We start from the raw sequence: 72,089 nt of genomic DNA on the forward strand, positions 1-72,089 counted from the left end.
GGCTACAAAGTTTGTTTTTCTTCAGTGTGTTTGTTATTGCTGACCTACATGTCATTTTGTATTGGACCGATGACTAGCCTCATTGGCTATCGGTCCAAGTATCTGTGTGCACATTTTGTTTGTGTTACTCAATAAAGACTTCTTGATTCTTGATTCTTGGGACTTGTGCTTGGATACAGGGAAGGCATTCTCTTGGAACGAGGCTGAACTCGGCGACATACCACGCTTGGAGGGCATTGTTGAACATAGCACATCCGCCTCACAGGCCGTCAGGGAGTGAGCTGGCAGACTGGCAATCATCCACCTGTATGCCACACCCAACAGAGGCATCGGGAATCCCATTAGCGCAGATGCTTGGCGTCGCAGCCACACCACTGCCCTTTTCTTTCTCCGACTCACGCACGGGGCAGGAACGCGCACTAAGAGCTTCATCACTGACGCAGTGCATTTCCGGTGTGTGCTCAGCCAGGCACTGAGGATCAGCATCCACAGACAGTTGCCCCGTCTGTGAAGGCGTGGGAGATTCCCGCTGCAGACCAGGACCGGCATGCATCAGCAGTTGCTGATTCAGCGGATGTAACAGCTGACATGCCACCAGCACCATCCAAAACCTCTGTAGCATTCATAAAATGTTCCTGCAGAGTGTAGTCCACGGCACGGGTGTAACTCCGCAGCTTATCGGCTTGCGACCCAACGCACTAATCTGAAGTATGGCCAAATCACCGCAGTCATCACACCGTGAAGTGCAGCTGGGATGAGGTAAGCCTTTGACAGTGATGCCATCAACAAAAGTCAGTGCAATTACGCATCCCCTGAAAGTACGCATCCCCTACACTTCCGACACTCTCCAGCACTCCACAGTGATGGAACCTTTCCGCAAGCTATAGGGCGTCACTAATGTCGACACGAATGTAGCAAACAATTCACGAATGTTCTGGGAGCCAAAGAAGCTTGAGCTTCACTGTCTTCGGTTCTAGATCAATGACCAGACAGCGACGGTTTTTCACTTGTAACTCTCCGGAGCTCACCACTTAGCATTGGCTAACGCTGTCTTGCAAGTTACCATCCACACTTGGGACATCTGGAAGTGTCCGATGGAGCTGATTTCACTAAAATTGACGACACGGCGTAAGGCATCTCTGAAGTCCTGGGTGCGATAGGGACAGTTATCAACAACGTTGAAATTCGGGCTTGTTGGTTCATACTTAGGAGCAATAGCGTAAACAGGACAAGGGACAAAACAAAACGCATGTGTAAAAACGCATGTGTAAAGTGCAAACCGTTACTTGACAAATTTTTTTTAGTTGGAAAAAGTAATGACAGGCGCACTCGTGAAATTATCGAAGCAGAAAAGATAGGCAGGTTAGGAAGTTCCTGTGTAAGCACTCCTTCTGTCAGACTTTCAAAAAAAGAAGTAGATTACCTACGTTCACAGTGATTTGCGCATGCTTTGAGATGATACGGTAAAAATGCATGTATAAATTCTTGTGCTTTGGTTTCTAATAAAGTTGTTGGAAGTTAGCGCTGTGTGTGTCTACTCGTTGTTTTGTCCCTTGTCCTGTTTGCGCTATTGCTCCACAGTTATCAAGGGGCGCATGCACAAAAACGGAGTTGAAAACCAGCTTACCAGCAAGTAGACGGGGCAGAACTGTGTGATAAGTAGTATTACTGGCGGCAGACGCCGCAGCAGTATCTCGCCGTATAAATCAGTTTAAATCGCCGTATAAATCGCCATATAAAGCAGTATAAATTGGCCCGGGGCCGATTTATCGATTTCAGTGAAGAACGTCAAAAACGCGACCGTTCGGAATGTCGCCTTCGTCTTATGGTAGATGGTTGACTCATGCTCGTAGGACATCATGGCGAACGCCAAACAGTTGATCGTCGTAACACTCAGCATCTGTGGGCCCCGGTCTAGGGATAAAGATGTACTGTTGCGCCGATTGTTTGCCGGCAGTCGGCTAGATATTGTTGATGTTTAAGAAACTAACATAGAAAGTGAATTGGACACAGAAATGACCCAGCGGCCCTTCTTAACAGATTGAAATATCAGTTTCGCACTCGGTACGTCTTCCGGCGGAACGCTTTCCGTTCTTCAAAAAAGAATCTCTCTATGTCTGACTTTATGCACGAGGTTGACACAAAAGGCGCCTAATACGTTGCGACTTTCGGCTGCATGGTGAATGGTGGAGTTTCCTCAACGTGCATGCTTCATGTTATCGGCCGCAGCGAGCAATTTTCTTTCAGGGTATCGTAACGCCTCTAGCCTTCGACCGGCATGTCGTAGTCACGGGGGATTTCAACTGCGTGTGCGACTCCAGCTGGTAGTCACGGGAGATTTTAACTGCATGTGCGACTCACGCGGCCATACAGGTCCAAGTGAAAAGGCCGATAAAAGTCTTGGTATTTTACCGGCTGTCCCAAAAAACGCAGCCTTAATTTTTTTTTTTATACCTCAAAGGCCCCTGGTATGGGGCATTACATGAGGGATGGGCATGGCAGTTAGACAATAATGGTCTTGATGGTGTTCTTAAAGTGGATGGCGTTAATGTGATGCACGGCGTCCTGTGGTAGATCATTCCAGTCCCGGAATGACGTGACGAAAAAAGATCGAGAATGAGCGGTAGTTCTTGCGGTGGGGGCGTAGACGGCCTTATGGTGGTTAATACGGCTTGAGAGGCGATAAGCAGGTGATATGACCGATTTTTCCTAAAGATGAATGATAAACAATATATGAAAGAGCCACAATCGAGAAATGTTTCGTCGCGTTTCAAGGCTGGGTAAGTTAGCTCTAGATTTTAAAGCAGACACACTAGTGTAGTACGAATAATCAGATTAAATGAAGCGGATAGCTCGATTTTGTATTTTTTTCTAAGGTTAAAGAGAGGTTAGACTGGTGAGGATCCCCTATTGCTGAAGCATATTCTAGTTTAGGACGGACAAAAGTTATGTATGCTAATGATTTGATGGATGGGGTGGCAAATTGTAGATTACGCCGTATGAAACCAAGGGTACGATTAGCCTCGTTAGCGATGTTCATGATTTCTTCGATGTTCTTCATTTACCAGGACTCAGTGATCACTCCGTAATACAATCCACGTACTCCTGCCAGTTGTCACGCACAAAAAAATACGAAAAACATTAACTCTATACGACAAAGGCAACTATGCAGCCATTAATTCTGAACTCGCTGATTTCTGCATGTGGTTTCTCCGAGATTTGCCGCTGAGAATTGATGCCGGATTGCTATCTGCCTTCATATTTATTGAAGCAGCCTCGTACTCACGTCTGGATCGGGTTTACGTTTCCGCAGATCTCCTTGAAAGACGTATTTCGTGTGAGGTCAGGCCTGTTTCTTTCTCTGATCATGGCATGATCATTGCGCGGATAGGAGAATGTGCCCGTCGCAAGTTTAAGCCGCAGTGGTCACTGTGGAAACTTAATTTTTCTTTGCTAAATGAGGACGACTTTATGAAGCGTGTGAAGACAGCTTCGGAATCTTACTTGACTATGATAGCCCTACTATTTGCAACTTGGGAGATTTTTAAGCAAGAAGTTCGTGGCGTAGCTATTAAGATCGGCTCTACGATGTCTTACTCTAAGCATGGTGAGGAGAAAAGACTGCTTCAGAGTGTTTATAATTTGCACGGACTTGAATGCGAGGCTCCCGGATTGCACACAGAGGTAATTGCAACAATAAAGTGTCACCTTCAAAGGTTCGACGTAGAACGGTTTCCTGGAACAATCGTGTTTTGCCCTCTGAGGAGCCAACTAGCCAGACCTTGCTTTGTTTCCACATCACTGCAGCGTAAAAAAGACGACCACAAAGGAAGAAAACACTTACGACACGGACAAACGCTGCACTCACGACTGATTTTATTTCGCCAGCAATGGGAAATAGAAAGATTCCGCCGCGAATGCACGCGCAGGAAAGTACACATGCCATGAATAACAAAGATACATTATCACCCATCAGATACATCTTATCGTGTGGCAGAGAAAAGATCACATTCCGCTTTGTACAAATAAATAGTAGTATCGCTTACGCAAAAATCACCCTCTTTCTTTATATGGTAAGCTTCTAGTAGTTCACGTGCAGTTTCATCTTTGCTTTTGCCTAGAATCCTTGCACCGTCAAAATGAGGCGAACAATCCTGGCAAGACCTGCAATGTTTTACTAAGTTAACATCTTCATCATTCTCAAAATTCCTTTCATGCTCCCTCAATCAATCACTGACACATCTGTCTGACTGGCCGACATAGGCTTTTCCGCATGACAGTGGAATTTCATATACCACTCCTGACTGGCACTGTACAGGGGCTTGGTATGTTTTTTCCCGCATCCAGGTTTTGTAGCCTCCTTACCTTGCTTGATGAGCGTCGCCCCGTGAGTGTCAAGCACATCCCTGAGCTCTACTGTGATAGCGCCCTGGTCGCAAGTACAGAAAAAATATTAACCGAGTTTTCAAAATAGCACAACTCTCTTTTTATCGCCGTTGCAAGCATTGCTGACGGTGCTCATGTAGCGCGCAGGGTGTCTATGATTTCGCCGCTTTCTGTTGATAAGCGCGTAATAATACGGGGCCCTATAATATTGTGTGAATTGGAAGAAGCAATTGATCGATTATAACTTTCGAAAACCCGGGGACCTGATGGGCTCTACGATTAATTTGACAAGACATTGAGGTCTGTGTTTTTCCTTGTCGTAACCAAAATTTTTGAGACCAGTATTGATGTTCGATTTTTGCCGCAGTCATTTTCCAAAACTGATACTGTCTTAATACCGAAGATAAGAAAAAACTACGATTTGTAGATTGCTACAGACTTATGGCACTTTCTAATGTTTATTCTAAGATCTTCGCGACAGTCCTCTCAATTTGGCTACAGCTTGCAATGTATACTATGATTGGGCCTGATCAAACAAGCGTCTTTTTGAGGGGTCGATCAATACAGTCTTATCTATATGAGAGACGCCTGGTGTTGCAGTATTGCAGCGATGCTTTTGAACAAGTCGCACTCCTGCAAATTGACCTGGCAACGGCCCTCGATCAGGTGTCCCATTTATTTCGGTTTCTCTTCTAAATCACTTCAATCTTGGTTCTCTTCTTTCTATCAGAATACGCCATTGTTACAAAAACTTCCACGGGCTCGACTGTAAATGGCTGTCTCTCACAACCAGTCCGAATTCAGTCCTCTGTGAAACAATGTTGTCCGCTGTCCCCGCTCCTGTTCGTATTATACTTGGAGTCCCTCTGCCAATGTATCGTCCTGTATATTTTGGTATACAGGGACGCGACGTACTCAACAGAGCAGCTGAAATGCCCCTCTCACAATGCACAAAAACATTCTGTGGGCTACACACTGAGACATTACCCGTTAAAACATGGCTAGAGAAAAAGGATATTTTCGTGCCTAGGCTTAACCTCATTTTTGTGAAGCTCCTGAAACGACTGAGCATTGCTTCATCAATTGAATAGATCCAATACTCTTCTGGGACATCATGCATCGCAAATTTAAAAAAAAAACAATTTGATTCCGTACTCTGTACAATTACTCACTGCACTGCCATTTATTGATGAACCCTTAGACGTGTTAGCTTTAATTGGATTACACAGACTTTGAAAAACACGCATGATGGACCGACATTGTGAATGTGTTGTTCTTGCTAAACACCACTTCTGTAGAATGATTGTATAGCTGAAACATACTTCTTGCCCAAACCGAGTTGGAACCGGAGCAGCGCTCACTCTTAGTGTTGTGCTGTTCATTGCTTTTTTTCTGGATGTTTGTTGCTTACATGTGTCGTATTATAATATATTAGCATTATGCTCCAAATTGACTCTCTTCTCGTGCATCGCTCCTTATGTGCGTTGAGATGCGAATCTTTTCTTAATGTTTGTAGATAGCTCATGTGCACAAAATATCGCATCACTTTAATAAATACCATGCTGAAAACAAAAACCTTTCGCGGCGTATGTGTTGCGTGCCTTCCTGGTACACAGAGGGCCTGAGTTCGAACCGCAATGCCGGCGAATTTCTTTCGTCGAATGGCCATTTTCGTGCGGTCACGCTCTAATTACAGGCTCTGCCGGCACACTTTGCTGCCAAGTCCTGTACACGTCACTCATAAGACAAGAAATGCCTTCGCATTAAAATATCATGCGCAGGTCTTGCATGGCGAGGCACTTTTCTGATTTGAACTCTACGTATGCTTCATATCTCTACAAACATTGTGGAAAGTTTTGTAGGAATCTATAGCGCTATCCCTCACAAACGCGAAGTGAACGCGCCTTTAAACTTTTACGCTACTCACATATAGCTGAGCACTGGAAACTGCGACTAGAAATATTTTAATACACACAGTTTTATAGATATTTAGTTGACATCGTGATGCCCTTTTATACAACCTCATCGTATGTCCGACAACTGTGTGTTTTATGTCATTGTCATGGTGTCCTCCCTTAGCCGAATCTCGATGCCTAGGTTCTATTTGGGCGTTAGGCACAGAGGAGTTCTTAATGAGGTCAGTTTCATTGAAATCTTCCTGGCTAACCTCTAGAACCAAGTGAATGTTTTATTGCTTCTTTTGACTCAAAGCCCACTATTCGTATTTGCTCCTTTTCCCGTATCTTTTCTTGCTTCCTGATTGTGCGAGTGTTTGACTGCACGCTTAGTTGGTTTGGTTTATTAGATTTGACATACCAAAGCGACTCAGGCTATGAGGGACGTCGTGGTGAAGGGCTCCGGAAATTTCACCCACCTGGGGTTCTTTAACGTGCACTGACATCGCACAGTACGCGGGCCTCTACAATTTAGCCTCCATCGAAATTCAGCCGCCGCGGCCGGGATCGAACCCGCGTGTTTCGGGCCAGCAGCCGAGCGCCGTAACCACTGAGCCACCGCGGTGGCGGGCATGCTTAATTTCGTCTCCTTAGCTTTTTATCGTATCATTAATTAAAATGTCTGTCTTCTCATGCTCTACCAAACAAACCTCATTGCACTATTAAAGCGCAGCGCTATACTCAGCCCTTTTATGCCATTTCAAAATAGCAGACAACTAGCTTATCACACTCTGCTCGTATAGATTTTGAAACTTCTCTCGTGCACTAGTTGAACAACTTCTTGTAGCGCCTCTGTTTCAAGCCTTAGTTATGTGTTGCATTAAAATAATTTATTATCACTTTTGATTAGAAAATTTGGACTAGTTTTTTTTTTTACAGTTCATTGCCCTCGTGTGCTCAAAAGTAGCTTCCAAACAGGAAGCCAGTCTTCTGGAACTGTGGCTTACTGAGATTAAGAGAAATAGCTTCACCTGTTGGTTCGCGAACACCTTGAAATTCCGCGCGCCACACTAGGTGATGGCAAAATACGAAGAGTCAAAGAACGCTGACTGTAAAAAAATTGGGTTAGTATTCAGCACTGGAGTCGTCTTTCTTCGTCCTTGTCTCGTGTGTCGCGCTCAACGATGAGAAATTCGAGCATTTGTTTTTCCCACGAGAAACGCACTTTAAATTATGACATTATTTTTAACTCATCTATCACTTCGAAAGCGGCGCTGGCTGTTCAGTACAAGCCACCATTTTATGAACATATAGGCTTCTATGCAAGCTACGCTTCCACTATAACCCTGAGTACTTACCATCAACATACAATTTCAATACTATAGTGATTATCTAGACGTTTTAGACTTGAAAAAGAGTCACCATGAACCTAATTTTTTTAGAGCGAAAGCATTAGTAGTATCATTACGGAAGTGCCGATGGCGTGTGTACGTCATCAAGCGACCATATGAAGCACAGAGCCCACCGAGCACCGCCCCTTCGGACGATCCTCTACATGTCGTTCGTCTATATATGCTCACCACTGGCCGAGAACCATGTGGCGCCAGTTTTTCCGAAATTCTTACCAAAACTGCGATGCAACTGCTTGTTGCAGAGCGTTCTTGGTGGTGGCATACGATTTCTCGTTGGACATAGCTTACATGTGATCGTGTAGTTGAAGGCTAGCTTGCGACAGTGATGCGAACCAACAATATATGCCCGTGCGACTGTATGCCTTCCCACACTTTCCAATAATATATGCCCGTGCGACTGTATGCCTTCCCACACTTTCGCAAAAAAAACTGTGATGTAATCGTTCGTCTAGAGGTGTCACTCGTGCGTGGACACCACCCGGAACTCTGTACGACGCTGTGGCTTTCATAAACTCGTAGAAAAGACCTCTAGTGTATGTACAAACATTACTTGTAAGCAGTGGCTCCAGGGGCAATAATGATTTCGCATTGCCACTTGTAAGCAGTCTTATGTGTCTCTGCCGAATTTCGTAGCGCGAGCTACACTGGCCGAGGTTGAGCAGTTTCGCGTGGCTCCTGGAGAGCCATGCTGCGCATGCCCTAGGAGCAAGTGACGTCACTACGAACTGCTGGCGTGCCTCGCCGCGCGCGCTCGTCTTCCTTTCCTAAAAATGATCGGAGTGTAAAACGTTGACAGCGCCAATACCAATGAGCGCAATGAACACCGAAAGCCTATGGCTTCAGCGCCGCGTTTATGGCACAACCTTGCCAATGCTTGCAGCCCACATCTCTCTCTCATCGTCCCGCGTACCTATAAGCACGGTTCAGGTGTCCACTGACCCAGGGAGCCATTATGCGCACTTCCTTTCCACAAAATGATGATCGGAGTGCAAAACGTTGTCAGCGCCAACGCCAATGAACACAACCAAAGCCGACGGCCTATGGCTTCAGCGCCGCGTTTCCGGCACAACGTTGTCAATGCCAATGCATGCAGCGCACGCCTCTCACTACCGCCACTTAGCTTAAAGCACGGTTGAGGTGTCCTCGGTTCCAAGAGGGAAGTTATGCGCCTTCTCTCTGGTTCAGGTGCCCACCGAGATATGGACACCTCGTCCTCACCCCACGCTACGTATATCATGGCATAGCAGAGCTAAGCCACTGCCATTTTTTTTCTATTGACGTTATCCTTCTTCATGTTAGAGAAAACTTTTCAATGTCTCGTATCCTCACTAGATACTGGCGACGTGGTGAGATGCATCCTAACGGCACACTCGGCGCACTGAGATGCTCCTTACAGACGCGCTTAGTTCATTATAAAGCCAGTGTAAAGAGATTTTCGCAACAAAAAAGTGAGTGAGGACGTTTTCGGGATTCCACGTGACAGCGTGGACACCTGCATGCCGCGATAGCTGTCGTCCCAAGCCAAAGCCTGAAGCTTGGCGTGCTTACCTCTGGCGCGCTGTCCCCCCGCTTCTGAGATAACGCTAGAGTAAGATAAGGTGGACGCCATAACGTTTTGTGCAAAGAGCAAGGGCACCCGTTCGCTCAGTGTTGCGCAAGGATTCCTAAAATAGACACTGAAGGGTGCCAATATAAGTCCAAAAGTTCTTTCTGCCTGGAGGTAATTCAAGCAAGGTTTCTCATTGTGCTTTGGGCTGCGAGTCCCGTCACATCTTCGCTGATCCTCGATAATCATCACTCGCATCATTTCAACCTCTTGCTCCAACATCATATACCATTCGGCCTCCCCCGCAGTGATACTACGCTGTTTTGCCGCCTGTGGCTGGGAGTGGCGTTCACAAACGCCTATTCCCATCTCATCTCAATGGCTGACTCTCCTGCGAGTGGCCAGTGTGGTTGTGACGAGACGATCAGCCGCCTCCTCTGTGACTGCCCTCGTTTTGAGCGAGAGCGCGGTTTCCTAGTTGCTTCTCTGCTCCGCTTGGACTCGCGTCCTTTAACAGAGTCTAACGTTCTGGGGCCTTGGACACAACCTTCCAGACAACGGAAAGCGGTGAAAGCGCTCCTGAATTTCCTAAGGGACTCGGGGTTGCATTCCCGCCAATAATTTTTAAGTTTTCAGTGCGCGCCCTCTCTCCCTGTGACATAGTGGTCGCTGGTCACTTGACAGACTCATTTCCTTGCCGCTCTTTTTCCTTTTTTCCCCTTTGTTCCCCTCCCCAAGTGTAGGGTAGCCAACTGGGCATCGCCTGGTTAACCTCCCTGCCTTTCCGTCCTTTTCTCTCTCTCTCTCTCTCTCTCGATAATCAGCGATGACGAAAGGCACTGAAGTGTCCATAGGTGAGTACCTTGATAGACGACTCTTATAAATGCTGAGCGCAATTTCATCAAGGCACGAACTTCTCGCAAAGACATACTTCTCGCGCGCAATAGCTGATAAACAAAAGTATTATAGGTTGACATATATGTCGGGTTGCAATACGAATATTTGGGATGGACGCAGCAGCCTCATGTAAAACGAACAAACCTGAAAATCTGCGTGTTCGCCAAACTGTGAAGCGTGGCGAAACAAACCGGAAACTCCAAACTGCTACGTAGCAGTAGCAAACGCAATCTAACTAAGATTAACATGCAGCCAGAGAGGAGCAGTCCTGAACATGTATTGGGACAACATTTCGCTCCCGATATCCCCTAACTTGTGTCACCAGACTCCTATTTTCGTAATTCATCTGAGCACACGTGCCGCTTCGAATAAAGCTGATGACGCTATCAACCCGTTACCTCAGTTTTCTAATGCTTACCGGGCCATGGTAACTAAAGCTTTATGGTAGCTAGGTGATTGTACCTTGCTTTAACGTAATGGTTACAGAAACGTTGTTCTAATCTACCGGACCAATTTGGTGCAGATCTCCGCATTTCCTGAACACCTGTCTCTACAGCGCTGTGTGTGTCTTGTCTCCTTCTTGGTCTGTGTGTGTTTGCGCTGTTGAACCATCACTATGAATCGACACCAACTAGCCCAATCTGCAGTTCTTCTCCCCATTCTTCCTTGTGTATGGACGTCAACCTACCTTCACCCTCGAAGCGTCTTTCTTCTCCGCCCCCTCAACCTCTTCCAGACTCTCTCACGAACAGTTTACTTCTCGTCTTACCTACTGCCGTACCATTGCCCGCCTGAATACCGACGCCTCCCAAGCCTCCCGGAAAAGCACCTATGATTTCTCCCACCGTTCCATATTTTTTCACCCTGGTGATGAGGTACTGCTGTGGACTCCAGTGCGTACCCCGGGATTGTGTGAAAAATTCTTGAGCCGTTATATTGGTCCGTATACTGTACTCGAACAAACGTCCCCGGTGAAAAATCGCGTTGCCCCTGTTCATCCTGTTAATGATCGTCGTTGCCGAGGTGCCGAGATTGTTCATGTTTTCCGCCTCAAACCCTTCGCCCGTCGCCCTACTGTGCTATAACCTGCGCCCGGGCCGGTCGCTTTCGTACGCGAGGGGAGAAAGTGTAAGCACAACATGCGACCTTCGTCTTCATCTGTGCATATTCATCATCATCGCTCATCTTCTTCATCGAAGGGTTGGTCGCCATATTTGCGGGTGCCATTAAAGCTCGCTCCATCCTGCGCTCTGTCTCCCGTCTCACACCAGAGGATAAACTCACCACCATTCCATCATGGAGCCCTTTCCTGTGCAGATGCTACAAGTTTAGTGCAGAAGTACGGTAGCACTACTAAGAGCATTTTCCGATTTCGATCATACGTAAGTAAGTACAGCTCTGAAGTCTGCTTCACGGCGTGAGACCCACCCTACTAACGGGTTAATAGGTGTGTACACATGTCAGGTGCGTACAGTCGGGGACAAAAGTCTCCAGACCACGTGTTCCTCTAACAAAGCCAATAGCTCTGCTATTAGTCGGCGGCTGGAGACCACACTTGTGGAGGTAAAAGTTAAATATTTGTTCTTTGATGTCCACAAGTGCGGTCTCCAGTCGCTGCCTGATAGTAGAGTTATAAGCTTCGTTTGAGGAACACGTACTCCGGAGACTTTTGTCCCTGACTGTACATTTGGCAGGTCTTCACCTAGGTAAAAAATACACCTGGGTGGAGGCCTTCAAGGTAAACGCCTCCAGGATAAAGACCCTTAGGTCAAAGGCTTTTTTGCTAGTGGTCCTTAGTTTAAGGACTTAATAGTGTAGGACTTCATGGTAAATGCCTTTGTGGTGAAAGCCTTCATGATAAATGCCTTACGACTAAATCTTTATAGGTAGGAGGCCTATAGACCAAAGACCTTATGGCAAAGGCCTTTAAGTCAAATGCATGTAACACATAAGGACACTGTGTGCGACCGTAGTTAGTGCTACTGCAAGGTATTACGCGCGCAGCCATGCTATACAGTCTGCCATTTTTTTATGCAATTTTCTTAGACATGCATGCGTCTTTTGCTGCCAGGCCAAATCCACGTGCCCCGAAGGGTCTGGAGAATCGTTTTTTTAACAGCAGAAAAAAGGCGCAGAATTCGTCCCAGTGTTCTTCTAAGTCTTGCGTTCAAGCAGGTGGCTGTTTTCTGAAAGGATGATAAACGTGCCCCAACGTGTGCTGGATATACCCCGTCTCGAGTGGAAGTATTGCTAGCAGTTTCTGATCCGATTTCAAACACAATCGCTTTGTTCAAGTCAGTTCTGTGGGCTCATGCTGCTGCAATACTTAATGACGCTAGAGAATCCGTGCAGGATTTGTACACCCAACGTCTAAAGCACTGCTATCAGACAGCAGGTGTTTTCTAAGAAATGAAGAAAGAGTTTTTAAAAATACCCCTTTTTCTCTCAGAAAAGGATCAAGAGAAGAGGCACTATTTTTCAACCTTAATAAATCTATTCTGAGAGAACATTCGTTTTTTAAACAAGGTTCGATTTAGTGGTTCATACAGGAGTTCTTTTTGACTTTTAAGCTTTGCGTCTAATGCCTGAGGCCGAAGTTTCCATAGAACCTACGCTCAACCAGCCGATCTTCGAGAGGGAAACCCGCCAGCACATATTTATTATATCAGCCAGTGGGCGACAGAGTACTACGAATGTTTGAGAGGTTTCTGGTAGGGCAAAAATGAACTGCGTTTTCGAGAAAAAGTTCAAAAACCGAAGGCCCTGATCATTCAAAGTATGCTACTACTCGTGCCTCATGACACGTATTGCGTGTTATCTCTACCCTCTAAGCACGCCCCCAGGACACAGCCATTTTCCAGGTCTTTGACCAGGCCTCTAACAAAGGCCTGATCTCTGAAGTGAAAGCCTCTGTCCGCGTAGTGACGCAACAAATATAGACCCGAAAACAACAAAAGAAAAGTAGCCTGATACGGAGGAACGAAAGGAAAGGCGATAGCAAAGATAAGTAACACAACGCAGCACGAATGTGTGACAAGACAGGCTGATGCTGCTAAAGTAGCTGTCAGCTGGCAGACTGATTGCGTACCTGTCTTTAAGGGTGCTTTTATCTCTTTTTTCCACTCTCAGGTCACATGCCTGAATCGATACGCCTCCAACAATGAGAACTAGCTCCTGCCCCATGCAGCCTTTCAGCACAGCTTTCTTTCGCTAGGAGAGGTAAAACAGAAATCGCTCCAAGTGCGAAGTAAAAACAAAAATGCAGTCATAGTGCTTATTATCGGGGGTTCAGAAGCTAGTACTCTGATGTAGTAAGTGGCATGCGTTTCGTTTTTTATCGATGTGGAGAGTTACACTAGCAATCAAATCTCTTTTACTCTGCAAATGAAATATGGCAATATTACACTGCACCTCAGAATTATGTTTTCATTCTGCATTTTTCTCATGGCTCGACATTGGTGGGAGGAACTAAATTATTTATTTTAAGTACATGAAGGCCCATAAAGAAGAACATTTTATAAGGCATTGGCATAGAAGATACAGATCTAATTCACAAATACACTTTCGAGCATGCATGAGCAACATCCGACTTGAACGCTAACATCTTTTATGGAAGTCCGTCTGGTTGAATTTACAACCCGGAGGAGTCTGTCATCAGCTAAGGTTTAACATGTGATCCCAACGTTTCGGAGTCACCTCGGCCCCTTCTTCGCGGGCGAATAAATAGAAAGCCGGCAGCAGACCTCACTTCTCTGTGGTCACGTGACAGAGGCCACTGACGTAACTGAAAGGCAGAGCCTCTGGGCACCTGTTCATGCTTCATTTTGCGCCCTGGACATGCCAGCCTGCTATGATTGCTGCATGACAGAGGCCTCTCTCACTGGTGGCTGATTAACCCTGCTCTGCACCAGCTGTGACCACCGCATTTCCGAAACTTCACAACCTCATCCGCCAATTTGACTCTCTGCCGTACTGCTTTACACTTATCTTCTCTTAGAACCCGCTCCGTTGCTCTGAGAGGCCATCGATAACTTGGTTTTAGCTAGGATATTGTTAACTCGCAATCGTTGGTTAACCTACTCTGCGCTGTTCCAAATCGATCGGCTTCATTATAGGAAGCATTTTTCAATGAAAGCTTAGAGTGCATTATAACATGGATGTTGATTACCCGAAAAGTAGCCTTATTGCCTACGTATAACAGATATACTTGGTAGAACAGCCTATTGCTTGAAATAAACACTCCAAGGGATAGCAGCGATGGCAGAGAGAGTGCGCATTCCGAGATCGAATTAGTTCTGGGGAACTCAGTAGGCTCGCAATGGCGGAAAGATGCTAAGCAGGCAGGAAGAAATCTGGTGGCCATGAAAAATTGGCGGTGCCTCCGTGATTCTTCCGCCGCCCCCAAGTGGTCTAGCTAGCGCGGACTGCCGTACGAAACGCTTTGAGTGCAGGCGCGGAGGCTCGCCTGTTCGTGACCTAAGACGCCCGCATGACCGGGCGCGTGAAATGAACGTGGACTCCGTGTCACAAGAGCGATAGTGGAGAGAATCACGGTACCCACGCCGTGCAATCCCGTCACATGAGAAACCGCCTCCGCGAAGGCTATCACCTCGGTGCAATAAGCGCCCGACGCCCCCTCAAAGCGGAACCGCCCTAATGCATGCACCCGACAAAAGCTGCAGCAATTGTCACTGTAGACATGGAATACAGGCGACAAAGCCAAAGCCGTCGAATTACCAACGGCCAACCCACGGTGCTCAAAACGCACCACTGCAGCAGGGTGTACCAACAAGACCTTGAATGGTCGTGGTACCTCGGCAGAGTAGAAAGACCGCGCACTGAGTCGACATCCCACCGCCGGGCAAACAAATCGAACTCGGAGGCCTCTCCAGGTCAAATGACATGTGTGGAACATGCAACAGTACCTGCAAGGCGCGCGTGCTGATCAAAAATTTATCGTTCAGCCGACGCCGCCTAAACCGGCATCGGCTGAACACACACTATGCACGCGTGCTGCCTTGAGTGTGGCAGGTGAGACTACCACTCAGGCGGAGCATGCGCAGTCTTCAAGAGGACCACCTGCCGATAAAGGGCGCGCCACTGCGGAGGTGTCTTCGTGTCACAAAGCCGATAGAAGGCATCCAGGCGCTCAGAGAGATGCTAAGCCCTTTCTTTGAGGAGCTGACAGTCGGCGTTGAACTGCAAGCTCTGGTCAAAGACCAGATCATCTACTAGACCAGAGACCAGAAAGTATAGACAAGCCTGCAAAAGTCGAGTCCAAAGGTGGGCTCCATCTTCTCCCGACTGCTGAAAACTCGCTCCTAGTGTCCACTCTGCCACCCGACTGAAAGAAATGTCTACAAGGCTTTCAAGCGTCCGCATATTTGCACCAGGTGCAATAATCGTCCGCATAGGCCCCGTGTGACACACCCAGAGACAGTGCGACGAAAAGCAACCCCCGCACAACCGTGCTCCAGAGGAGGGGTGACAGCGGCGATCCCTGCGAGAGACAGGGGGCAGGCCGCAACCCTCTGCCATTGGTTATCTTGCCTTCGCCTGGTGTATGCTCCTATCGTAGCCACAGGTGCCGTCTAAATTCTACTTATCCAGGGAGATTTAAGTTATTCCGCGCCGTTATCGTGTTCTGCATACAATACGGTGTGGTCGACGTGCTCAAACATTTTCTTAAAATCATGAAGAGACTGAAGGCTAAAAGTTTATTACAAATATTTCGCAGTGTGCTGTTTCTGAGTTTTAACACTGAAGATTATGTCCATATACATCTTCCAAATCCATACTGATCCCCTGATAGTATGCATATTATACCGTTCGAAGGCTGCGGTTTCGATGGAAACAAATACCTTCTTCAACCCCGGAACGAAGCGTATTCCAGCAGTGCCTTTGAAACCTCAAAAAAGAGCCGATGATTATAGACAGCACATACCACTGTTGAACGCTTCCGAAGAATTAACATCCGCTAATCACTTGTGTTTTTGCAGTAATCAGCGCTGTGTGTGTCTTGTCTCCTTCTTGGTCTGTGTGTGTTTGCGCTGTTGAACCATCACTATGAATGGGGAGAAGCTGGTGGTTCTCTGCACGGCAGTATTGTATGCAAAGGTAACGAAGGGAAGCATGGTGTCCCAGTTGGTGTGGTTGGGCTGGATGTACGTGGCTAGCATATCGGACAGCGTGCGATGAAAGCGCTCTGTGAGCCCATTGGTCTGAGGGTGATAAGCTGAAGAGGTTTTGTGCACGGTTCTGGAGGCGTGAAGAACTTCGGCAAGGATGCTGGAGAGGAAGGACTTGCCGCGGTCACTAATAAGGACACGAGGAGCTCCATGGCGCAGAAGGATGGCGTTCAGGAAGAAGTGGGCATCTCTGAAGCAGAGCCGGAAGGAACAGGGGCCGTTTCAGCGTATCTAGTTAAGTGGTCGATGGCAGTGACGATCCAACGGTTGCCCGTTGGTGTTAATGGTAAGGGACCGTAGAGGTCAATCCTAACGACTTCAAAAGGGGAGAAAGGACAGGGGAGAGGCTGTAGAAGGCCCGCAGGGGCAGACGTGCTCCGTTTGCGACGTTGGCAAGGAATGCAAGACGCAATATATTTTCCAACAGCGGTTGAGAGGCCAGGCCAAACGAAACGGCGCTTGATGCGGTCATAAGTTTTCTGAAAGCCTAAGTGGCCAGCCGTGGGGTCATCGTGAAAGGCCTGCAAAACTTCTCGGCGAAGGGAACGGGGTACGACAGGCACCCATGAGTCACCGAAGGGGCTGTAATTGTGCCAAAGAAGGATGTTGTCGACTAGCTTGAAAGAGTTTGTAGGCGGGCATTCGGTGGCCGCGTAGCACCGCTCAGACGGTTGATAAGAGTCGGGCAGTAAGGGTCGTCCCGCTGCGCTGAGGCGAGATCGCCAAGACTGGGATCGGGCATCAAGTCAATGGGTGCGGCGGTCAAGGTTGAGATAGCCGTCGAAGGGGTAGTTTGGCAGTTTGAGGATGCGGAGGACACGCACGGAGGTTGGGTTTGGGCGAGGGGACAACGAGATAGCGCATAGGCGTCCTGATGTTTCTTGCCCGATTTATAGGTGACGGTAAAGTCATATTCCTGGAGACGGAGAATCCAGCGGCCGAGGCGCCCGGACAAGTTTTTCTGCGAGGACAACCAGCACAGGATATGATGGTCAGTGACAACTGTGAACTGGCGGCCGTGCAAATAAGGGCGAAATTTCTGAATGGCCCAGACAACAGCGAGGCACTCTTGCTCAGTTATCGTGTAGTTCTGCTCCGCTGCAGTCAGTGTACGACTGGCGTAGGCGATGACTTGCTCGCACGAGGAGTGCTGCCGCTGCAGAGAGAGAGAGAAAGAGAGAAAACTTTTATTTAAAAAGAGGAAGGTTGCTCGAGCAACTTGGGTGGCACCCCTAGTCCAAGGCGCCACTGGCTTTAGCTGACTGACGGACTTGCTGAACCAACTTAAGTTGCTGATCCAGGGTCTCGCTGGTCAGGGCCACCTCCCACTGCTCATATGTCGGGTTGGATACAGCTAAGTGTTTTGGTTTCGTTGTACATTCCCACGATATGTGGTAGAGCGTAGGGCAAGCTCCACACCAAGGGCATGTATTCTGATATTGAGTGGGGCTAATCTTGTGTAGGATGAACAAGTTAGGGAAAGTGCAAAACTGCAGCCACTTTGTCGGGATCAGGCTTTACACCCTTCTGGCTAACACGTGACCGAGGACCTTGATACAAGTGGAAGCAAACCAACATTTCTTGGTGTTTAACTGAAGGCCGGCCTCAGAAAGTGCGCTTAATAATTCATTGAAACGAACAAGGTGTTCAGAAAAAGTCGAAGAAAAAATGAATATGTCGTCGAGGTAGCATAGGCACGTTTTCCACTTCAGGCCTCGGAGAACGGTATCGATGATGCCGCTGCAGAAGCACTGCACCAATGCCGTGTCCACTGGCGTCCGTGTGTAAAATCGTTGGAGCATTGTCGTCGAAATGTGCCAGTATCGGATCAGATGTGAGAGCCTTCTTTAAGGTAGTAAAAGCGACCTTACAGGTCTCAGACCAAACAAACGGCGTGCCAGCGCAGAGGAGCTTATGCAAAAGGGCCGCAATAGAGGCAAAGTTGCGTATGAAGCGCCGGAAGTACGACGCTAGCCCCAGAAAACTGCGCAGGTCTTTGACGCGCGATGGGCGGGGAAAATGCAAAACTGCAGCCACTTTGTCGGGATCAGGCTTTACACCATTCTGGCTAACACGTGACCGAGGACCTTGATACAAGTGGAAGCAAACCAACATTTTTTGGTGTTTAACTGAAGGCCGGCCTCAGAAAGTGCGCTTAATAATTCATGGAAACGAACAAGGTGTTCAGAAAAAGTCGAAGAAAAAATGAATATGTCGTCGAGGTAGCATAGGCACGTTTTCCACTTCAGGCCTCGGAGAACGGTGTCGATCATGCGCTCGAACGTGGCCGGAGCATTGCATAGGCCGAACGGCATAACGTTGAATTCGTATAATCCATCGGGAGTGGCGAAAGCAGTTTTTTCCTTGTCGGCCTCATGCATCGGTAATTGCCAGTATCCGGATCTTAGGTCGAGACTAGAGAAAAATTGTGCACCTTGGAGACAGTCGAGGGCGTCATCAATCCGAGGCAGCGGATAAACATCTTTTCTAGTGATCTTGTTAAGGGCGCGATAGTCAACACAAAAGCGTACTGAGCCATCCTTCTTTTGAACCAGTACAACAGGCGAAGACCAAGGACTCGAAGAGGGGCGTATGATGTGGCGCTTGAGCATGTCGGCTACGTTATCTTGAATAACCTTGCGCTCACTAGAAGACACACGATACGGGCGACAGCGAATGATGCCCGAACCATCTGTGTAGATGCGATGCTTAGCTGCGGTGGTTTGGCTCAAGGTTGTTGTCTGGGTATCGAAGGAAGCGGCATGCTTGGTCAAGACGGCAAGCAATTCATCTTTTTGAGTCGGGGTGAGACCGGGGCTGATAGCAGCTGAAATAGATGCCGAGGCAGAAGCAGGGGTCGAAAGAGCGAAGCTTGATGGGGCAGAGGAAAGAACGGCTACAGCCACAGAAGCGATGGCTGTGCCTTGACGCAGAAGAATGGGTTCCGGCGTAGTGTTGAAGGCCGTCAGTAGTGAAGACCCATTGGTGAAGCGGAGCAGGGAGGCGACGAGAAAGATGCCCCTTGAGAAAAGACGGGGGCTTGGTGTGACGAAAACGTCCCCAGCGTTGACGTGGGCAGAAGCAACAGAAAGGACATCTTCGCAGCCGGGGTAAAGTACATGATCAGCGGTGGTAACCAGATGATGAGAAGGCAGGACAGAAACGGCAGAAAGGTCGGATTCAGTAGCTTGTAGAGAAGGGGGACAGCAGGTAATTACAGCTTGCGCAAAGTGGAGGAAGTCCCAGCCGAGGACGAGGGGATAAGCACAGGAGGGAAGCACAGCAAATACTATGTAGAGCAGGATGCCGTCGATAGTGACTCGTGCTGTACACAATCCGGAAGGACGCATTGATTCATCATTGGCAGCACGGAGAGAAGGACCACTGTAAGGGGTGCGCACCTTGCGAAGACGAGAACATAAAGCAGAACTAATTGCAGAAATGGCGGCGCCCGTATCGATCAATGCTTTCACTCGGCGTGCGGTGCAGTTTTACCTCCGGAAACTGCACAATTTAGTTTTCCGTGCGGCCAGTTGTCTGGGAGGATGGTGGACGTAGAGGCGACGAGGAGCGGCGGAAAGGCGATGGGGAGCGGCGGCGCGACGACCGGTCGTTCGAGGAGCGGTCCGGAGAGGTAGAGGGATAGGAGGGACGATAAATAGTATGGTCGGCAAACGGTGGGCGGTAAGCGTACGACGAGTGCGGAGCGTCTTGGGAGAAGTCCCCGTACGATGGCCGACGAGGAGGACTGGTGGCAAACGTCGGGCGGTAAGCAGGTGACGAGTACGTAGCTCCGTTGCGAAAGTCTGGGTACCACTCGCGCTCGTCGCGTTGACGCCGACGGCACACACGGGCAACATGCCCGCGAATTCCGCAGTAGTGACCCAGCGGCCGACGTGCAGGCGGACTCCAAACAGGACACATAGCGGGGGGGCTCGGGGACACAGAGACCGGACTTTGCTGGACGGGCTGTGGATGGGACGGGTAAACAGCAGCAGGAGGCGTCGCAGCAACCTGGGGATAGGTAGGTACAAAACGCGGTACAGGTGGTTCCGCAGCCAAGGGACGACTGACCGAAGCGAGCTCGTCTTTGATGAGATCACGCAAAGGCGAGGACGACGGGGCTGGGGGCGGGTGGGAGTCGACTGGCGGTAAGGTGGAGCCGTGCAATTCCTCCCGGATAATGGAGCGAATGAGGGAGCGTAAGCCCACGTCGGGTGAAATTGGGGTGTCCCAGGTGTCTTTCAGGCGAAGTGATTGAAGGTCGTCAAGACGATGGCAAGTTGTTCTGATGTCTTGGACTGACGTTGGATTCTGAGCAGCGAGCGTATTCAAAGCAAATGAGCCAAGCCCTTTCAGGAGATGACGTACCCGATCGTACTCTGACATAGCGCTGTTGACACGTCGACACAGGGCAAGCACGTCTTCAATGTAGGATGAGTAGGGCTCGCCGGGTAGCTGAGCGCGCGTATCTAGCTTTTTTTTGTAGACAGCGGGACTTGCACCAGATGTGCCAAAAAGTTGTCGTATCGGTGCCGAGAAGTGAGCCCAGTCCGGGATGGCATCTTTGTGGTTGACGATTCAAGTCTTGGCCACGGCAGTGAGGTAGAAGGACACGTTTGCAAGTTTCATCGCTGAGTCCCAACGATTGTAGGCACTGACCTGGTTATATTGGTCGAGCCAGTCCTCGACATCGTCCCCACGAAGACCAGCAAAAATTGGAGGCTCGCGCTGGAGTGTGGTGATGGTCCAAGTGGGGTGTCCAGAAGATGGGGAAGGACCGGGTTGGCTCATCATTGCTGGCTCCAGACGGTTCGAATCGAGGGGAAGAAGAACGGGGGGGCCCATCGGGAGTACGAGTGGTGTTGTCGCTGACGGTATCCATCGGTGCGGATGGTACGAGCAGTTGGCGACCGGAACGTAGCTGCAGTCTGGCGGCGGAGAGGACGCAGGGATCGAGAGCACACTCCACCACTTGTGAGACGGGAGACAGAGCGCAGGATGGAGCGAGCTTTAATGGCACGCGCAAATATGGCGACCAACCCTTCGAAGAAGAAGATGAGCGATGATGATGGATATGTACAGATGAAGACGAAGATCGCATGTTGTGCTTACGATATGTATGTCGCGTGATCTTTCAAATATCATGGAAACAGTGTCCACATCTCAGTGGGCAAGAGGAGCCGCCGCATGCCGGGACACGTCATCAACGGTCACGTCATACCCTTAAACACTAAGCTGATGTGTCGCCTGAACTTTCAACTCAGATGCGACACCCGAGTCGTCAAACAACTGGTTTTTGTGCCGAGCTGAGTCCGAAATTGTTGGATTCATCCCGGAACTGCGATTTGGTTAGCGCCGCTGCTGTTGACACAAGAGGCCAATGTGCCGTCTGCAGCGCTACTAGTCGCGAATGATTTAACCATGGACGCGTATTGAGGACCAAGATTTCTAGCACACTTCCCCAGCGTTTCGTCTGTCGCATAGCAACAAGGGGGACAAAAGAGAAAAGGCAGCAGTCATGTACGGTTTGCTCTCGGTCTACACGTGTAGTGATCGCCACTACGATAAAATTGTAAGGCAGGCGCGACCGCTGGTGCAGTTATGCTTTCCAGTAAAAAAAAAAGAAAAGAACAAGTTGTAGAGCTAAGCGCATTAATCGGCGAAAGCTGTTACAGCTTAGATTCAGCGCTGTAGCCTTGCACATGGACATCAATTCACTTCCTCGGCCGTAAGAGAAAGCCTAGCCGTGCTGATGCGAATCAGCGAAATCTGATGTGGACAGCCGTCGCCTCCCACCCTTATTCTTCTTGTCTCTTCCTTCTTGCGCTTTCCACCTTTTCTCCTCACCCCTAACTGTATACAGGAAAGAAGATATGAATTAGATCAAATTTGATTGAGTTAAATTATTTACTAAGTATAATGAAGGCCGTACGACTGAGGGTGTAGATTCCAAGGTAGAATTCAGGCTATATAGCTAAACCAAAGCTATAACGGCTTTCGCTGCAAAATAAAAAGAACAACAGCTGCATCGACGTGTAAACAACTTTCTATAATATATTGCTGCCATTGCTGCCTGCCACTTTTCTCTTCGAACGAGAACTTCGACGGTAATCTCGTGACCAGTAGAAGTATGGAAGGTTTCTCTGTTTTCGATCAACTGACAAGAGACAATACGCTGCAACACCGTGCAGACTTGTGCCCTTAAAGGGGCTCGGACGCGAAGTTTTCTACGGGCCTAGTAATCATTAAAATGAGCTCAAAACAACGGTGCGCCGAATAAATAATTAGTTACAAATGGTTTCGTAGTTCTGATTCGGTCACCGCCGGCACCTTGATGTCACGGGCGACCTGGCAACCTCGGTTACCACAATACTGATGACGTCGGCGCCGCGGGCAAGCAATGCTTGTTCCTGGAAACAAACACTGTGTTCGGTGACGTCATAATTATTAGGAAAAAGAGTCCTTGACGTTACTCGATGCAGATCCAATTGCCGGGCAGCTCCTTGGACAGCACTCAAAATCATATGTTCCGCTGGAACGCCTGCGACTGACACTTGCTAGGAGGCATCTCCTTACGTCCAGAAAACATAGCATATCGTTTGTTTGCGTCCTAAATTTTGTGCCTGTAGCCCATTAATGTATGATCCTGTGGCGCATCGCACTCTTGAAAAAAAATATTGAGAGCATTGCATTCAGTAACACCGGTAACTTTCATTTCAGAAAAATGTATTGGCAGTTCATATCCTACTCTTAAAGAGACAACGAAGCATTTTTTGTAAAATCGAGCTCGCAGAGGTGTTCTACAGTGTTTCATGCTGCATATTCGAATATCGATTAGGCAAAAGAAGCGCGAATTGTAATTTTTATCAGAAATCTGCAGCCGGCGCCGCTCGGCACACCATGGGTCGCGCCACCACGTGCGAGTGGTCAAGGGGCGTTTACGACGCATTCCGGTCCGGATAAGCTACTGATATCCCAGCTCGTTCATTCGACGTAGCACCTGAAACCAAAGAAGACGCAACCAAAACAATTTAGCGCCGAGCCCTAGCATACACTAGCGGGAAAGACGCGTATGCATTCCATGCATAAAAGGCGTCAGCGAAACCTTGGCTTGTATTCTCGGGAAGTAACGGGTGCGAACAATACTCGAGCCGATTACCACCATTGGACCCCTCCTGCCCCGGGCCGAAGGACAGACATCATAAAAAAAGGGCCCAAGGAGCTGTGTGCAAAATACCCTGCTCTGATCGAGTGCCCGGCGCTGTACTTTGGAGAAACAAAAAATTTCACGAAAAGGATGAAGCAGTACAAACCTGACCTCAAAGTGAGTGAAGCGTAGTGGCCGAGCACTATATACCATGTGCCCACAAGATAGACTTTGACGAGACTATTGTGATAGGGACCAAGCCAAATCTACGCATAAGGCTGCTCCTTCAGTCGGGGCGCATTCAGCAGACGCAGGGATATTAATCGTTTCCTCGGAACGCTTCCCTCTTCCTAGATAGAGAGTTTAATATCTAGAGAGTTGTACGAAATCTCATCTGGTCGAGGACAACCTTATTAAAACTTTGAAACGAGCGCCGACCACAAGAGGAAACAAACAAAAAACAACGTTTTGGCTCCCGGTGTTTTTTTTTTCCTTTTTTTTTCTTTTGATCAGCCTCTGCTTCCAAGTTTTAATCCTTAGCTTAAGTTCACTTACTTGGGTCAAATATATGTGTGATTGAAAGCCAAGCTGCAAATAGTCCGGAATCCACACCTTGACGATGAACTAGTAGCGTTTCGAAATGTCGTGTTTTCTTGCAAGAACTTGGTTCGCGTTCACTTCTCGCTAAAATTCGCATTCCAAACCAGACACACCTGTCGAACGTTGTCATTTTAATCGCGTAGCTATGATTAGTGACGAGGCAGCAACGAGTGGAAAAAATTGCCGACGATTACGTTACTTCCCAATGCGAAATGTGAGCTCAGCTCATAAGCTGTTTCAGCTTTTCGATAGATTGAAGCAAATAATTCGAGCAAGATGTTTACGTACAATTACCGACAACTTGTTATTTTTCACACATATTGCTTCTTCAAGAAACACTTCACTAACAGTTCTTGGTTGTTGCTCGTACTGCAAGAAATTTGAACACCACGCTTTTCATTGGTGATTGCTGACAGTCTAGCCAAAACCGAAAAAATAACTTCACAGGAAGCAATAACAAAACCTACAGCTTCTTCACCGCATACTACGAAGTAACCGCGGTGACAGCCTAAGCGCTGCATACTGCTTGCATGCTTTGCTGCGATCAGATTACAGACAATCACACTACGCGAAAACATCCTCAACCAGAATTATTAGATGCGGGACCCACAAGAAGGTTGAATCGAGTAGGCTCAGGGGTCATTCCATGCGAATTGGCCCAAAGTTGGCAGTGGACCAACTTCGATTTCATTAAAATAAATCATGGCTTTGTTTTTCTATCCGTGCTTTATTTTGCGGAAAAAAAACAAAAGTTCCGGCCACAGATACTATCTTGAATTGCAAACGGCTGCAAAACCCTAGTTCAAGAAAATGTGTAAAAAACTGGCTGGGCTTTTTAGCCCCATTCTTAAAGAAGAAAATGCGGTAGCATTTGGCTTGCCTACTGTGATGTTTACAGTGAGTGTGCGACGTTCTTTGGGGGATTTTCCCGCCAGAACTCCCGTTTCGACATATTCCATTGTCCTAATATGGTATGCATCAGACATCACCTAGAATGTTGCAGTGCCTTCCATTGGATTATCCCGTGGGATTATACTAACCCGGCTCAATAATACACCTTAATCCATTTTCCGTGGTTGGCCTACTACCAAAACTTTGGATGCCCTTGGAAATTTTTTTGTTGGTGGGGTGGGCCATGTTCCAAATTTTTGGCATCCTCACATTTCCAAATTTGGTGGTGCCCTATGATTCGTCCACTGGTGGTCACGCTGTGTTGACGACATCACGACCCTCTCAGCTGCTTTCATAGATCGCAGTACTGGCGCAGTAGTGGCGCGGTTACGCGAGGCTCCACTGCCTTGGTAGGGGCTGTTTCAAACACAGCCACCGGTGGTGATTGTTAGGCCCAGGTTACTCTCCCGAGCACCCGTAGGACTCGAGCTCCCGTAGGACTCGCGTAGGACTCCCGAGCTCCCGAAGGCTCTCGTAGGTGGCAACTGCATTAAATTTTGCAACGGTGCATCTACAATTTTGCATCCGCTCACAATACGGTAGGTAGGTTGTGATGACGTCACAGGGTTACTTGACCTCTCTCAGCCAATCAGAAAATTTTGTACATAATTTCAAATTACGCGCAGCTCGCCGATTAGTCAGTTGGGGTCACGTGAACATGATGGAGTCATCGGTGAATTGACTAATCAGGAAATTTCGTAACGGAGAAGTTGGAAACTGCATGTCGACAGCCTAAATGCTCCCGCATTTAGATTAACATATTTTACGCATCACTATGAACTTTTTTTACGTGGATAAAAAATATTATTACTCTTTCATTCATACAACTCGAAATGAATGTGCTTTATTTTACCTCAAATATAAAACACGGAAAGGGTACAAAACGGTGTGATTTTGAAATGTTTTATCAAAGCCTATGCCCACCCCAGCAATCCTTACAGCTATTTTCCGAAGCTGTCCTGAAGGCACAGAAGCCGATAAAAATGTTTTGCAGATCAGGAAACATACGCCGTATGAGAAGAAAAAAAAATCTGAAAAAACAAACGTTATTCTTTCCGGCGTACCCGAGCCACCAATTGCATAGTGAGGTTGTCTAAGTACAATTATGGTGAGTAATACGTTGCTCAGTATAATCCAATCGTATTTTAGCTTAATCAGAAAGCTTTTGTTTTAGGCAACAAATTAAAGAGATACTGAAGCAGAATCTTACAGTTGAACAAAAACGCTGAAAATAGATTCTCGGCACGTGTTTACATCGAAATGTAGTCGTCACTTCGCACATTTTTTAGCGGATAGTTTAAGTTTCGATGTTTTATGAGCGCGCGCCAAGCCCTCCCGGCCGGCGCGAGGTGAAGCGTGACGTTATGACACCCTCGTCGGGTCACTTGAACCGCCATGTCGCACTGTAATTTGGGTAGACCAAGCAATAATAAGGCTCCCGACCTCCGACGCTGCGACGCAAAACTGACAAATCCCGCGAGTAGCGATGGCAATCGTGCTCCTGCGGGAACAGTGGGCGCGCGGGTGTAATGACGTCTTGTCCCAGCTTCCACAGGCGGCCGCCAGGTGCAACGATACAGTAATAAATCGCGAATGCTTGTCTAATTTATCAATTTTAACAGCCAAACTCTTGTTTACATGTAAAAGAGCAGCTCCAAAAGTTTGGTTCAGTATCCCTTTTAATGTTGCTAGTTGAGCACTCACGCTATGCTCCATTGCTCCATGCGTCCTCTTCACTGCGGTGCAAGCTGGAGCCAGTTGCAAACGCTGCACGGGTGCTCCAAGTGGATGCTCCCTGGTAAGCTGATGTGTTCATCCGCACTTCTACACTGGAAACTAGCGAGACGCTAACTGCAACGCAACTGCAGCATGTGCAGCTGAGATAGATGAAGTCGTGAAGTGATGAACCAGCCGTGTTACTTTCAAAGCTAGTGCTCTGTCAAACCGGGCAGTGTTTGTTTTTCTTGAATAATTTGTTGTGACGCCCAGTAGGCTGGGCACCCTTGACAGTTTTGTCTGTCAACGTCAGTTGCTCAGAGGAGTCACTGTTTGACCTTTGAATGACCTCTAAAGGCTGGCTGCCCGAGAGTGTTCTACACAAGGTGGAGACATTTATGACCAGCTCGTTCGCCTCGACTTGTCAATTCCATGGGCAGTGCCGAACTCGCGAAGGACCTGACTGTGTGTCCATCATGCAATATGGCATGACAAGGGAGTAATTACTCATTGACATCCCCCCGAGCGCAGTCATACGGCTAGAGAGGAAAGCTATACAGCTATAGTAGAGCTTTAGTATAGTGACTGCTCCGGTGAAGCGGTGGTCCCGGGTTGGAACCCCTGATCAGGACGAATTTTTTCTTTAACTGCGAAGTTTCTGAGAAAGCTGTATAGCTTTCTTTTGTATCCGTATGGCTGCGCTCGAGTGGTTGTCAATGAGTAATTACTCCCTTATTACAAATCTACCCCACTTTGGGGGATTCCCCTCCCCTCACTTTTGACCAATATGGCACGATCTCTCGGAGTGCGCCTTGCGTATCACGTAGTACGGCTTGCCTATTAAGGCGCAACTACGCCCTTGAGCAGATTTCTGTCGCCGAAGCTGGAAGCGTCTAAACCCAGCCCACTATTCTATTCGGGAAGTGCAGCGCTGTATATATCTCCAACGTTCACTGCAGTGAAAAGCTGGCACGAAGCAACGCCGGAGTACAGTATGGGCGCTGATATTCAAAATTATGCACCCCCTTCCAAAAAAGGGTTCTGATTCAATTTCATGAATTTAAAGATAATATTAAACGCACTACTTATCATATCGTTACTAGCGCCACCTTACTACGCCTTTCGCGGCTGAATACGCCGCAAACAGTAACTTTTGGTAACTTCAATTTTTTTTCTGACCCGGTTCACGTTTTCTGATTACCGAAACATTTTTACGAACTTCGTTTCCTTCTGAGCAACTACGGAAAATAGTCGAAATGGCCAATGCGAAAACGTGAAACTCGATAACGTACTTCAAAATCTCATAGCTTAGTATCTTTATTCATGTTTATTACTAGACGAAAAATAAAACAAAATACTTTCACGTTATTCTGGATAAAACCGTTATCTATTTTATTCAGATAGAAAAAGCAGATAGTCATGCGTAAAATACTCTATTTTTTACATATATTTTTCTTTGACTACGTTTGTTAACTTAACATGGCGGTCATGGTACGAAAGAATTTGTTTCGTCAAAAACAAGCTGGGATAATGTTTTTCATAGTACCGCTGTAAACCTTGATTTTTTATTCGTTTTTATCTATTTCTAATACCTGCAGCGCCTGTTGGGCATTATCGTCGGGGTGTTACTTCCAAACACAAAAGTAAAAAGCCGAGCGTGATCGAAATCAATTAATCAGTTATAAAACGAAAATACAAACAACTATTAACTAAAAGCGTAAAGCAACAGATTAAACAGGAAACAAGGTGTCGATTACAAACGCGTTACACAATTCAAAAAGCACAACACTGGAAGTAAGAAATAAATCGGATTGGTGCAAACTGCATTCTACTATTCTTTCTGGCAAGAAAGAAAACTTAATGCATTGATACTACTTTGATATGGCTTGATTTTTTTGGTACCTCCTCGTTTCATGGACTGATAATGAGGTTCTTTTTAATGGACGTTTTGGTAGATTTCTGTGCGATCGCTTTTAACATTATTTAAAAAACTTTAATCTGAACATCTTTCGGCGTGCGGATAGCAGCTTCCACCCTAGACTTTCTCCGATTTGCGAACCTCCAATATACCGTAGTTGTAGGGCCTCCAACGAATCTTGCTGCCTTTTAAGGCGAAAGCCTTTAATGCCTTTTCGTTGTGAACAGAAGGTTGTCAGCAGAGGTGTAACGTTTTTTCTAGCCAGACCAAAAAAAAAAAACCTTGTGCACGATGGGATTCGAACACCATCCTTCCGTTCCGCAGCCGAGCTAGCTAATGGCTACGCTACTTCCTGCCAATGCATATGCAGTTCTTATTTTTTCTTCAACATGGTATTTATTACAGTGATGTAATGTTCTATGTACATGAATTGCATACAAGCCATTATAAAACCAGTGTTACACTATACATATTGAAAAGACCATGCACTAGAAAAGGGGCAATGCAGAGCACATCACTAGTTCTCCTTGTGTAGGACGCTCAAGAGTGGTTGCAGAAAGGCGTCGAATCAGGCGGATGCCTCCCATGCGCCCTCCAGTTTCTCCAGCATTTGAGATTCACAAAAAAATTGTGTACTTAATTAACATCTTAACCACACATCAGTGACATAAGCAGCAACACAACGTCAGAGGCTTTCGCTTCATCGCACTTTAGTTCAACAAAGTTGAGCGCACTCTAGCTTGTCTTCAAGAACATTGGTGAATGGGTTCCACGCTTTCGTATCACCAAGTCTAGACATTTGACACTGACACTATACCTCTCAAGCGCAGTCAAGTCCGGCCCCATAAGCAATTCCTTCCGTTAGTTTTCGTGTCAGCGTTGTACAGCATTCTGTGGGAGTGAAGCGAGAGCGCCGAGCGTTGCGCAATCTGCCAAACCGTGGTCACGTGCGAACAATGGTGCAATCGTTTGGCGTGGAGCCCATTTTAAACAGTGAAGACATTGCACTCTGCCACCCGAGTAACGCTGCGGACGGATGGTGTGTTCGGCCGACACGACACCTTAACTTGGCAGGAAGTTCTGTCTCTACAAAGTGCTAGGCCGATACTGCAAAGCATTTAGTGCTTACGTCTACTCCCGACGACAAGGGAGTGTGTATATTCTTTTTCGCGGTTTTCCCTTTCACACATAGCTCTTGCGACCAGAGCATTGCTTTTGCCGCCGTACCCATCCTAACCCCGTTTGTCGTGAAGGGGCTCGCACAGTAAAACTTCAGCAATCCTCCTTCCCATGTGCAGCCAAAGGCTGATGTAACCCTCCCGCGAACATGGCTGTGTTAGCAGACGACACCCGGATCAAACCGACCACCGGTGACGGACACCAGCCTTCCTAACCATATCTTCTGTAGCCTCCCCTTTGATATACATCCCTCCAGTGATGTCTGTAGCCGAAAATGTTTTAAATAAAGTATTAAAATGTTGTGAGGATTGTCTGAGCAGCTGCAGATAGCCGTGCGTTATACAATGCCAGAAGTATACAGCCAGGGTATCCTGCTGAAAGAGCAGTGTCAGCTGCAAAATGAGAAATGGAGAGGTCTAGGCAAGAATGCATGCCGAGGTGCCTCGAAGCTTTGTAATGCGTGTTCTTTTTCATTCTCTTTGTTCATCGTCGTCGGCACGTGACCTTATCACTTTGTTTGCCACGCTCGACGCCGCCATATTTCTCTTTTACCATTGTAACTGGGCGGCAGTTTCCACGGTCTTCGACATTGTTGTCCGTGTTTGAGTTGCGTATCTCGAATGCTCGTCGTTGCCTTTCAACTGGGCGCGGCCGACTGCGACCGTGCTTTCTTTAGCCATCGAGAGTCGAGCCCGCTTCCTGCTTTCGCCGCAGCCACCGCGTTGTTTTCGGATTTTGGGCACAAGTTCACCTTGTAAAAAGTTTGTGTTCTGTAACATAAAACTTCACAATATTACCGAGAGGGAAAGCTGAGGCCATCGTCTATGCTAGTTTCTTACACAGCGCTTCATCCATCGCGGGAATTCCGGGATGACGAGATTTCTTATCTGGCTTGAGAAGTGTCGGGCTGAAATGTGGATTCTGTCTCGAAATCGGTAGCTGCGCCGCAGGGATCTCGCCCGCGCGGAGATGTTATTATTTTAATAGTTTGTTTTTGGTTCTTTAATATATTTAATAAAAGCGTTACTCTGCTACGGAAAACTTTCACGACATTTTTTGAGGTTTGCCGCGAGAAGAGTCGTATTCTTATGGCTGAATCTATATTTCATGCCCAACAATCACCAAGCCAATCACCAAACCTCACTTTGCTTGCATTCCAGCGCCAACACTTGGTGGATGAAGTGTACCGCCGCCAGCGTTCCTTCTAAGTAATATTAATAAACCATGCTGCACCTGCCTGGTTGGGATATTTGGTTGTTCACCTCGCGAAAGGGCAGACGAACACAAGAACCGGACACACACAGCTCTGTGTGTGATCGGTTCTTGAGTTCGCTTGTCCTTTCGCGCTGTGACTAACCTTATCATGCGGTATACCATCGTGCCTGCCGCCACCCCACATGTGACAGTTCTTACCATCATCGGCCTAACTGCGCCCACCGTAGAACAATGGTCTAACTCATATCGCGCCTATTAATTCTGTCGTCTGCCTCCTGTGTCCACCTTATCCCCGCAAACCTCCTAATCTCATCCAGCCATGTGAACCACCTGATCTTGGAGGTTGTTTGAAAGCGCTCAGAAGGCAGGCGAACTTAGCAACGAGCCGCCGTCTCACTGCGGCTCCGAGTGATGAACTCTGTGCTGAACATAAGGCCGGTTCATGGTTCATGGCCCAAGCATGTGGAGTAGGATGTAAAAACGAAGGATAACAAGCAAGAACATTTAAAGTATAAAGAATCAAATGGCGATTACATTTGCAGTACTGCGCAGGATCAGAACTAGCCAGTCCTCAGTGCGCTATTCGAATCGTTTCCCTTCCTTTGGATTCTGCACGGGCGAAGGCGGGAATCGGTATAGGGGACCGCAGCTTCGCAGGGGGGCGCTGCGGGCGCCAGTGAAAAGCGCCCTCTCCGACCTACTCCGTATTTTTGTCCGGGCAAACCGGTCACCCCTCCCATTGAGTAGCTGCGCGAGCAGCGCGCTTTCCCCTGAAAAAAAGCCAGTTCTGCACGTACTTTGCACGTGTTGGCCAGCGTGCAAATCTCTTTGGGCAGTCCCGAGCTTTTTCCCTCGTGCTTGAACGCTGGCGAGCTTCAGAGGATTAGCAAAATGTACAGGGGCGCTAGAAAAAAATGCGAACAGCACGGCGCCCACGCGCTGCGCAGTCGGAATTTATCTTCAATGCGTTTTTATCTCGGTAGTAACAAAAAGACGCTAGAGTGGTACATTATTGTATCACGGATGTCTCTAGCGTATTTGTGTTGCGAGACAAGTATAAGCGTAACGAAAATAAATTCCAACAGCGGAGAGCCTAGGCACTCCGCTGTTCGCACTTCTTTCGGTCGCGGCAGTACGCTCTGAGATGTAGGTTAAAAGAAATAGTGGACAGTGAATTTTTTTTTTTCGCTGCGAACTTGAAAAAAGAACTGCTAGTGGATCAGGCCCACTACGTGAAGCAGATTGTTGACGAAAAAGCCGGTACCGTAACGGCGAAATGTGTATCGCAAGTAAATGACGAGATCATTTAAGACGTGGAATTCGAGGTAAATACCATTTTTTTTTTTGGCACGGCCATCTTCGCAAGATGCTTAATTTCGTTGGGTGACTGAGCACTTCGGTGCATGCAGGTTTGTTGGACAAATAATAATGATTTTGTTACGTGTTTCGATGAATAATGATAGAAATAATTTTTATTTTAACTTAAAATAAAGTGGCCTTAAGGCGACACGCGAGGCTGAGGAGAAAAACGAAAACACGCACGAAATGCGCCTACCAGCTGCTTGCTATATACGGCTAAGAGAAAAAATGCTCTAGTTTGTCAATCGCTACAACGGAGATAAGCGGTTCGTATATTTATTTTAATTCCGATTACAGCTCACGCGCATTTCCAAAACAATTATTTGCAGAGCCATCGCTCATATGCAAACGCTCATTCATGTGCAAGCAAACATTTTGATTATTTTTATTTTTTGAAATTTTTTACATGTAAAGCAACTTCGAAAATTGAGCCCGGCGTCACAAGTCGGAACATTCAGGCGATCACTGACCTTGCCTCACACGCGTCTGCATAATGCCGCTAGCTGCAGTCAGTCTCCAAAATAAAAAACGGTAAAAAAAATGAGTTTCGTTAGCGCGAGCTTTACTAAACACTGCATGCTTAGTGAATTACAGCAAAAACTGCGCAGAAATAATATTACGCGTGCGACATACCAAACGTGTTTAGTAACAGGAAAAATAGCAGTTATCGAGGCCTGCCGTTTCTCGTTCTGATCCATTTCATACGCAACAATTCCGGACAAAAACATTTTTGAATAGTAAAAAATGTATGACCGCATTTTTTTTCATATACTGGAAGATTTGACTATAGCAATCTCCCATCGATAGGCTTGCATTTTTTTTTCGTATTAACGTTTTTCTTATCGTCAACTGCTCGATACGAGCGATGAAAAATATTTAAGATTTTGCTGCATATAGAAAGGGTGGACCATTACCTTCAATATTTCCGTTACTGTACGTTACAATTTTCCAATATTAAATTTTTTTTCCCAAGAATGTAGGACATCACCAGGAAATCTGTAGATTTACACGGGCATTCCTTGGCCGTTGATGTTCAGAGAACTATTGTGACAGCCGCACACACAACCAGTTTCTCCACTCTTAGAACGTCGCGGAATTCACAGCGAGCGGCAACACCCCTTTTGTGCGCCCGCGAGCAGGACGGCACATGCTCACGATGAAAGAGAGAGTGCCAGCTGCGCGAGCAGCACGCGCGTACCAGCCGACAGGCTGCTGGCTCAATGCGCTCCGCCGGCGACGTGCCCGGACAGCAACGCCAAAATGACCGGCAGGGGAGAAGTGGCGCTGGTGCAGTGGAAGCAAACTTCAGGTGCGCTTCCCTATAGTTGGAATGCATACCCCGGGGTTGCAAACCCCGTGGGAGGTGACTGACTTCTCATGCAACTTTGAGGGACAGCTGCGCCCATGCCTCAACTCACGCCCGATGCGTGAGTTTAGCCAGGCTTGGATTTAGATCCAGTTTTGAGTCATGGCATCTGGCCCGGAAGGCGGCACAATTGCAAAACATTTTCGAATAAAAGCAGTGCGATCTCTCTTTTGCGCGCATAGGCGTGCCTCTTAGATGCCAGTGCGGTGGTTTACGGCTACGGAGAGGCGGGGTCCATGCGCGGCTTCTGGTAGCTGGGCTATGAACCGACACCCCTGGAAGTGGCCTTATTCCAACCTCATTGCTGTAAATATCTGTCGCTGGACGTCGAGAAGAAGGGCTAGTATGTTGAAACGCAAAATTCCCTGTATTGTACAGTTCTGGCGAGTAAGACCGGCCATCTTACTTAAGCCAGGTTCTTGGTATAAGCCTGATTAGCTCCACCTCGAACACTTGCTCCTTCAAGGAGCTGAAATAGCCAGAGGAGAAAGTCACATGCGTGGCTGGTTGGAGAAAGCGTGGATGGATCTGTGTATAAAATATCCGGCAGAGCTCTTGGAAGCTCCTGGATGCGCTACAATGCGGTAATCATAGAGGGCCTTAGGATAGATTACATCAAACAAAATATCTGCGCCAACCGGGAAAAGCATATTAGTGAGTGTGCAGCAAGTAGGCACCAGAAACCCTCCTGGAGTCGGAGGAACCCATGGTCCCGGAACCCATGGGCCCATGGTCATGGAACGGGCCACGGAATGGGACGTAGAGGTGTGGCTCCAGATCGCCTCCCCTGCGTCCAGTGTTTCTATCTCCATGTCGGAACCCTGCAAGGCTGCCAATACGCCAAATTTTATGAAAGGCAATATTGTCCTATGAGAGAAAGAAAAGCCTTGCAATCAAGTTGAAAGATGGCACTTCTGTGTGCTCTTCCCGTCCTTGTTAGTTTCTGTCGCAAGATTATTCCCACGGCTATAGCTTTTCCCAGTTTTTGTATTTCTTCACCTTCGGGTGTGTGAAACCTGAATCGTCTGTTTTGGTAACTTATCATTTCTGTTACAAATAGGATTAAACCTGCAATACTTTATCGGTACGGGAGAGGCTTATTATTTGTATTAATCTCTAAACGGCTGGAATCACTAACCACCCCAAGAATCTTTCGGAATTTTCTATATAGATGCAGGATGAGGGGTAAGGGCATATGGTAGGCGTGCGCCACGCGTACAGCTGTGCCCCCAGCACATTAACTTATCGATCCCATCGCTGCGACGAGGAGCAAGAACAGAGAAGGACGGACAAGGACAAGCTTTCTCTTCTTGTTCCTCGTCGCAGCGCTGGTGAAGTTTTGAAGATGTACCAACTAGCTCAAACCACGATTTTGATCGATCCCATGAAACGGGGTTCCGGCAGACGGACGACGACGCCATTATTTCTTAGAAGGTTATCCGTGTAGCTCTCGCTGTAAAATACGAGGATAAAGGAAAGAGCAACCATTATATCAAGAGGGAACGAGGTAAAACACCATTGGAGTTACTTGAAATGAATGGTCATTTAAAGCACGTAACGCGATATACGCTTTAGCGGAAACGCTTGTCATAGATTTTGAACACGCAGCACTCATTGAAGGCCATCGCTGGGAAGGGCGCAGTAAGAAAACTGGAGAGCGTAAAGGCTGACGCGCAGAAATGATGGCTGTGAACTACGCAGTCAAGAATCAATGCCAGAAGCATTTTAAAAGCGTTGGCGCTTGGGTGCATTCGTTTGGCACGTTCGAGATGTACAGCGCAGTGTAGACTGGCAAAAAAAGATGAATAAATGAAGGAGGGGGCTGACAGCCAGCGCCGTGTTTGTCTGAATCCTTCGTTATTGTCTCTGTCCTACTGTAGTGTACGTTTCGTACAAAGTACGGAACATTGATTGAGAAATTGTAACAATGTAGGCATTGAAAGGCAGCCATAACAAAGCGAAGTGAGCTTTATTTCCGTAAAGTAAGCAGTATTGCTGCAGGCAGTTTTGCTCAACATGCTCCCACGTGCGCTAAGATGCGTAGATTTGAAAGGAGACCACCTTAAGCATTTGCTGCAACTTCTGTGTAAGTGAATAATATGGTCCATTTGCTTATTGATCTTCCTACATCATAGCGGGAGGGCGTCTTCTATTACATGGCCTATCCGGTAGTATAAAGGGCTGAAATCACTTGATGATTAAGATGATACTGCTAGGAGAACAATGCAAGCAATTAAAGACCAAGTGCAGGAATATGTTAAAGATGAGCTATTAGGCAGATCGCACGACAGTTCCAGACCACCACCAAAGACCGCCACATGCTTGCTCTTACCGAGTGCATTAATATTGCTACCACTCAGGAACAACCACGATGTACACAATCTTTTAGTTATAGAGGCGTACGACAACGTAAACCTCAGCCTGGAACCACAAATTTAAGAAGAAGAGGATGTAGCCAGTGAAACCATAGATTTACAAAGGCAATCCTATACAACGCAGATCCCTACCCACACAGGTACCCTGTTCTTCGAAGAGCTGGGCTGCTCCAAAACCAGGAAAGAAGCCCACCATCGAGTCACTGCGTCCAATTTTTCTAACATCATGCATGAGGAAGATCTACTAATGGGCCATCCAAACAAGACTTCAGCACTATGCGGAGGACAACCACCTCTTCCACCGATCCATGATAAGTTTCAGAGCAGGCTTTTCAACACAAGACACCTTCTTGCTTATCCATGAAGTCCTTACCAACATTCCAGGAGGCGGGGAACATGCGATCATGGCACTCCACTTGAAGGGGGCTTTCGATAACGTGTCCCACGAAGCAATCCACGAAGAGCTCGACTACATCAATTACGGCAGACGCATATTCCAATACGTCAGTGATTTTTTGTCCATTCGCACGGAAACAAATATAATGGGCGAGACCATATCGGATCGTCTACACAAGCCAAACAAAGGCACGCCAAAAGGATCGATCATCTCCCAGCTCCTGTTCACCATCGCCATGATACGAGTAGCTCTAGCACTACAAAAAATCCCGGGCCTTGGATTCACATTGTATGCCGACGACATCACGATTTGGACAAGCAATGGTCCCCTGGTGGAGAAAGAACAACAAATACAAGCGGCCGCAAACTGCGTCGAGGAGACAGCCACGAGGTGTGGGCTCAAGTGCTCTCCGTAGAAATCGGAGACCATCCGTGTAAAGGGTTAGAAATACAGGACTACAGACCCCATTGACATCTTCCGTCAAGAAGAGCAAGTACGGGAAGTACCGCTCATTTGAGTTCTGGGACTGTGGTTGCAAAGCGCCAGGAAAGCCATGCAAGCAATCAAACTTCTAAACACGTCGACCACTCAGGTCACAGTAATGGTACGCAGAGTGGCAAGAACACGGAAAGGAATGAGAGAGGAAGACGCCATCAGACTAGTGCAGGCACTGGTCATCAGCAGACTGTCATACGGCCTACCGTTCATGCCTGTCTTCAAGGAAGAACCAAACAAACTGAACTCAGTGATCATGACACCATACAAGAACGCCCTGAGTCTACCACCCTACACCGCCAACGACCGACTAGAAGCCCTAGGCATTCACGAACCTTCGAAGAGATAAAGGAAGCCGTCCTACTATCTCATAGAGAGCGCCTTCTCAAAAAAGCGACAGGCAGACACATATTAACTAAAGTATAGGCTACCCTGCAAACCTACAGCTTATCCGATCCACAAGGAATCTATCACCAGAATACAGGGCATAGGTACACATAGCCCCAGTCCCGAAGAATATGTCAGCCCACACAAGCGAACGCAGAAGAAAAGCCCGACTAGTTTACATTCACCGAACAGTGGGACGGAGCGTTAAGGCAGACTACGTCAGCCTACAGCAGCCTACACAATCGGTGGCCGTAGTGAACGCTAATTTCCAAGAAGTCACGAGCATGACACTCACGGAATGCACAGTCACAGAGGCAGGAACCGCAGTGATTGCACTTCCCATTCATCACGGGGATGCCACCAAACCGAGAACTAAACATGATCACCGACTCGCAGGCGGCTTCTCGCGCTCCTTAGCAGGACGAATACATAAGAGGCTGCACAAACTAACAAACTGCAGCAGCTCCTCTAACCCATCGCTCAAACTCCACGTCACCTATATAGCAGCGCACTCAGGACTCGAGGATAACGAGGTGGTGGATAGCATAGCTCGAGCAGGCTACACACAGACTCACGCGGCCCAACTAGACACCAACCACCACACAATACCAATACCTACGGTCTAACAAACCAGATTACAATACTTTCGGTCAATACGTCAACTCCTCCCCCCATCGCACAAGGGGCTGAGATGAGAGCACAGGAGGATGGGGGCTGGAGGCAACTCCAAGCCAACGCCTTCCCAAATTTACATAAATACATCATAATATTCCTCGAGCACTACCAAGGCGCATGGCCGTGGTGCGACGCGAGACCCGCAGCATACCACGTCTCTCGCGGCTGCAAGGGCCAAACACCAGACAACCTAAAAACACACTGCACGAAGAAGCAGTGGGAGGCCGCTCTCTAAAGCTTTGACTTGACGATCCGTTACCTGCAATCCCAGGCAAGAGAAACAGCCTTTACCATTGGATTACTGAAATAAGAACACGGCCCGCAGCAGAAGACTTCATCTTTATTCTGAATTGTCAGTAAATGTTTCTACTACTACTGCTGCTTCTGTTGCACTCCGCCCAATACTGCGGCTACTCCTTGTTGCCCATATCGCCCGTGGGCGATATGGGCTCAGGTGGTATGACTTGAGACGGTGACAAGGACCAGGGTCGGAAAACAATATTTCTCTCTCTCCAACTTTCTCTCCACTCGAAAAACAATGTATTGGTGACACGGAAAGGAATGAATAGGCAGAGGTTATGGGCAGGAGTTTGCATCACTGCGAACACCTGCCAGAACTGTGTCTCTACCCACCATCACTGCAAACTAAGGGTCTTTATTATTTTCTTTTCTAGGTCCACATTTATGAACTACTGCCAAACGTTATATCAGTAACACATTTCCACTGATACTTCACCTTCGAAATTAGGTTTCATGTTACTTCACGCCTTCAACCATTGCACGTACTTTCTCGAAATATCCTATCTGTTTCTTCAAATGCCGCTGATCTGCTGATTAAATCACACAATTAATATATTTTTGTCACCTTTAATGGACATAATATTTGATGACAAATCTAAGGGCCTCATTCACCATTTAGACCGTAGTCCTGGTGTCCCGCCTGCATGAAATTATGCATATATTCTCTGGAAATAAAATCTATTCAGTTATTGGCTTCGCACTAGGTAACGAAAAAGGCGAAAGGAAGACAGCTTTCATGAAGCATAGGGCACTTTGCGGGCATAATTAATGTAACCATGATGTCTTGCCTGACGTATGGAATCACTGTGGAAAAGCTGGTGCGGACACTAAGTCGGCGTTTGAAATAAAAGGGCACAGTCGACAAGCACAGTTGGAGCATATGGTAGTACAGTTAATGAAGCAACCCAACGAGATATGGGGTAATGGACGTCCAATGCAGATGAGGAAGGCATTAGGAACCAAAGCTGATAAATGTGGAAGAATAAAAGGCAGAAGTGAAAGGCAGCGAAGGTTTCAAGTTTCTGTACCACTCTAGTGCGGAGTACCGAGAATATCAGCTGCTCGCGAGTGGGAAACCACAGAAATGCAAATTATCAGGAGAGAGAGAGAGAGAGAGGATAGTAGAATAGCGGTGAGGAAGAATATCAATTAAGCGAAGGCAGTGAAAATGCGGAAAACACGGGGGTATTTTTATAAGTAATGTTTTTCAACGAGAAATTACTAGTGCAATCATCTGAGATCTGAAACGTAATTTTAAGGAAGAATAAAAAACAACCACATGCTGCCAGTGGTACGAGGTTCAGGAGCTTTCAGTAGTGTTTTTCGGGTGTAAGGAAACGCCCGACAAAATAACGAACGAGTTTCAATGGGGACTAAAAATATAACAAAAAGAGAAATATTCTTGAACAATTTTGAAGCAGTCCTTTACTTTTCAAAGCTAGCTTTGGGGTTTTTAAAGAAGAAACTTATTATTATAGGTCTTTCAGGTCTACCTCTGTCTGTCCAAAAATTCAGGGGAGCACTTTGTTGACCTAAAGTGCGGTGAGGCGAAAGCCTTGATGTGTGGTTAAGATGTTAAGCTTCGCCTCTATCTAAGAGCAGAACGCGACAGCGCCTTGCAACGCTGCCAGGGAGTCCACAGCACGCCATCGCCTGTTCAGCTCTACGCCTTGCTCGTCGGTAAACTGGTTTTTGAGGAAAGGAAATTATCTGTTTCGCATATCTCGGTGGACACCTGAACCTCGCTGTAACGGGAAGGAAGGAAGATGAGAATGAAGACACCGTATTCACTAGACGCACATTTGTTCATTCCTAACCATCGAGCTGGCATGGCGGAGAGAAACCGAACGCTTGCTACAATCTCTTTGTAGTAACCAAAAGTTCCACCAGAGAGCTCTTCTGTGGATACCACAAACTCCGGCAGCAATCGCCGCAGCTTCACTTGGCACACGGTGCACAAGAACGGGTCTGTGACGTCGCGAAAAAACAAAAAACGGTTCACCAGCTGCCTTAAAAAGAGGTGCCCTAGCCCTAGCCCCCCGTCTTTTACCCGCCGGAACAGGTTCGTTCTGCTACAACGTTCCCATTCAGACGCCCATATGAAAACTGCAAAAATCCTGTGTAGCTTCTGAACATTCACACGCGAGCAATGCAAAACCTCCATCACATACCAGAGTTTGCTAATAAAAAAAAGATTGCAGACTGTAGCTCTGGCGAAAATTGAAAGGCTGGTGCCTTTCCATTTCCCAGCTCGGTCACGTGCGTCTTTAGTTTGCTCTTTCCAATAGTCCTCGCTATCGCGATAAGCATCGAGCGGAACGCCCAAATACTTGCCCGGGGTCGTCGCCCACGGTACGTTGGCGAAATGGTCCGGGTGGGATGGCCACCATTCATGCCAGAGCCCAAGGCACTTGGACCAGTTAACCCCGCTACCTGTGACTTCGCTGAACGCGCGTACACACCCGACAACTTCACTTATGCTCCCCTGATCAACCGTAAATACTGCAACGTCATCTGCATAGGCCAGCAACTTAACTTCAGCTGCTTGTAACCTAAAGCCATTAATACTATTGTTTTCTATGATTTTCATGCACAGCGTTTCGATGTAAATACAAAACAAGAGAGGGCTGAGGGGGCAGCCCTAACGCACCGAACGCTGCACGCTAATGGGGGCCCCCAAACTCTTGTTAACAATCAGTCTCGTCGTGCAGTTTTGATGGATAACTGAACCGACGTTCACATGGTCTAAAACGGTAAACAAAATTTCATGAGAAACACAATCAAATGCCTTTTCAAGATCAATCTGAAGCATCGTTTTTCCACCGATTATTTGTGGAAAAGCAAAAGGAAAAAGTTGTACAATGATCTTTGTGATATTGTTTTCCCAGAGCCCATGTACAGGGCCTTGTACAGTGGAGGCCTGGGAGGGTATGTTTTAAAAAGGGTGAAGAAAATGCAGGTGCCACCAGGAGTAAAGACTTTCTTTTTTAAGTTACACACTGGGACGTTACCAGTTAAAACGTTTCTAGAGAGAAAGGATTTCTTTTTACCGTGGCGATCGAACTGCTTAATTTGTAAACAGCCTGAAACAATAGACCATGTTTTTTTGCATTGCTGGGAAGGGGTTTATTTTTGGGACGTGTTACAAAGGACCATAAAGAAAGAGCTACCACTTGACGCGCACGGAATTCGCTATTTAAGCACTGATAATGAGGATGGGGCACCTTTTGATCTCATAATGCTCTTGGGCCTCCACTGTATATGGCGCTCCAGAATGGCAGGCTACCATTGTGACAAAGACGCATGACCGGCCCGAATTTATTTTCGGGAAAGCATGGACTGGTTTCTTGCAATCCAAAAAGCAGCTGCGGAGCCTCCCGAGTGGCTCTCAAGACTAGAGCCGTTGTGTATGTTGCGGGAATTTTAAGCTGACGAAGCCAGTCTCGTGCTGGCTGACCACGACAGTGTCGTATGTATATAGCGTTATGTGTATTTTTGTTGTGCAATGTCATGAGCCAAAGACAGGCAATAAAGAAAAAAAGAAAGCTGGCATGGCGGAGCGGTTAGCGTGCTCGTCTCGCACTCCGGAGACCCTGGTTCGATCCCCCAACTAGACAAATGTCCTACTCGGTTTTGTTTATTTATCTGGTCTGACTAGAAAGCTTAATTAGGCTAATTGGTTAATTAAGCAATTAACTAAACTCAGTCCCACTTACTTGAAGAATCACTACACGATCCCTTTAATTGGTTGCATGGTTACTAGCCAACGTACAATTGGCACCGCTTGAAATTCGCGCACTCTGACGTCACGAACATCTCGACCAATTGAAAAGCTTGACACTTAATTCTGTCGACAACTCCTGCCGACAACGATGAGGCATTAAAGGCTTCCGCTTTAAAATTTCCCTATGTAGCGACTTAGAAGAAGCGTATACTGCGTAAATGTGACCGACATGAAGCTGCAAGACCGTGTAGGAGAAAACAGAGCAATAGGCTAGAGACATCCGAACCGGCCACACTCGATGGTCGATGGATACGCCCACCCGCACATTTCCCTGGTGCCGGGGAGATTGGTAAGTGGCTTGCGTAGATTTCACGCAAGTGACTGGCTATAGGTGTATTCAATTCTACAGCGGAATATCAAAAACACCCAAAAAAAGTTGCAAAGGCACCCAGCTGAGGTAGCATAATAGCACACGAACAATGTATCTCTGAATTAGAGCTGGAGTAAAAGAGTCCGTCCTCAAACTGACACGTCTTGTGCACCGGGTGTGCATCTTCTAATCAACACTCCCAGCTCTGAATCATATCTCGTCCCGTATGTGGCGAGTGCCGTAGCTTTCGCCGATACCTCCGTATCTGTTGGAGTGCTGTGATAGAGACGCATCCCGGTCAGGTGCTCGCGGACTCCGTCCCGCTAGACAGACTTGGCGCATAAGCGACTGGTTGATTAGCGACGGTTGCGCTCACGTGGTGAGCTTATCGAAAGTGGGCTAACTTAAAGCCGGGCGGAACATTCGGTTTCTCCCTGCCGACACCTGGACGACATGGCGAGCAGACTTCCCGGGTTGGCCGTCCTGCTGGTGCTCCTCGGAGCCGCTTCAGCTCTGCTGAGGTGAGCCCCCTTTCGTTTGGTTGGGAGCTATCGTTGCTGCACACTGTTTCTTTCTTTCCCTTTTGAAGTCTCCAAAGGGAGCAGCAGGAAAGGAATTCCTTATGTGCACAGTTTCAAGGCCCTTGCCTAAAGCGCCAGGGTGGCGTTTTGCAGCTGGGTATACACACGACAACTTTGCCGTAATGCCTTGCGGTGTAGTGGTGAATCGCTTGAGGTTCTTGCTGCCTTGCGCATCATTTGACAACGCCGTTCGTTCATTATTTTCCTGAATCTTGTATAAGAGCTGTGGTGTATATGGACAGATTGTTGTAACATCTTAATACGCTGCTGCCCTGCAGTTCCGTCTTAAAAATCGTTAATTACTCTGGCAGTTTTCAGGTTCCAGCTCCGAAACGTCCAGAATATGACCTACTTATTGCATTTATAGAATACATTCTAAACCATAACAAATTAAAAATTATCACCATCATCGTAATCAGCTTAACTACGTCCGCTGCAGAACAAAGGCATCTCCCAAACGCCTCCATTTAATCATTTCCTGCACCAGCGCACGGCCACTTTATTCCCGCAAATATTCGCATCTGATCTGCACATCTGCATTCCTGCCGCCCACTGCTACGTACGAATCTACTCTGTTACACTAAGGGAGCATCGGTTATCTCACTCGCATTACAAGCACAGGAACGCACTTGAATACCAACGTGAAGTCCTTCTGTCCGTGGAGTACTTACTCACTGTCACCGTCAATGCAACGTGCCACAATGCGAACGCGTGGCCGTAGGTACATACATTCTCAGCCACGGTGGAGCGTACTATCTGCAAGAAATCAAACGAGAACAAAACAATTTTGGCACGAACAGCAAAATAAGAAGCTCTTATTCAGGAAAAGCTCAATTTTAGCGGAGAGTAAGTTCACTTCAAAGGCACGATCATAATTCTTCAGAAGTGTTAATCAACCTGGCTTGTAGTTGCTTTCAGGAGCTAATATGTTGGTATTTTTGTGTTGGCGGCTCACATTACTTGTTCGCGCTTCATTCGTTGCTGAGAGTACGTGCTCCGGAAGATGTCTGAAACATTCGAACCAACACATGCTCTTTTCTCCTTTTGTTTTCAAACTGGCCGTTCATAACCGGCCCCCAAAAAAAATGTCACTCCGTCAGAGCCTCATGGTTAATCACCCTCAATTCAGCCCCTCCTCCCCCCCCCTCGCCCCCCCCAAAAAGAAATCCAAGGGCGCTTAAGACTGCTTACCAGCTGTGAAGACGAAAGCACTAGTGTGTCATCGTGAGTTCTACCTCGACGCAGGTCGCGCACTGAGAAATGAAACGAAGACACGCCACCGATCGCTGACTCCACGAACACTGAATCGACAAAGGTCCGAGTGAAATACTAGGACACATGGTTCAGATACCTGTCGCGATGTGGCCTCCAGCCTGTTAAAGAGACATGATTTATGCAAAGAGAAATCGTAGGACACCAACCGCACCGGTGTACAACGAACGGTTGCGTAACAATTTTAATAAAGTTTTTTCAAGGAAAGGAAATGGTGCAGTAACTCTCACATCTCGGTGGTGTGGGAAGGTGCATATGTCGTCGGTTCGAATCCCCAGTGCAAGCTAGCCTCCAGCTTGACTACTGGGAAACCGTGTGACCCCACTCGGAGCGGTGTACGACAAACGGCTGGTCACAATTTTCGTACGAACGTAGTCGGGAAACTTGGCGCCACATCGAGATCAGCCAGTGGAGAGTATATATGGACGAAAGAAACTTTATGCCATTCTCTGAAATTGCTGTGCTCGGCTTGCTGTGTGCGTCCTACGGCGGCTTGATGACTCTTCCCTATTTTTCTTGCCAACGCAGGGATTTTCTGTACCATCTGCGAGTACAGACACACTAACATACACATGCCACCTGCTTTTCTCATAATGGGGATGGTAAGATTTTCGCCTTAATACCAGGATAATTAGAGCGATGAACGTACGCGCTCGCTATTATGGAAGCACATTGCGATTTTTTCTGCACGTGAACGTAGTGGGTCACCGGAGCAAGAAGCGCGCATAACCAGTGTGAATCGCTCTGGATGTCAAGCGTCGCATTTCGCAACTTCTTTCCTCATTCATTCTATCGTCGCTCGTCTGTTCACAAGTGTTTCCGTTTATATCACATCCAACGACAAAACCTCGCTTGCCAACTTTCACTCCTTACATCATAATAAGTAGATTCTATACCATGGGACGAGATATATCGCAAAAAGACGCGTCGAATCATTCACCGCGATGGCGACCTCCTGCTAAGAGGTTCCTTGGGTTCCCAAGGCTGGGTTCGTTCAGTAACTGCGCATATCTGAACGACGATAGAAAATGGTTCGATGGAAAAGACATCGACCAATTCCAATGCATTTCTGCGCGAAAAGAGCTTTACGCTCGAGGATGCTATATTAACTGATGCTGCAGGCGAATTCCCCCTTCTTGATAAGACGTTGTCGGGAGATTAAGATAGAAATCAGTGTTTTGTGTGTGTGTGTGTGTGTGTGTGTGTGTGTGTGTGTGTGTGTGTGTGTGTGTGTGTGTGTGTGTGTGTGTGTGTGTGTGTGTGTGTGTGTGTGTGTGTGTGTGTGTGTGTGTGTGTGTGTGTGTGTGTGTGTGTGTGTGTGTGTGTGTGTGTGTTACTGTTTGTGGAACAGTCTATAAATGTCGTCTTTCAGCCTTCAGTTGAAAGTCATCGCACGTGTTGTTGTGCTTGTCTCAGTCTTCGTCTTTTTCACGCTGCTTAATATGGCTACCTCAATGCTAAACGACTTAAGTCCATCGGAATAAGCGTGTCATTTTTCACTCGACCACATCACTCTTTTTGAGTCCTTTCGAATACCTCTTGCACAGCCCTCATGCCATGTTTGTTTTTTTATATATGCATAGTTAAGGACAACGCAGCGAGCTATATAAAGGAAAATGATAGGTGTAACGTTAAAAGATCGGAAGTGGGCGGAGTGGGTGAGAAAACAAACATGGGTTCATGACATCCTAGTTGAAATCAAGATGAAGAAATGAGCTTGGGCAGGACATGTAATGCGAAGACAAGATAACCGCTGGTCCTTAAGAGTAACGGAGTGGATTCCAAGAGAAGACAAACGTAGCAGGGCACGGCAGAAAGTTAGGTGGGCGGATGAGATTAAGTTTGCGTAGATACGGTGGCCGCAACTGGCAAAGGACAGGGTCAATTGGAGAGACATGGGAGAGGCATTTATTTGCCCTGCAGTGGGTGTAGTCAGTAGTCAGGTTGATGATCATGTTGATTTGTGCGGCAACCTTCTAGCTTGTAGTGGGCCCATTTAGTTTCGCTTTCAACGGTAATGCGTTAAGCGACCCGCTCAGCAGAGAAACAGCCGTAGTTGTTGGCGTTAGCATGTCGAGAAAATCGGGATTGGTCGAGAGGGTGTGAAGTTACCACCACATGACCTCGCACGGGTAATTCAAACACCCCACAACGATCCCACAATACAAAAGTGATGACGTCACTAAACGATTCCTCATCAGTCGCCAGGGTCGTGACGTCATTCAATCACCAGTACGTAGTGCCTCTGAAGTAAGGAAAGCTGTTGTGCTGAAAAGAAAAATGGTCGAGCCCCTTGGGTAGTGAGCCGGGCGTACTACCCTTGGACCAATGAGGAATGTTCGTCTGACTTGGTTAGATGGAGGACTTCTGTGTCTTGTGGTAAATATAAAAGAAAATAAAATAAGGAACAGGCTACGTGTCTGCGAAGTGATATGCAAAGAGGACGCCAGGCTAATGTCATCGCATCATTCTCTCAAAGCGGACCTCAAGTGTCCCCCGAATTTGTTATTTTTTTTAGTGCAGGAGCCCCAATCTCGCGAGAAAATTGAAGGATTCCTCTTGTAACCTCTTTGGCATCACCGGTAGCTCTCGTAATCTGAGCACTCGTGATTCGCTACGCTTCGACTTATCCTTTATTTCGCATTTTAAGTCCAAAGTTAGGAGCTGCTTTCTGTATTGAAACGCGTGAACATGCAGGTCAGATGTTTACAAATGACCGTAACGAATGGAAATGGCTGTTTAGGCAAGATTTAATCAACGCAAGTCAGGTGTAAGTTTCGTGACTGCTGGGTAAAAAATAAACAAAATTTAAATGGTTAAAATCCACGGGAGCAAGATTGCTGTACAAGAAATCAAGGAACTAGTATATTTCATGAGAACATGCTCTGGAATAATCATATCAATCATCTCATTGGCAAATTTTCTAGAGTAGTAGAGATCATCCCCAGGGTGCGCTTCTTATTGCCTTAGAAGCTTAAGGTGTTATTATATAATTAGTTTTGTTTTATTCCAATCTTATATACTCTCATTTGGTATGGGGCACGACAACGTTCTCAGACATAATAAAATTGAAAAATCTGCAAAAAAGTTCTTCGCATTACTGCCAGCATAGCTTACGACGCCCACACGTCTCCGCTTTTTGCCTCATTAAGAATAACACCTGTCAATGAACTTTAAAACATGTTATTAATTCGTCGCTATAAAACCCACCGAACAAACAAGAAGCCAGTTTTCGACATTCTAGCTCTCTTAACCCCCAAAAACAAACCCCACACTACACGAGCTATATATTATTGGTACATACATCGCTCCCGCACTAATTATGGTTGCCAAATGCTTCGAGTTCTGGTTCCCCAAATGCTTAATAGTATATAACTCCTGTGGTGCTTAAATGACCATCTTAACGAATTTTAATGCACACGTTTGCTGTTTTTTTTGTTGTTTTGTCCATTAATAAGCCTGTATAGTGGTCCTATGCAATTATTAACCTTTTCTGCACGCAGATACTACGTGATGTTTTTACTGTTTATTTGTAGCTTACCCCACTGATGTAACCCCCTATGCCTTGTACAGGGGAGCACAATCCCCGTCAAGCCTCTTTTTGGCGTTTTGTATGTTCATACGATTTCAGCAGCGCGAACACGGTTAGGAAAAAACAGACAGAAAGGGGAACAGGACAGGACAGGACAGGGGAACAGGAATGTATGTGCCCACCCAACATCACGATGTTAAAATAGGAGCTTGATTGATTGATTGAAACGCCATACAGCGACTGAAACGCAGGCAACAGCTTCAGTTGTCATCACTGATAGAAGTGCTGGCTGTTAACGTATGGGTTCTGCTATTGCACCCATTTTTCTCTTGGCCAGGGTTCCCCTCCGTCGGATGAAAAGCGCCCGTGAGCACCTATGGGAGCAGGGCAAGCATCTCAACGTTCCGCCGGGCTGGTCAGTGAAGAATGCCAACGGACCCATCCCGGAGCCACTCAAGAACTACCTCGATGTACGTACTTCACGCTCACTCGTGGGATGGTGACTCTCACCAAAGAGAGACATAAGTCTCCCGCGGCGTCCTCAATCGCCCACTATACTCCGTTTCATACATAGCAGGCAATGCTGCCAAAGCTAGCCCGCCTGTTCGCGCAGGCTAAGTCCGCATACAAAAAGAAGTTCCCCATAAAACCAAAGCGAACACAGACATATTTCGCAGTGAGAAATCTTAAGTGCCGTGACTGGCAGCTCCTGGACTTCGTTTTACTTCTTGCCACATTTTCGTCCTGCGACTCGTCGAGATTTTGAGAAGCAAAAAGTACACGTGGCGGTATGATACGCGGTCGGTAGGGCGAATCGCTCCTACTAAATCCGCGCCCAAAAAGTAGTTCGCACTCCGTGAAAATTATGGCCAGAGAGCCCGAACACTTAGCGCCTCACAGCATCGAGCGTGATTTTCAATGCTACAACATCCTTTTATACCGCTCTTTGTATTCGTCCAAACAATGATCGGAGTTTCGAGAAGAACGAATGATACGTGGCGGAGTAATATGGTTTCGCGGACGTCCGCAGCGTTGCCTGATATGTATGAAATGGAGTATAACTGCGATTGTGACTCGGTACTCAAATGCGCTCCCCTCTCAAAGAAGCTTGCGGTGAACTAGTTTGTCTCGAGTTGCAGTGCGAGCTTTGATCACACCCAACACTTCTGGACAAAAGCATTTTTGAATGGGAAAGAGTTTACGAACGCAATTTGTATTTCATATATAATAAGATTCAACTGTAGCAATCAATATATCTGCAGATCTCCCGTCGACAGGCTTGCATTTTTTTTGCCATTAACACTTTTACTATAGTCAAAAGCGTTCCCCATTGATTTTCTACGGCAGTCTTCACTGCTCGATGCGAGCAATGGAAATACTTTAAAAGAAACATTCTGCTACACGTCGGAAGAATGAACCATTACCTTCAGTCTTCTGTAACAGTACCTTACAACATTCCAATATTCAAAAATTTTGTCCAAGCCTCAAAGAGAACATTTTTCCCTCGCCCACAGTAACTTGGGAGACTATGACAGAATAGCTAGACGTTCAAGCAGCAGTGCAAAAGCAGCGAAATAGTTGACAGCCTGCGGTGCGCAATGGCTCCCTTATTCTGTCCATATCTGAGAAACCGCTGCTACAGAGATGCTTGAAGAGAGGGACTGTTTCTGAAAATTGACGCATAGTTCTCGCCACAAGCGCAGTGTGTAATAATTGTAAACTCCGCCTCTGGTCCATTTAAATGATTTGAAAATGTGTGACCGAGAGCGTCGGTTATATTTTGTGAGCAAATTTCAATCAAGCATATAGTTAACCGCAATTATTGAAAAAAATTTTCCTGTTGGAAATCACGGGTGGAAATGCTTGAATTAAGCCAATATCTTTTTTTCTCCATGCCAGCTCTGCTTTTTATATTTTTTTCATTTACCTTGAAGTAATCCAACGTTCGATGAAACCCCATCTGGTCCGGATGAACCATTCTAAGAAAGCGAAGTTTTTGTTTACTGACAAAATGAAAAGAAAACAAAACCGACATTTCAGCTATTCGCTCAAAACACACTTCATCATTAATATGCAGAAAGATTGCGAGGGATACAGAAGGCTACATAAATCGCCTTTTTCTGTTCGAATTTTCTTGCGAACAAAAAGTTCAAATGAAAACCCCTAAGGGCAATTTCATTCTCTTCTGACCTGGTCAGTGGCCCATAATTCAGTCTTAGGATTACATTGAAATAGCCCGCTTTTTTTTATGCGCCGGCCGCCCCAGTTTCGTTTCATTGCATCGCATTACTCATCGCATTACTCAATCGGTTTTCACCGCAAACTTTTTCTAACATCAGCAAGGACGTGCGGCAGAAATCACTTGAAGAACGCAAATTTACATGTCTTTTTCAAGCACGCAAATGTAAAATCGCCAGCCGGCGAAGGTCGAAGAGCGATGTGAAGAAAGGGAGAGTGACGAGTTCTGGTGGCTACTCCAAATGACAATATGCTTAAGGAGGCAGAACAACGCTGATTTAAGTGTGCGAAAGGAATGAGGCGACATCGCCTCTAAATCATTGTATTTTACAGAAGGCCTACAATTTATTGTACACAAGGCATGCTACCGCATGCTTTACGGCATGCCTTGTGTACAATAAGTCAATCTCTGAACAGTGCCTATGAGCGGAATTCAAGACTGAAAAAATAGTGCCCGTCTACAAATCTACCTATTGCCAGTAAGTTAAACAAATTAAGTAAGTTAAACCAATTACAGTTTTTTGCGAAATGAAATACCATCACATAGTTTCGCTATACACATCTTATATATTTCATTTGGGCTCACGGAAATGAGCAAACACTTCTCAGACTAGGTAACGTGGTTCGTTTGCGCAACCTTCGCAGGTGCAGTACTACGGGAACATTACACTTGGCACGCCTCAGCAAACCTTCGCAGTCGTCTTCGACACCGGCTCTTCTAACCTCTGGGTGCCGTCCAGCAGATGCCCAGACACCAGTGAAGCGTGCCGTGAGTTTCATATTTTGTGACCCGCAATTACTGCTACGCAAGTGTGTGCTAGAGCAACAAGCTACCATATTTCAAAATCACAAGTGAACATTTGAATTTTCTCGTAGGCGGCATTTGAATAGGCCGACTCATGGGTGTATACAGTAAAAAAAGCATTTTGAGTACATTTGCGCATCTTCCATCGCAGGCATACACCACAAGTACTACAGCAATCAGTCGAGCACTTACGCCAAGAACGGCACTCACTTCGAGATCGAGTACGGAAGCGGTACCGTCAAGGGCGAGCTGAGCGCGGACGTGTTCGGGATCGGCGACGTGCGCGTCAAGGGCCAGACGTTCGCCGAGATCGTGGAAGAGGACGGCGAGGCCTTCACCGCCTCCAAGTTCGACGGCATCCTGGGCCTGGGCTACCCGCAGAACGCGGTGCTGGGCGTGCCGCCCGCCTTCGACAACATGATACAACAGGGCGTGGCCGAACAACCCCTGTTCTCCTTCTACCTGGACCGCAACGTGGAGGACCCCAACGGCGGCGAGGTGCTCTTCGGGGGCATCGACAAGGCCCACTACAGCGGAGACATCACCTACGTGCCCGTCACCCGCAAGGGATACTGGCAGTTTCACATGGACGAGTGCGTGCCTCCTGACCACATGGTCGCTCCGTGTAGATTAAGTTTAATGACAGGCATGGTATAATACAGAAGGAACGTAATCGATGGTTCCTTAGGGTAACGGAGTGAGTTCCAAGTTAGAGCAAGCGTGGCAGGAGGCGGCAGACACTAAGGTGGGGGGTGAGAGTAAGGAGTTTTAGGGATAAAATGACCGCAGCTGGCAGACAGAGGACATGGCTACCTTTAGTAATAGAGGGAGGCCTTTGTCCTGTAGCGGGCGCAGTTGAGGTCGTGATGATGATGATGATGATGAAGGCTACTTTCGTAACCATTTTCGCAATTGTAGCGATGAGACCACTTAGTCGTTAAATCTCCATCTCCCAAATTATTTTCCCAGAAAGAGATAAAAAATATTACATTTTTTTGCTCCATTTAATTCTAGTAGGAATACAAAGGACAGCAACGCCGGAAAAGCAAGGAAAAGTTCTGTTATGCTGTACAATTCTTGCGGTGGTTTGCCTTCACTGCAAATTCTTATCAGGAGCTCGCCGTTGTGCCCAAGTTTTCGCCCGGAAGGACCACTTTCAGACTTCTTTGTGTTCAAAAAAAGTAGTTGGAATTAATAATTTCTATACAAGAGCTCGTCTAGTAGCAAAAGAGTTGTATTTGTATGGTGATTCTCGAAGGAGAGCACCGCGCACAGCGGCTTATGTGACTTAATTGGCTTCAAGGCACCGCGGAATGGAACGTCTAATGAAAGGGGGACCCAAATCGTTAGGCACCCTTCCTTTCTCAATTCGGTTGTATGGCTAAGGGTTTGTTTTGATGCCTCCACTGTGGGCTCTCATACTTGACGTGTTTCATTGCCAGACGCTTGTCAGAAACTTTAAACTTATGTTAGGCTCAAGAAACATTCGTGGAAGTATTAAACATCAGGTTTCCTAATGCACGAATAAATAGGACCAAAGTTTAATGTTTAATAAAAATTATGCGAGAGAATAAACCTTCCTTCCAAGCCTTCAACTATCAAGATTCTTTATACGACTTCGTGAGCCCGATGTCGTCCCGTTTTGTGTTGTAATTTTGGTCGCCACTGTCACAACGCAGCAGTTCTTCGAGAAAGCGACCCGAATTTTTTTTAGGGCTCTGATCAGTGTTTTTCGTCCAGCTATACCAGTGTCGCGGTATTTATGCCTACAATTTGCTCCCCGCAGAATCAAGGTGTCCGGCGGGGCCACCTTCTGCAAGGGAGGCTGCGAAGCTATTGCCGACACCGGTACTTCCTTGCTCGTCGGTCCGTCGCACGAAACCGAAAAAATCAACAAGGCCATCGGAGCATCTGAAATCGCCCCAGGACAGGTAAGAGCTGCTCTCTAGCCTAGTGCGCAGACTAAGTTCTGTCAAGATGAAACTTGGAGTGTTGTAGCTGGGGTGAATTTTACCTAGATGCGTAATAATTTTTTTAATACGCTCTAAAAAGCAGGATCATCGAAAAAAGCGCCATATCTTCGCTTGCATAAAAACGGAGGATTATTTCTTCCTTCAACGAACATCTTTTCCCTCCACTTCATTTTTGTTGGCTGTTATGCTTGTAACACGCCTGCTTCCAAAAAAAATAAGTTGCTCTTTACTCAGAAAGGCTAAACGACACGGGTTACTCTTCAGCCCTTTTTAGGTGGAGATAGCCTTAGCCGCTCATGCCTTACAGAATGCAACACAATGCATGACATGGACTGCTCTTTGTCTATACTTCCTTCTCGGCCGTTTCCTTATAGCAATGAAACAAAATCCTTCGCGGACCTGTTGTTTTCTTCCGATGTTATTCTGCGAAAGGCCCCGGCTCAGTTTTGCCGCCTGGGTCAGCCAAGGATAGAACTGAGTTGAATAAATCAGTCCTTCTAAGACACCACTGCTGATATTACAGACGTCTGCACTCTTAACACCGCAACAGCAGCTTAAAACGCAGAAAAGCATGACACGGCTCGTTTTTTTAGTTTTGGAGATGCCCAAAATAGCACCCCACAAAAGTTAGCGCTTGTAAGTTCTTGTTCATTGCAAAAACGCACGTCAGTGTACCCGGTCACATCTTAAACAGCTTAATGAGTTCACTACTTAGAGCGTGACTCGGCCGTCATTCCGAGTTTCTCCGTTCTGCCACTGGCAACATATACCGGCACTCCATGCACATAACCATTCACTTTCGCTCATCAGCATTCACAGGCGATTTAGGATGACAGACTATTTTATCCCATTCTTCTTCTCAGGTGCTGCATAAAAAATAGATTAACACCCTTAAATGCACATTAAAATATTTCTTTTAGGGAAATTTCTAAAAAATAAGACACAAAAACAGCGCTAGCTATGCGCGCTATGCGAATGCAGTAATTCGCTAGAGGTTATAGTCGCATTCGCTGGCAGGCACAATGTTTCATGCCGGACGCGGCATCCCTGCCCCAGGTCCAATTAGAAGACTTCTTTTGTTCTTTATTTCATATTATCCATCATCATCAATTTAACTACGTATCATCATCATCAGCAGCAGCAGCAGCTTGACTGCACCTACTGCAGGTCAAAGGCGTCTTCCATATCTCTACAATAAACCCTTTCCTGTGCCGCCTGTGACCCCCCTATCCGCGCAAACCTTAATCTCATCCACCCCATAACACGCTGCACCCCCCCCCCCCCCTTGCTGCGCTTGCCGTCCCTTGGAATCCAGTCCATTACCCTTACCGAAGATCGGTTATCTTGCCTTCACATTATATCCTGCCCAAGGTCATTTCTTCTTGATTTCGACTAAAATGTCATTAACCCGCGTTTTTTCCCCGACACAGTCCGCCCTCCTCCTATCTCTTGCCGTTAGACCTATCATTTTCATTTCCACAGCTAGCTCTGCTGTTTTCATTTGAAATTCAACCCTTTTCTTTAGCCTACACGTTTCTGCTCCATATTATTATAATTCTGCGCTAATTCGATGCTTGTTATTTACGTACCAGGTTATTACACTGGATAAACTCGCCAGGAGCTTATTAAAGTGCTTGAGAGAAGCAGACATTCATGAGGATATACTCATTTGTGGGAAATGCTCGTTCATCAGCATAGTTGATCTGCGCATTCCCAAACCTTGTATTAAACCGCCTGCCACTTCTCGACATGAGTGCCTCTTGAGCGTTGCATAATAGGTGAGCCAAAGGCTCCAGGAACTTTACTCGGAATTTATTTCGTAACGTTTTATTGGGTATAGCTTGTCTTGTTTTTCTAATGCATGTCAAATCATAGAAATACAAAATACGAGGGGGTACCCAAAAGAAACCGGACTAAATTTTTTGGTCGGCAAAGCTTCTGTGGTACCGCGTTTTGCCACTAGGAGCGCATAGAACGAACATTCCAGAGTCAGTAAGCCGAGTGCCGTCGTTGAAGGAGGTCAGACTAGTTTAGGCAGAGTTTTAGAGTGACGACTGTTTTGTGTGAATGTCGTTTTTGCAATGGCGGATTTTCGTGAACAGCGTGCGCCGGTGAAATTCTGATTTTTGCTCGGAAAAAGTTGAATGGAAACTCTTGAAATATTAAGAAAGACGTACAAGGACGATGCTATGGGGACAACTCAAGTGTTCCTGAATCGAATCCTGAATCAAAGCAACAATCATGCCAATGGCAAACTTCAAATTCACCTCGCCTCAAGAAAGCTCGTCAGGTGAAACCAAACCTCAAAACAATGCTGACTTGTTTTTTCGACGTGAGAGGAGTCGTCCATTGAGAATTACTTCCGCAGGGTCAGACAGTTAGCCAGGCTTTCTACTTGGATGTTTTGAAAAGATTGGGCAACAGTGTGCGGTGGAAGCGGCCAGATTTGTGGCGGTCGGGTGACTGGTTTTTCCATCATGGCAATGCCCCCGCTCACACAGCCCTGTCTCTACGACAATTTTGGACCGAAAATGGCATGACCCCTATTCCTCAACCCTCATACTCTCCCGACCTTGCCCCGTGCTACTTTCTTTGTTTCCTAGAATGAAAAAAATAGGTGAATGGAAAGCGTTTCGCTGATGTTGCTGAGGTGAAGAAAAAAACGACGGAGGCACTGTCAAGCATCACAAAAGATGATTTTAAACAATGTTTTGAAAAATGGAATGAAAGATTCGACAAGCGTATCATTGCAAGTGGGGAATACTTTGAAGGAGATTGAAGGTCTGTGCTTAAAATGTGAACAAATAAGTTCAAACAAAAATAAGTCCGGTTTCTTTTGGGTACCCCCTCGTATATTAAGTATTTGAAGTTCGTTCCTATTGTCGTACTTATTTTACACATCCATAATTGTTTCGGCTCGCATGAGCCAGCAAGTAATGCACGGACACTCAGTGCGGTTTGGCATGTGACTTCAACCCTGACACCTTTTTTCCAACATCTCTCCGGCGTGCTTGTCAGTCTATACTTCGTCCGCATCGCTCCATGTGCAGCCCACACACGGCGCACACACCGTTTAAATGGCAACAGCCGAGTTCCTCCGTCACACTGAATCTTCTTCATTTCGATTTTCCTGTTTCATTTTAGTACGTCGTGGACTGCAAATCCCTTTCAAAGTTGCCGAAGATTACTTTCCAGCTGAACAAGCATGACTTTGTTCTGCGACCTGATGACTACATTCTAAAGGTAAGTTGTGTTTGAGTTGATATTTTTTTTAGCACAGTATACTTTTTTGTAGCCAGGGCTGCTTGAGAGTCTGTAAAGAGCGAAACGCAGTTATCAATGAGGGTATCTGTGTTTTCTAGCATTGTCTAACAGCTCACTATGGCAAAATGGTATCAGTATATGAACCACACCGTGATATGAACAAAAGCGATACAAGGAAATTTGTGCCGCATTAACGGTGTAGCCGTCTGGGGTTCCCCTGCTTCTCGAGCACCACTTTGCTCAAGCGGGTCTCAACCCTTAGGCATGTGTGGCCGGGGGACAGGGTGTCATCGAGAGTGGGTCACTTAAGGTCGTTGTTGCACTCGTTATGGTAGAGAGGGATGAAGAACTGAGGACGCAGATAATGTTGAAGATTGTTTTTACCCTAGGAAGTCAACCAAGACATTAGAGAGATTTAGCAAAGCGTTATCGGCTGCCGCTCTGCGACTCGACCTGCGACGCGGCAGGCATGCGCGCAGCTGACGGGAACCTGACGCCGTCACTACAATTTGCGTATTCGCAGGGGCTCCCTTTAGAAGCGGATCGTGGGTAGTGCTATATTAAATCTTTTTATTCTCCTCACTTCAATTTTTCTCGATCCGGAGTAGCTAGCTGCTCTATGCACTGCCCTAACGCCCGCCGCTTTGTGTCGCGTCCTTCTTCAGGTGAACCAGCAAGGAAGCACTATCTGCTTGAGTGGCTTCAGCGGTCTTGACATCCCGCCGCCGATGGGCCCACTGTGGATTCTCGGAGACATGTTCATCGGCCGCTACTACACCATCTTCGACAGAGGAAACGACCGCGTTGGCTTCGCCGAGGCCCGTTGACCTGTCCACTCGCAATGATCCCGGATTGTGTGTGCCATCACTCGGGCAACATAGCAAGACGAACTGATAATGCGCTTGCGTTTTTGTGTGAATCGGACTATTGTCATTATCGGGCATGCTTGCCGTTGTGGCCCACCTAGTGCCGCCACGTCCTCGGTTCTTCTTTCTTTCTGCTGACATGTCACTCCCTTCGTCGGCGGCTCAACGAATAAGCTACCCTCCGTTGCAGACAGAATAAAAGAGAATGCATTTCAAACAGTACATCAGCGCGCCTATGTAAGCGTGTTGGCCATGGCTCGTTTGCGAGTTTGAAATAAATGGAGTACGTTCTATATATTGTGAACCATGTTCCCTTTTGTTTGCTAGAATAAAAAGGTCACGCAACCAAAACCATTAGGAATACTACAATATACAGACCGATCGGATTCCATACACGATTCCATACACAGCGGCAACGGTCCACCAGAAAGTACGATTAAGTATTCAACTCCAGCTCACCACCCACACAAGTGAGTCACCGTTTCTTGCAGTAACATTTTTTTCTCTCTTCTAGTATGACGTTCTATTCTTTCTCGGTGCGAAACAAAGTATTGTTGCACCCGTCAATAAAGGGTTAACACGGTTAGTGAACCTGAGCCCAGTGCCTTAATTAGCGCGAATATGGCGAGCTTCTTCTTCCGCGTTCCCCCGCCTACACGTCGTCTCTTCAGTGTCGCGTGACACTTCCCCCTTCTCAGAGGAAGCCCCCTTGGCCAGTCATTTAGCTTCCTGATAATGGCAGAGCTTCATCCGTGCAACATGCGCAACTTGTCTTTTTAGACAACGGCGCGCCCTTCCGAAGACTGGCGAGACACCACGTAGTTCAGGTCACTGATCCGAGCGAGCACAATAAACGGGCCTGTGTAGTGCGACAGCAGCTTCTGGGACAAACCATACTTGCGGAGAGGTGTCCACAGCCATACCAATTAAGTGGCCGGGCAGGTAGCAGACATCCTTGTGCCGGCGGTCGTAGCGCTGCTTAGAGCGGTCCTGCGAGACCAGAGTGCGTAGCCGGGCGAGGCTACAAGCCTCTTCAGCGCTGCAGAGAGTGCTTGAAATAGTAGGCTTGGCATGGAGAGAGAGCGGCAAGATAGTGTCTTAGCACAGCGGTGGCCTAGTCGTTTGACCATCCGCCTCGCATGTGAGAGGTGTGTCTTAGCACAGCGGTGGCCTAGTCGTTTGCCATCCGCCTCGCATGTGAGAGGTGTGGGGTTCGATTCCCAGTGCCGCCGCGTACCCACCGGTGATACAATGGGTACAAACTTTCCCCTGCCTGTGGATCGGCATGTTCAGGGTAAAATGCTTGGAAAATGCGCGTCTTTGACACCATCTTGAGTAGAAGAAAAACCTTGTGCCATGGCACTCTTTGGCCGCAGATGCCCTTGCGCCATAAAAATTCATCATCATCAAGACGGTGACGAGAGAACTTCGAGGCGGACGGGCATACCGATAGAAAAATGGGCTATAACATTGCTCGCAGCGCTTTGGCATATTTAATGAACGGCAGCACCTCGTCCCAGTTCTCAAGACGGGAGTCGACATACATCGCAAGCATGTTCGTCAGTGTTGGTTTGTACAATCAACCAGGCCATTTGTCTGGGAGTGGTACGGCGCTGAGAGACGGAAATGGCACGGGCAAAGGCTCAGAAGCTGCACCACATTTGCCGTCAATTGGCGGTCACGGTCATTGATAATGACGCGAGGAGGCCCATGACGGAGGATGACAGCGTGAGTGCCAATGTTTGCGTTGTTCTCTCTGGAAAGTAAACTGTAAGGAAACTGTAAGGAAACTGTAAGGAAACTGTAAGTAAACGGCGGCAAGTAAGTCGTCAAAGTTTTCTTCATCGCAAGGAGTAGTCGCGAGTGGCAGCCGCGAGAGGCAATCAGCGTCGAAGTGTTGGTGGCCACTTTTGTGGCCCTGTAAAGTTGAACTCCTGAAGGCGTAATGCCCAACGGGCCAACCGACCTCAGGGGTCGCGCAGATTCACAAGTCAGCAAAAAGAATAATGGTCTGTGATGTCTGTAAAGACAATTCCGTAAAAGTCCAAACGAAATCGCTGTACGCCGAAAGCAACGGCGAGACACTCTTGCTCAGTCACGGTGTACTTGCGTTCAGACTTGATGGGTGTGCGACTTGCGTAAACGGCAACGTGTTGATTTCAGGAGTGGCGCTGTATGAACACAGCACCCACGCCGATGCTGCTGGCGTCCGTATCAAGTTCAGTGGGAGCTGTCGGGCAGAAGTGACGCAGTATGGGCCGCAAGGCGAAAAGCAACTTGAGCTGTCGAAGCGCAGAATTACATTCGGAAGTCCATTTAAAGGAATGTCTTTCTGCAAGAGACGTGTGAGTGGTTAGGTTAAGTCAGCAAACTTGGAGATGAAGCGCCGAAATTAAGAGCAAAGTCCCAAGAAGCTCCTTAGTTCCTTCAAAGACTTGGGCTCTTTGACGAAGTTTACAGCTTGAATCTTCTGTGGGTTGGGCCTCAGACCACCCTTGTCAACCATATCACCAAGCATAACGATTTGGCGTTCCCCGAAGCAGCACTTCTTAGAATCCAGCGCGAGACCCGCTCTCTCGATGCAGTCAAGGAAAATGGCTAAGCAGCTCTTATGCTCCACGAAGGTCCTCCCGGAAACGAAGGCATCATCTAGACAACACATGCAAACTTGCTACTTCTGTCCACGCAAAAAAGCTCCCATAATCTTTCAAAGGTGGCACAAGCGTTGCATACACCGAATGGAATCACAATAAATTCATAATCCCTCTGGGGTGACGAACGTCGTCTTCTCTTTGTCTTTCGGGTGCATCGGGACCTGCTAGTATCTGGATCCTCAATCAACACAGGGAACGTAGGAGGCTGGCGGAGGCAGTCAATGGCATCATCAACGCGCGGGAGCAGGTGAACATCTTACCTTGTGACAGTGTTCAGGCGTCGCTAGTCGACACAAAATCGCCACGTGTCATCTTTCTTTTTCACTAGGATCACAGCGGTAGCCCACGGGCTTGAAGGTTCCTGAATAATCCCTTGTAGCCGCATATCATGGATCGGTTCATCAATTATCTTAGGTTCGGAGGGCGAGACGCAGTATTGGCGTCTGTGAAATCCCATATGCAGATCCGGTATTTTCATGTGATGGATTCGAGAAAGGTGCAATCGGAAGTGGTTGATCTGTAGCGAAGTAAAACACCTTCACATGCTTCAAACAAACTTCCATCAATATTCGACGGTCGTTGGTGGATAGGGATTTGTTGATGAAGGTCAGGAATTGAGAGCCGGTCAGGGCGCGAAGTCTAGTTGGTCGAGCAACGCTGTCACTGAGCGCGGCGACAGGCACAGAAAGGCGTTCTTCAAAGCCGGCGAGCTTAAAAACCACATGGTATTACGGCAGGTTGGTTGAAATGATTAACAGCCCGAAGAGTGGTACGGCCTTCGTTCGCTCGAACGACACAGCAGGACACCAGCACACTGTTCTTCGCGGAGGCAATGGAAGCGGGTTCCACCAGAGCTTCGAAGGCATTGCAAACAGCGCTTGAGGATAACTGCGATGAAGATGGCGGAAATCGCTGGAAGGATCATATCGACGGAGACAGAAAACGCTTCTGGATCCCGCGGCAAGTCTTCTAGGAGCGCCGACAGAAGACTTTGGCTTAAGGGTTCAGTATCTACGATAACGTCTCGCGTAGAGCAAGGAAGCAGCGTTAATTCAGTTCGATCGCTACAATTAGATAACAAATACCAAGCGGTATCAAGTATTCGCTACACCACGAAATATGACAACACCATCTCGACCGAACGGCCGAGGCGATTCTTCAAATCTTAACTCATCTAAACGACACTGTGGCACCAGTATCCACTAAAGCCGTAATACAAGCACCGTCCACTAACACTTCCAAGCGGTTCTTTAGCATAACGGTGGGCAGAGGAATTGGCACTGTTGATGACCCTGCGACCGCACCTCTATCGGCCGCACCCGCTAATTTCCCGGTGGGGGTGAAGGACGGCGGGTAGAAGGTGATCGTTGGGAGCGGTGAGCGGTGGGAGTCAGGCTCTGATCAGAGGCAGGAGAGTCGTTCCGAGTTGGTGCTTAGCGGTAGAAGCCCTAACGAGATGTGAAGGCCGGGCCACAAACGTCCGCTTTTAAACAAGGCGGAGGATTCCGCCATTGGCGCTGGTAGCGAGAAGTCTGTCCCCGGCGGCGGCAGAATCGGGATATGTGTCCGAGCATACCGCAGCCCGTTGACACATTGGTGGGTCGCGAAGACGCTCGGGATAACAGTCGTTGTAGATACGGTTTAAGCGGCCATCAAAGTCCAGTCGCTGGTGGCATTGCGGAGGAGATGGTGCACTGCAGTAGGAACGTGTGAGCAAACCCAGAGAACGCAAAGACATCCACAGAATGTACTCTGAACGCCTTAATCTGAATGTTCAGACATCCTCAGGCAGCCTTCAACTGATCCTCAAGCAGTCCAAACAGACCTCGTTTGTCCATCCAAAGCACTTACAATGTCCCGAGGAAAAAGCGTCTGAATTTTTTTCTGTACCACCGCAGTACAAACATTAGTATGTTTCTTGTTGCAAGCCACTGGAGTTTCAATGGCTCAACTAAGCGCTATCAATGAATGAATGAATGTTTATTTTGGACAGAAATACAAAGTCTGTCCAGGAGGCTGACAAAAAGGCAACGAATGCCTGACTAAGTGTCAGTCCCCTTTCTAAAAACACAAAACACTCGAGCAACACGGGGTAATAAAACTACATAAGGTATATACATACACTTAAAATGGAAGGTAAGCAACATGCAATAAATAATAGAAACAGTGAAAGCATGTTACACTTTCAAGGAAAAAAAATCATATCTGAACAGATAACAGGTAAGTTCACTTTTTTTGAAGTTTCCTAGAGATGACGATTCGTTTACAATACTGAGGATGGTAGGATGATGATTTAGGAAATCTGGAATTATAAAAGATAGCTTTTGCATACCGTAGTTTGTCCTTATCTTGCCTGTGTTGTACGTAGTGTGTCTTGTATTATATGTGTGCTCTTTTGGAAGGTATGTTTTGAAAAAGGCACTTTCATTATGGCTGATCTCTCGAAATATTACAATAGCTGTTTTTTTGTTAATAAGATTTTGTATTGTTAATATACTATTCTTCTTGAAAAGAGGCGCAGAATGACTTCTATAGGGCGCAGTTTCAACGACACGTATCATACGTTTCTGTAAGGTTAGCAAGCTGTCTATGTTAGTTTTCGTCGTGGTACCCCAGACAGATAAACAGTATTGGAGGCGTGAATGCACTAGGCTATAGTACAACTGTTTTTTTAATCGAGAAGGAAAGAGATGCTTTAGTTTATTAATAATGCCGATGGATCGTGCAATGTGGGTTTTCACGCTGTCGACGTGGACGGTCCAGTTTAAGTTTTCTTCAAACGTAGCACCAAGGAACCTATGGCAAGTGGAGCGCTGGACGACTTCATCACTTAATTTTATTACTATGTTGTCATCAACACACTTGTTACGAGGGCGAAAGGCAACGTATTTTGTCTTTTTAATGTTTAATTCTAACTTATTTACTCTAAGCCATACTGAAAGATTCCCGAGCCAAATATTTGTTTCTTGTTGGAGAGCATACAGGTTTTCGCCAGAAAATAAAAAAAAACATTAGTGTCATCAGCGTATATGATTATGTCAGGTGTTAGAGGCACGTTTGTAATGTCATTAATGTATAAGAGAAAAAGAAGCGGCCCCAGAATGGACCCCTGCGGAACACCGAATTTAATTTCACCAAGTCATGATTTGTGGTGACAAATGTCGGTATACTGCAGTCGGTTCATTAAGTAGTTTTTAATTAAGTTAAGAGCGGCACCTCTGATCCCATACTCATTTAACCTTTGAAACAAGTTATCATGCTTAATAGAATCAAAGGCTTTTTTAAAGTCTAGAAATATTCCTATTGTATACAGCTTGTCTTCAAAATTACTTATTATTTTTTCTTTGATGTTTAGCAGCGCCGTTTCGGTACATTGATGTTTCCGGAAACCGTACTGTTGGTCTGTTAAAATGCTGTTTCGGGTGCAGAAATTTAAAATCCTACCATAATAGCTTTCTCTATGAACTTTTGAAAAAACTGGTAGAACTGAAATCGGCCTGTAGTTGTTCATGTCGTTTCTGTCTCCCCCTTTAAAAATTACCGATACTCGTGCAACTTTTAACTCATCGGGAAATGAACCAGTACACATTATTAAATTACATATATGTGTCATAGGCTTACTAATAAGCGCCACCACAGCTTTTATTGGTTCTGCCTTTATGCAATCCACACCACATTCTGTGGACTTTTTTAACTTGGAGAATAATCGACTTATTTCAGCTTCAACTGTTGGAGCAAGAAAGAGGGATTTTCTCTTACTGCATGGAATATATGACTGATAATTCGGGCTGTCAGAATCGAAAGCATTTGACGCACCACAATTTAAGAAGTGCTGATTAAACTTATCTGCCAGCGCAGTCCCTGTGAACATCTTTGTCAATGAGCTCAGAAACTGAGCTGTGTTCACTGTGCGGGAGCAGATTATTCAATGATTTCCAGACTTTTTTTGGATCATTAAGAATATGAGTAAACTTATTCTCATAATAGCTCTCACGCGCCAGTTTGATGTCGCGGCTTAGCTTATTCCTGACCTTTTTGAATTCCGGTAGGTATTCTGGTTGCCTTGTCTTTATGAAAGTGGTAAAAAGCCTATATCGTTCTTTAATTCTTTTTAAAAGCGCGGTATCAACCCAAGGTTTCCTGCATTTCTTGTTTCTTCTTGCTTGTCTAAGAGGAAATGCCTTGTAATAAAGTTCCTTGATTTTACTAACAAAAAGGCTGTACGCCTTAACAGGATCCGTAACGTGTATATCTCGGACCATTCGATTTCGCTTACTAATGCATGAAAATCAGCAATCGTGTTCTTGTTTATCAGTCTGTATTTTGAGTTGCTGTCCTTTTTGAGCTGCGGTCGTATTTTAATCTCACGTGTGAAAAATAAGAATATCGGCATGTAATCGCTTACGTCAGTTGTGAGGACATCCGATTCTAATTCAGTTGTTCGCGTCGTGAAACATAAGTCAAGCAGGCTCTCAGAACCATTCGTCACTCTGGTTGGAACATTGATCACATTTTCATAGCCAAAGGAAATGAATACATCCAAAAACATCTGTTTGGCACGTTCTAGAGAAAGCAGATTAATGTTGAAATCACCTGTGACAATGAGGGGATAACCCAGTTGTGTACAAAATTCCAACCTGCATTCGAGAAAATCTAGTAAGATGGATACAGCACCGGAAGGAGGCCTGTAAATAACCACAAATATTGTGTTCGCACACTTGATCATGAAAGATTCGAAGTGCTCTTGCATGACAGAAAACTCAGAAATTACATCAAAACAGAGATCATGTTTTACATAGAAAGCTACACCACCCCCTTTCCTACTTTTCCTGGAAACTGAGCAATACTAGTACCCTGAAAAGTGAACTGCATCGTAATCATCGCGAAACCATGTCTCAGAGAAAGCCAAGACATCAAATTCGTGCTCTAGGTCATCTAGGAGCATACAAACAGATTCGTGCTTGCTTTTTAAACTTTGGGCGTTCAAGTAGAATAAGGACATCTGATTGTTGTCAGTGAACACTCTACTCTGCTTGAAAGAAAGCTTATCGTAGTACCTGCATCCTTGAAAAGGGATTGCCATCTTTGAAAATTAGCATACAAAAATATGCTGACGGGCTCTACCGTATCCTATCCAGATCTTCCATTGTGATAACTCTGATGACTCGAGAACGAGGACCACGACGCACAAAAAATTTCCCATTCTTGTGCCAAGCAAATTTGTACTCTTTTTCAGCCGCTCGCGTCTTCATATGCCAGAAAAGTTTTTTTGTTCTGCGCTGTGAGATTTTCATTCAGGAAAATTTTTGAGTCTGATTCTTTCAGTTGAGCCTTTTTTCCAAGCCAAGCACCTCTCGTAGCGCGAGCTGTAAAGCGAACCAGAACAGGCGGAACCTTCTCCGGTTTTTCAGTGCTGGGTTTCTCGTTTCCATCGTCTACTGCATCAGTCCTGGACTTCAACGGAATCCGGTGAACGGCTTCAATGTCATGTCCCGAAAGGTGGGGAAGCTCGAGATCGTCCGCCAGGCCGTTTAGCTTTTCTAGCAGGTTTTCATTGATATGGTGGGGCAGACCATGCACTTCTAGATTGAGCCGCCTGCCATACTGGTCGAGGTCGTTTAATTCCTGCCTAAGTTTGTCAATTTCTCAATCTCAATAATGACCTCATCATATTTTGTAGCCATTTCCTGCATTTCCTGCTCAACGCTAGTCACAGTTTCCTTTATTTCTTCTAGAGCGTTTAGCTTAACTTTCATTTCAAGTAGCACTGCAAGTTTGCGGTGTATTTCTGAAATTTCACTTGAAAGGTTCAGTTCCGTTACTTCATCGTAGTTTGTTGTGTTCTGACCGCTTCGGGTCTTGCCTGCTTTGCAAGTGGCGCATTTCCAGGATTTCAACGCGGTTTCCGATTTTTTGCGGTAGGCGCTTAACGTCACCCCCGAGCAAGGGCCCAGATGATAACTATAATCGCATTCAGAGCACGATAGGTGTAATTCATCGTCCTGAAGCGCTTTGTTGCAAACGAGACAGTCCGACATGATAACAATTACTCGTCACGCCAAATTACTCGTCACGGCAAAAGATGCATGCCTGGCAGTAATTATTCACTTTCAGTTTTCTGTGATCTCGTCGGGTTGCGCTTTAAGTGTGCAAAATGACTAGCTGCATCGTTCTTTTTACTGAAATGACGATCGATTAAACATTTGATACAAAACGGCGACAACATGCAGTGCTGTTCACTTGCACACTAAGGACTCAAATGCACTTGCACATCAATTATTTTTGGATGCAAATAATTAAAATTGCAGCTCACGTCGTGCTTACAGACTAGAAGTGTATAAAATACTGTGACTAGACTTAAACATTGTTACAAAAATAAAGCAAAATCTTCCGTATCGAAATGCCAAGTTCCTTGCCAGGGCACTGGAGGCGGCTGGGGTACAAATATGTTGAACTGTGCTTAATGACTAGAACTCTGTAAATAAAATTTTAATGGGCTCAAATAAATAAAATTGCAAAATCTCCATGCCGAGCTTCATGTAAGGGCTCTTGAAGCAGCTGCGGTTCAATAGTCAGGCTGTGTAGACCCTGAAAAGGATAAATTCTGAAGAACCTTGTAGTGGAGGGCTCCTGATTGATTTAAGCCACCTGGGGTTCTTTAACGTAAGCTGACATTGCACAGCACACGGGTGGCTTTTGCATTTTGCCTACATCGGAACGTGGCCACTGCGGCGGCGATTGAACCTGGATCCTCCGGTTCAGCAACCAAGCCCATTAACCAGAACCAGTTCCGTGACGCCAAAAAAGGTAAATTCATGCCGATCAACAACATTACCAACGAAATGGTATCGAAAAATTGGCTTGCGAGGGAAAGAAGGATTCCTCCTGAGACTAAACCTCAATCGTAGAAGATGAGTCTTCGGAAAACAGCTATGACAATGACGGCGGTGTATGGTTTAAGAGAGTTTAACGTCCCAAAGCGACTTAGGCTGCGAGGGACGCCGCAGTGAAGGGCTCCGGAAATTTCAATCATGAGTAAATGCAATTTCAGACTGAATACTCTAGTGAGCGCTTCAAAATAAGCTTGTTCTGGCAAGATATGGGGCACTGTTTGCACAGTTATGTCAGTACATAGTCAGGCTTATTGCAGGTAATACAAGGCACAATTTGTTTTTCCCTGGCACAAAAGTACGATACCCTACTAGTATAATGAATGCAAGTTTGTCTCAAAATTCTGTAAATCATTAAGCAGGGTAAAATACTCAGAAAAGAACTTGAAATGGCAAAAACGGGATGAAAGCTATAGGCTGGTCGAAAAAATACGGCATCTCGTACGACATTCCTTCTGAACACTTTAGAACACACTCTTCAGCACTGTTTCCTCAATCGAAGGCATAGACAACAGATTTTATCTTAAACTAGCGAATATAACTCATGTAGCTGTTCATAATGCTATCCAAAAAAAAAGCGGAACTACTCTCTCTCTAGCTCAGCTCACAGCGTTCAGCGTGAAGCCCAATCGCAATAAATTCCTCTAATCAAAATATGGCAGATCAAAGGGAGCAACTCCTTGTGGCCAGGCATGCTATTATTTCTTAGGTTCCTGGGAAACGTTAATACAGACTATGCAGTTTTTTCAGTGTTTAAAAAGAGGGATGCCTTCTGCCCTCGTTAGTGAATTGCGCACCAAAAGAAAGGGATGCATTCGTTAGGTGAGGGGGAAAAACTTTGCATTCGACAGCCAAAGTAGGCAGTAAACAAAATAGGCAGTAAATACAGTAGTCTGCTTTATTGCCAGCAGAATATTGCCACGTTTCCACAAGCAGCCGCCGAGCGGCTGCTCTTCGCAAGTCTCGTGCACCGGCGAGTGAAAGAGGCAGAAGCTCGGTCCCGGCCTCCTTTATTAAGCCTGAGGACATCATCATCATCATTATCATCATCATCTGGGTGCTGTGCTCTTGGCTTGCTCTCCGGTGCCGTCCAGGTCAACCCCCCATTAAAGCCTTTCGGTTACGAGCCCCGACGGCTACGTAACAATATTAAACGAAAAATTGGATAAAAATGACAGAATACCCAGCAAACCACAAACCTCCCAGACATGTACGGATTAAATCTATACGTCTACGTACCGAGGTAAAATCGCTGAGACGTCTTATTTACCAACCTTTTTTCATGGAAAAGCTGGAGACGTACCTTAACCTAGACTCCTCGTAGATATTGCTTGCGACGTCCTGGGAATGTAAGTGAGACATATAATTTAAGAACTCCGCATATTTTTCATTCATTTGGTATTTTATGTTGCCTTACTGCATTTAAAGTTGGAAATCGCTTTTGACTACAACTTGGAGGCATGACCAGCGCTGCCTGTATTTTTGTTGTGTGTGTTCGTGCTCGCTTCACGGAAACGTTATCCTACCTAAAAAGAAAAAAAAATATTGGAAGTAGTAAAGACAAATCTGAATGAACACCCATCAGGTTTTTGACTCAACTGGACGCAGTTGCTTTAAAATGCCAGTCACTATGGTCAGGATTCGCACTGTAATTTCATTACTGTTCTTACTTTCAATTTACACCTTGCACCAAAGCCAAAGCAAGCTCCACACTGAAAAACTTTTTAAATCAGCAGCCAGGACTATAATAACATTTTCTTCTGATTAAGCATATTTTATTCAACTTATCGAGCTATTAAACTAGAAAAATGGCTCCAATTCAATTTTAGGACCTAATTTTTTTTTAAAATATGTTAACTATATATTGTTAAGGCAATGATAACTAATTACTGGAATGTTGAACCTAGGAAACCTTTGACATTTGTGTGGCTGAATGTGTGACCTCATATTTGTTGAGAATAAACTTCTTGAGCCCCACTTTTTATCATCCCCAGCCTGTGTCCACTACTGGCGAAAAATTTCCCAATTAACCCTTTCCTGTTCCAGCGGCGGCCACCTGATCCCCTCAAACTTCCGAACTTCATCTGCCCACCATTACTGATCATCTCTGCTGTGCTTGCTCGGTACAACTAGTCGTGGGTAAAAATCGAATGGAAAGTTTGTTTTTTTTTTTGCTGCTTGGAGGGACGACGAGAAGGAAATAAATGTTGCTGCGGCTCAGCACATCTTACAGTAATTGAGCGCAGAAATTAACGTACTGTGAAATTAGATTGAAGCTGGCTTATCGGCGAACATCAATCCGATACGCTCCTGGCGTATAACGACACTTTACTCAAAACTCTGTATTGCATGTTTAGCATGGATCGCGCATGCGCATGGGCTACGCATGCTGTGTACGTTGCGAGCAAAAAAAATCTGGACCACGCGTCAGCGGTTAAAATTTTTTTATGCGTTACCTACTGAAAATAAATACATGTTTTATTCATATATATGCAAGGAAAATTACTTTTGAGCTTGCATGTCAAGGCAGTACTTGGTTATTTATGCTCTATGTGTCTTCATATGCAAATTGGGAGCGTCAGCGCATAGCACAGAACCCTAAGTAATTGAAAGCAATTCACAGAACCAAACCACGGGCCAACAACAAAGAATTATTCTAATAGACGGGCATTCTTTGTAGTGGCACCAGCTCCGCAAACTTTGTTGCACGCAAATCGCGGCCTTTGCTGGGCGTCATTTTGCAGACACCGTTGGCATGGTATGTCTTCAGTATCGTCGAACTGGTACCTCGAGCATGCTGATCCGAAGAGTGGGCGAACTTCGCTGTAAGCAAGCGTGCACAGAGCGCGCAGCGCGTCTCCAGCCTCCTTCAGCTGAAGTAAAGGCGAAGTAAAGCCCCTTTCATGATTAAACTGTGCGAAAGAAAAGGGACAGAGACAAAAAGCACGTACACACACGTACACGCACACTGCGCTCTGCATGTGCCCGTGTTTTTTGTCCCTGCCCCCGTTCTTTCGCGCAGTTTAATCACGAACGGGAAGCACCAACTAGCCTGCCAGAAAACACTGTTAAAGCCACTTTTTTATTAAGGAGCATTAAGGAAGGAAGGAAGGAAGGAAGGAAGGAAGGAAGGAAGGAAGGAAGGAAGGAAGGAAGGAAGGAAGGAAGGAAGGATGGATGGATGGATGGATGGATGGATGGATGGATGGATGGATGGATGGATGGATGGACGGACGGACGGACGGACGGACGGACGGACGGACGGAGGGACGGAGGGACGGACGGACGGAAAACTGGATGGATGGATGGATGGATGGATGGATGGATGGATGGATGGATGGATGGATGGATGGATGGATGGATGGATGGATGGATGGATGGATGGATGGATGGATGGATGGATGGATGGATGGATGGGAGCGTCTTTGAAATGGGGTGGTGGCAATTGACACCATGCTCAGCTTTTTTCTTTATTTTTGTTTAACTGCGTTGTAAATTGTCATTAGCATTCGCCATTTTCTTCCTCTACGGTTTCCTACTCTTCTAACCTTATGCCACCTCTCTGCTTTTCAGCCACGAATCTTCCAATCACTTTTTACGAAATTACACCGCAGGGTCAATTATTTACCTGATCATTTTTGTCTCTAAATCCTAGGGCCACAGGAAGAGTGACTGTGCCTGCATCTACACCCGAATAGATACTATCACATCTGAGTATGAGGGGATCAGTAGTTTCTACAGATCTACCACACACAGCACATGCACCATCATCTACGTTATCTTTTTTGTAGCTGCGTGTTCTAATTAAGACACTCTGACCTAGCTTCAAAGAGTAGGGCATGCCTCTTGAGTTATCATAGAACAATTCCTTCCTTATCTGCCTTTTCCAGTATCGATACAGTTCTACACGATGATTAATACAACTTTTAACTTCCGTGTTTTTAACCTGTCGTTTAATGCTCTTTCTTTCTCTGTCCTCGTGTCAGGCATACTTACTGGTTATAGTTCCCAGTTCTTTTCCGCCATTTTGAGTGAACACTCTTTCTGCGCGAGTATTTAAATACCTTAGCTGCCCACCTGTTATCGCCCAATTTTCTCGGGCGTTCTTCATATAGTATTTTACTCTGAGCTTCCCGTGCTTTGGAGGACGGCCAGCCCGCATCGCCCTGTACTGCCTCGTTTGTGGTTTTGCCGTAGGCACCTAGTGCTAATCTTCCAACAGCTCTCTGATTTATTACTTCTAATCTCGATTGAACTTCTGCCCTTTAGGCACAGAACCGCATTCCCGAAAGTGAGCCCTGGCACCATTATTTCTTTCCAGATATCTTCATATTTGTTGTACCACCATAATGCTCTGTTTCATTATTCCGGTACCTCACGCCCTACTGTTCGTGCTTTTCCGTGTATATGTGGCCGTTGTTTAACCATATCCCGAGATATTTGTATTCGGACCCTTTGGCTTGTACGGCCTTGTATTGCAAGCGCCTACCGTAGAAATCATCACACCTGACTTACGCTAAAACTGAAACCTAGAGTGACTTCGTGTCCACAACAATTGGACTTTGCCAATCTTCCTGGCTATCTGCTGACAGTACAATATATCGTCAGCATAAACCCGGGAGCCGTTGCTCAACGACCTTCCCGCCTAATCTGTACGACAGATTATAACCTAGATTGCTTCCTTGTAGTCAGTTTTCCATCTTTATCGTATAAAATATGAACAGCAGCGGTGATAGAGGACAACCTTGCCTTAATCCTTTGTGTACCTCCACAGTTCTCGTACTTTTTATCCCTTCCCAAGTAATTTCGACTTCATTGTCTCGATACATCTCCAGTAGAAAATGAGTTACCTCATGACCGATACCTTCGCCTTTTAATATGTTCCACACGAGTTCCCTGTTCACATTGTAGTATGCACCACTTATGTCCATTAAGGCTAAATACAGAGAGGTCTGTTATCCGCATTAGCTATTTTTATTTATTGGGTAAGCACGAACAGGCTATCTAAGCGCCTACCCCGTCGAACCCTACCCCTTCTAGAATTCTCCGTCAAAAAGCCAGTGTTTTGATGGAGCCAGAAGAAAAACGTAAACGTTAAAAAGTTTTGAATGAAAATAATTTTTGGCAGAGTCTTTAGTTTTGCTGTTTTTTGCGCCAAAGTTATAGCAACAACGTGATTGCAGACGGCGCCACTGAACATTAACATCAAGCATCATTGTAGCGATATGTGGTTGTGGTATTTATCCCCTGCACGCGAGGTGCACATGGCGACAGTGTGGCGGGATGCTCGTTGCAAAGCGATCGCGCTCTTCACACACTGTAACGTAGTTTATTGTTTGTTCATGAGATTACAGTTGTTAAGGATTGCCCGTAGCGCAATCCAGTGTTGGCTGCACGCCTGACGAGTTGCAGTCATGGCCCTGTGCTCGTGGTGGAGTCACCAAAAGGGCAACGGATATCGTAGCATGGACATCGGCTTGCAGCTAGTTACCTTCACTCCGGTTGCGAGGTTC

The 72,089-nt window shown here is 46.5% G+C and overlaps 1 protein-coding gene across 1 annotated transcript; it reads left to right on the top strand.

The window, feature by feature from the left end:
• Nucleotides 1-42,795: 42,795 nt before the first annotated feature.
• LOC149361187 (lysosomal aspartic protease-like) lies at nt 42,796-57,336 on the top strand. Its single transcript, XM_089572621.1, has 7 exons — nt 42,796-43,022; nt 48,224-48,356; nt 50,770-50,893; nt 51,081-51,522; nt 52,716-52,860; nt 56,047-56,145; nt 56,832-57,336. The coding sequence occupies exons 1-7, from the start codon at nt 42,955-42,957 to the stop codon at nt 56,991-56,993; spliced, it is 1,173 nt and encodes a 390-aa protein (XP_089428747.1). The 5' UTR covers nt 42,796-42,954; the 3' UTR covers nt 56,994-57,336.
• The last annotated feature ends 14,753 nt before the right edge of the window (nt 57,337-72,089 follow it).

This window comes from Amblyomma mixtum, chromosome 2, assembly GCF_055824585.1.
Source record: "Amblyomma mixtum isolate Tamu chromosome 2, ASM5582458v1, whole genome shotgun sequence".
Classification (NCBI taxonomy): Eukaryota; Metazoa; Arthropoda; class Arachnida; order Ixodida; family Ixodidae; genus Amblyomma; species Amblyomma mixtum.

Bases quoted from the DNA above. Each gene is read 5' to 3' on its own strand.
- LOC149361187 (XM_089572621.1), top strand. From the start codon at position 42,955: ATGGCGAGCAGACTTCCCGGGTTGGCCGTCCTGCTGGTGCTCCTCGGA. The intron at 52,861-56,046 runs GTAAGAGCTGCT...GTTTCATTTTAG, and splicing joins CTGAAATCGCCCCAGGACAG to TACGTCGTGGACTGCAAATC. The intron at 56,146-56,831 runs GTAAGTTGTGTT...GTCCTTCTTCAG, and splicing joins CTGATGACTACATTCTAAAG to GTGAACCAGCAAGGAAGCAC.